The following is a 72,089-nucleotide window of genomic DNA, read 5'->3' as shown; positions in this document are numbered from 1 at the left end:
TTTTTAAAAAAAAATTTCAGGCCCGGCCCGGGTTTTTTTTTAAAAAAAAATTTTCAGGCCCGGCCCGGAGATTATATTTTAAAAATTTAAAATAGGGCCGGGCCGGGCTTAGGGCCGGTCCTGAGGTCTCTGATAATAATAAAATTATAACAATATAAATAAAATAAATTATTGTACTAAAAATAAATAAATAATAATTAATGCTAGGCATATCTTATGGAAAGCTGACGGACGATTAGCCGATGCAGAATTTTTGACTAATTTAGTTTTCGCCGATTTTAGGCTAAGACGTAGTTTTTAGCCGATTACGCACCACTTCTTGGTTCAAATTAGTGTTGTTAAACACATTTTTAGCCGATTTTTAAAAACGGCTAACTCAATATTCCATCTAGAAAAATATTAAGCAAGCCTGAAGATTTTGCTCATAGAAGAAACAAAGGTCTAGACATATATTAACGAAATCTCGAGGCTTAGGAATAATTTTTCTAGCTAAAATTTTGAGTTAGCCGTTTTAAAAAATCGGCTCAAAATGAGCCGTTTAACAACACTAGTTCGAATCCAGTAAAGATCATGCTTCTTTTCTGAGCCAACTTGGTTCCCTTCTTGGGGGATAATATATATAGATGGAATCGAACTCGACCACTGATTTCGTTGATATATATTACAAAAGGAGTGAAACTTATTGCATTTTTATAAATTTTTCTTGATATTTAGCAAATTAGGTTGTTATTTTGACCATTGCTATATTTAACCGTTACGCGGTTACACCGTTGGAAAAGTTTAAAAATAAAACTTGAATATAAGAAAAAATAAGCTCTCTAAAAAAATTAATATAATTTAAAGTTATATAAAAAAAAATTCAAAATTAAAATCAGATATCGGTATATTTTTTATTTAGTCACATAGTATCCCTTCTTAAATACATAATGGTCTTTTTCAAACAACATAGTGTCATATCCTGATATAATTAACATTGAAAAGGAACACTATGAAATTGCAAAAGATCACTTCACTCCTATGTATATTTGGAAAAGAATATTATGTTACTAAAAAACTTTAACTTATTTATATAAGTATTCCGTGGCTTATCCAGGATTTTCCTATAGGAGAGGGGGAAATTTTTATGGGGGGCTTCGCCCCCAAACTTTTCTTAGCTGGTTCGGCCAGCTTTTTCCCGGCCATCAGCCTGGTCATATATTTGATTCTATTAAATTTAAAACTAGCTTCAGCTTAAATTCTTATACAATATAAGTATCTTAAAAAAATTTTTATTGAAAATACTAATTAAAGTGTGTATAAAATATTAACTAGAAAATATTATTAAAAAAACGTTTTTATAACTTCTTATCAAATACAAAAATTTATTAAATATTATAATTATAATATGATTTTTAATTTCCGTGTGAAATTTGCCAATTCATCAAGAATTTCGTTTGTCGTTGGAACCAAATATCTATGGATATTTATCAGAGCTAACCCATTTAGCCTAGATTCGGAAGTAGATTTCGTAAATAAGTTTTCAACCTTCTCAAGCTGGAAAAGGTCTTTTCATGAGTACATGTTGTAATAGGCAAACATGCAAAAATATAAAACAAATTTAAATATTTGGAAATTGAGCCAAGATTTCCTTACACCGATTGACCACATCAATAGCATGCTCAGGTAAAATAACCAAACTTAGTAAATATTTATACCACAATTCGCACTGATTAAATTAATTTCTGTATCAATATCATAGGAATAAAATTTTGCTAAATATTAAATTTTACCAATAGTGGTATCATAAAACGAAGAAGATCTTTAGTTAATAAAATTTGAAGATTGCTAAAGACCTGTTTTTTATTTTAAAACCGTGCTTTTATTTACGATAAAAAAATATTTAAGAATGTGATGAAAATGGATATTTTATAATATTCTTCAGTTGAGTCAACATTTATATTACATCTTAATAATTGCCTAGGTGCTAGACGAGGTGTAAATAGTGTTATATCCAGGGATGTGAACCCTTCGACAAAAAAAGGGTCCGGGTTCGGGTCCTGTAAGAAATTTAAAAAGGACCCGGGTCCAGGGTCCGGGTTCAGGGAACATAAAAATAATGACTCAAAATAAGACTTTTTTTTCATTCATTTTTTTATTTTTATTATACTTCAATATATACACATTCATAATTCAAAATGAAATAATTTATATTTTAAATATTTTATTCATCGAACAATCATGATATCTTCTAAAATATCTTCCTTCAGATTACCTAATATATATTTCAACGAAGAAAATCCTCATTCTACGCTTACCTAAAATAAAGTCATTTTTATAATACATAAATTATTGTATTTGTGTCGCTGGCACAGCCATGACGATTCTAGACAAGGTATATAATTCTGGATATATAGAAGAATTTTCTTCCCAGAATTTTAAAATATTTCCATCTTTATTTATTCTCTTTACTTCGGAGAACTTTTCTAATAAAGATACAATAGGTATTTTTTGCTCCTTTCTATCTAACGATAATTTGATTTTTTTCTCTCTATCTAATAGTAAAATTTCCAGATCATCAATATTGCTTTCATTATCATTGTTCTCGCCACAATCAGTAGATATTGTAGTAGCCTCCAATATATTGTTAATAATAGAGTTTTGGGTGTGCCATAAATCCGCAAGATGGTCTATAGCCATTTGTTTTTGCTCAATACTTAATAAAACTTGATATCGAGGGTCTAAATATATTAAAGCCTATACAACACTATTTTGTAAATATTGTTGCTCTCTAATTTTCATATTTTCTAATATTTCATATTTTCTAATATTTCATATTTTCTAATATTTCATATGAAAAAAAAATTGTAAATCTTTCTAACTCTAATCGACATCTTATCCATATGCCATAAAAACGATAAACATAACTGTTCTGCTTGCAATCTTAATGTAGTTATTTTTAAAGGATCCAACACACTACTAAGGTCTTTTATTTGATTCCAATCATCTTCCGACAAAATGACTCACATGCTCCTATAATAAAATTATTACAGAAATCTTTCAAACTTATTAATCGCTCTAGCATCATACAAATAGAGGACCAACGTGTTGTGCAATCTAATATTGCCATTTGCCTTTTCATCGATTTTAATATTCTTACAATTGTGGGAGTTCTTAAATATTTTACAACATCCCTTGCTTTATCAATTATAGTTTTAAATTGATTATTTTTTAAGGAATCATTAATAGCCAATTGTAACGTATGGGCTGCACATCTGAAACAGTATATTTTTGTGGAGAAATCTTTTATTATTTCCTGTAAATCAATTTGACTTATTTCCTCATAATTATCATCATCATCTATATCATCCATTTCTTCCAGTGAACATTCATTTAATAATTTGATTGATTTTACGAGATTAGCACCGTTGTCTGTAGTAATTTTATAAACGTTTCTAATAGGAATATTAAATTTATTTAATGTTTCTAGTATCATTCTTTTTATATTTTCAGAAGTTGAAATCTCCTTAACCTCCTTCATAGCTAAATTTCTTAATATTATATTATCTCCTTTTATATACTGTATATTTATTCCTAGAATATTTCTCCCTAATCTTTGGGCGGAATCAATTTTTAATGAAATTAATTTGTTTTTTGTTTCATTTATTATTTTTGCTTGTATTTTTTTCGATTCATTAACCACTAAGTCCTTAATTTTAAAGCGATTAATTGATGTTCCAATTGCTTAACTAATAGGGTCAATAATTTTTTTTAAACCCGAATCCTCAATAATATTCAAAGGTCTTCCATTTACTGTAACAAGTTCAACTAAAGCATTCATAAATATCTCTTCACACATTTGAATATGAATGCTTTTTTTTAAGCAAAATTTTTCAATATTATTTTCATTCTTCTTTAAAATACTGACTGTAGGCTTTTTAACAATGTCTTCTTCCAAAAATTTGGTTTTTCTATTTAAATATTCCTCAAAGATTATAGAATGATGTCTTTTTAAATGTCTTTCCAGGTTAATATTGTGTTAACCTTTTATCATATGTGGCAGGTTTTGCACTCAGAATCCCCTTTAGTTGTATTATAATACTCTGACAAAATATCTTTTACTTTCATACTAAAAAAACAATTTAATTTGTTTAAAACTTAAAAGTATAGACACATAGAAATATTTTTTTTATTAAGGCTGCATCCAAAATCTTAAAAATATAAATAAATTTTGAAGAAAAAAATTACATAATCTATTTTTAATGTAAAAATAAAATAGTGTTCAATTTCATTTTTCATATTTATAAAAATTTCACAAATTTTTATAAAAAATTAGTAAGTACAATTTTTCTTAATGCTGTTAATTTTTTTAAATGTACTACCCATAGACTTTTATACTAATATATTTTAGTGTCAAAATAATTAAGGAAAGCATAAGAGTGCACAACCTTTGGTGCAAAAATGACTTAAAAATTAGATATTCTAAAGAAAATAGGAAAATTTGGGAGGAAAAAGAAAAAACAAAACTTGAATTATGATCTAATGAAAAAGAAATTTTAACTGTAAAGGCTAAATTTAATAAATTATAATCTGGCAAAAATAAAAAATTATAATTTAAAAGATGCTGGAAAATTATATTATTTCTATCACAATTTTATTTAACTCAAATATAATAATTTTTTGTATATATTTTATGGAAAGATTATCTTTCAAAATAGGATTATTGGGTTTCCCAACTGTTTATAAAATATTGATATAATTATTTACAACATAGTATATATTAATTAAGTATATAAAAAATCTAAATATAACTATTATCAAATAATAGGTTCTTAATAACTGAAAGGTAATATAAAATAATAAATACAATTAAATATTTATAATCATATCAAGCATTTTGAATATTTTAATTTTTTTAAAGCTTAAATGTGTCCAAAGTGTTTTATTATTAATGTCACAATTGAGAGATTTTGTCATTGGAAATCAAAACCTAAATATAAAAAGAAATATATACTAAAATTATAGTTGAATCCTTTATTAAATAATAATAAATATAATAAAATACAAAGTGAAAAACATAATCAAAATAAAAAAAAATTAAAATTAATATAAGAAAAGAAAAAAATAAAAAAATTAAAAAGTAAATTTTAGTTAAAAAAAAATAATCTTTTTTCGCATCATAATTTCTCCATTATATATCCTTTTTCTTTAATCAACATTTACATAGTCTCCCTAGCGAAGAATAAAAAGTTCTACATCCCACTTGTTAAAACTGTTAAAGTATGAAAAAATCTACAAATATCATTTTTTTCTCATTTACATAGACGGGGATATTTTAATAAAACATTATTTTTGTTTACGATTTGTATAATGCATTTTTTTGTAAAGCAAAACTGCAACAACTAATTTGAAAATTTTAAGATTTTTTCAAAACATTTTGGATGCAGCATAAATAAAATAATATGATATATTTATAATTTTGATTAATTTAAATTTAATTCTCAAAAAATCATAATCTTAATAGCACAATAATCACTTAATAAAATTTTATGTAAACAAAGTTATTATATAAGATATAATTATAAAATATTATTACTTGCAGTAAAAAAAATTCCAAATATTTCACTTTCAAATCAAAATACTCAAAGTATTCCTAATAAGAGCAAATAAATTATCACAATTAAAATATTATTACTTACACTATAAAATAATTTATGGTATATCTCTAAATAAAATGAAATGAAGTCCAGGAAGAAAAACGAAAGAAAAACGCTAATATATAATAAATGATTCCACGAAAAAAATTAATAAAATTATAAAAATTTTATATTATTTTTTAAAAAAAATATTTTTACATTTTTTTTTTAAAAAAAATTTTTATGTTAGAAATTTTTTTATAATACCCTTAACCCTTGAACCCTCCACTTTTTAAAAGGGTCCGGGTTCGGGTTCAGCCAAAATATGAGTGTTCAGGGTCCGGGTTCACATCCCTAGTTATATCATAAGATTTAGCTTTCGATTCAACGTCTATATAAATATTATGAAAATATTCATCTACATTCATTCTTATTGTATTTACCTGTTCATATACATTTTCCGCCAAATCAATAACCTGAATTAAATCTAAATTTGATTTTTGTAAATTTCTACAAAGTAGTGAGCTATAGGAAAATAATTCATCAATCCAACTAGCAGCAAAGATAAACTTGTTGATCTATTGAATTTAACAATGATATCGCTTCTGAAGACACATTAAATAACTCATCGTGTAGGGCATATATTTTTAATTTTTGATGATGGGTTTCTGGTTCATTCATTGATATACGATTTAAAACATCTGACCGCTTCGGATATTTAAAAAAATCATAAATTTTGGATATAATGGCTAAAAATATATATTATATTTATTTTATCTTATAAGTTAAAATACACATGGCATTGAGTATAGAAGGTAGAGCACATGAATTTGCTAATTAAATGAATAAAATGCACAGTCAACATATATAGCCGATGGATATCTTTTTAAAATATGTATGATCATCATAACCTTGTCCTTAAATTTATATTTAGCTTATATTATCTAAATTTAACTAAATAGTTTGGGCGTTAAACTGCAAAAATTTTTCTAATATTTGTATATCACCTATGTGGTATAATTTTTTTATCATCAATAAAATCAAGGAAAGGAAATTTTAATCATTATTTTTAAAAAATAAGTTTTATGTTGGAAAATTGATATTCTTTGCGAAGGGGGGGGGGGGTATCCCATTGATTACATGCCTGAAAACCTATTAAATAATAAGAAAACAATAATGGTTAAAATATAGTAATACAAATAAATTAAAAATTAAAGTTAAAGAGTAAAGAAATGTCGTTGAGTTAACTAAAATTTACTTTTAAAATGGTAGTAACTTGAGAATTTAAGAGATAACGAATTAAATAATAAATCAAAACATTTTTATTTCACTACAAATTCATTTTGATATTAGTTTGTTATTTAATTCTCCCCTTTTTTACATAAAATTATTTTTCTTATATTCAAAGATGCTTTTAAACTATTTTAATATGGTGTATAGAGATATGCAAATCACGGCCCAGCCAGTAAACGACTAGTGCCCCCGAACGGATTTCGGGCCAGATATATTTTTAAAAAATATTTTCGGTTCTGGCAGGATAGGGCTTAATATTTTTTAAAAAATTTTCGGTTCTGGCAGGATAGGGCCTAATATTTTTTAAAAAATTACGGACCGGGCCAGGTTTGGCTATTTTTAAATTGTTATTATTACATTTTGTCAAATAAATTGGTATATTTTAAAATTCTTGCAAGAAACAAGGCTTAATATTTTCTATTTGTAGAATATTTTTTTTACAATAAAAAAAATAAATTAAATTTTTTATATATTTAAATAAATTCGGGTCGGGCTTACAAATAATTTTTTTCTCAGGATTTTTCGGGACAAATAAAAATATCTGATTCGGGATCGGGCCGGTCCGGATAAATTTTTTAAAAAATTTTTGGGCCGGGCTTGGAAAATTAGGCCCTATGCAGATCACCAATGGTGTAACCTAAGGAAAATTATTATTTTTATTTGATATTCAGATTATTTTCTCTTCATTTTTGAATATATAATATACCTACATGCATTACTAAAATTATTATTTTAGAAGTTACATTTTATATAAAAGATATAAATATAAATTGAATTTGTTAACTGCAAAAGTATAAAAGTAAAAAAATAAAGTATGATAATAATAATATTCCAATTTCAAATTGTCGTTTTAATTCGTGTTATAAAGTGTCATTTATAGTTTGGCCCGAATTTTTTAAATTTCTTTATTTTAAAAAAATTTAACTGTATTTTTTTTAAAATTTATATCTTTATTATTTATTTTTAAAAAATGTACATGTATTTAGAATATTATGAAAAAGAACATTTTTATGAAAATTTAAAAAATTAAACATTAACAAAAGATTCTAAAAATGGCAAAAAATAAGAACATAAAAAAGGGATTTTAAAAAAATCCAAAAAAGGGATTTTAAAAAAATTCATAGGTCATGGCTAACATTGAACAATGAATAGAGACTAGATTCGATTTGCATATAGACAGTAAGATATGCTGTTTTCGATTTAAAAAAAACATCCATTAGGATTTCCAGATTTTAATGAAATCTTACGACCTACTAATTTTAAAAATATAATAGCTTTAGGGCCAAATTCTTTAAAGCGGTCGTTATTAATTTAATAAAAATGATATTGTGAAAGTAGTATTTATTAAATTTTCATGTTTCCGTTTAAATAATGCTTTCTTGAAGGGAATTGCTGACAGTATAAACATCTATACATGTATAATCCCAAGCTAAATTGAAATGAGTGTTATGCCATCTGGTCTTTTCCCGTGTTGCGTTTAGTCCTACAGGTTCCAGGATAGATGAATATCCTGCTATGTTAAGAATCTTACCTAATAGAGTATTGATGGGTTCTTCTCTCCTTGATGAAGGAGATAATGGTAGCCATTTGACTTAAATACCACTTTATCCAAAATACTAAGATAAGAACAATAGGTCATCTTAAACGTAAACCTACAGCTATGCGAATTTCTCGGCACTAAGTTGAAAATTTGAACTAGGAATAGCTTCATTCAAGCTACTCATATCCACTATTCAAGCTGACAAACTTTAAATATGGCGCCTCTTCAGATTGCAAATTTGAATTAAGGAAAGCGACGGAACGAGCAACCAGAGAAGGGTTCCATTTTTTTAAGTTGTACTCGCAGGACGGCTTGAGGTTTCCAACTTGTTACCATCTCATGCAGAAAGAGCTTTCATCAGCGGAAGACCATGTAAACTCGTGATAAGTTGAGTATTTGGGTTAGACGCCAACCGTGAAGAAATGAAGGAAGCTAAAGCAATGGTTTTTGGAGAATGAATGCCTAAGCCGTCAATTCTGCATAGGAGATTCCCCTGTTGTCAAGCAAGTGCCGAAAATTTAATAAGGATTTTTTTATAAGAAATTAAATCTCCCTCTCGAGAAGGTTAAGAATTGAATCATTTAAATAAACAGGAGATGACTGAAAACCATTGTATGATTTTATTTAAAAGGAAATGATAAATTTAATCAGTATATGGATGTTAAATTCATAATTATTTTTTAAAAATTCAACCCAACCCAGGTTTTATATATCCGAAGTTTGTATATATATTTTTTGAATTTACCTTAGCTCACAAAATTCATGCCCTTTTTTTTAGATAAATAAATTATATTTCCATAAAAATAATAGACTTTGAAAATAGGAATATAAGCTGCGTTAAGTCTTGCATGGTAAGTATCGAGTGACAAAATACTATGTTATAAACTCCTGGATAACAAAATGTCCTCGTGATGAAGTGTTGCACGAAATGACGCCAGGCGTGGTAAGGTCATAGATGATCTTACACATAATCTTATCAAAAGTACTATAAGTTGTAAAAACAATTAATAATTAAAAAATTTTATATTATTAATCACGTAAAATGGAAAAAGATTTTCATAATCATAATAAATGACAAAGGAAAACTATTTTTACATGAATTGTCTCTTATGTAAAATTAAAAGAATCCCCATTAAATTTTACAGTTTACGGATGTGAATATCAATACATTTTACTTCAATTCTATTTAGAAAAAAGTGATTATTCAATAAATTTTCAAGGACTATATAAATTCTTTTTTAAAATACAATTAAACTCAAGATTAAAAAGTCTATTATAAATTAGTGATCAGCATGGGGCCTAATTTTTCAAGCCCGGCCCGACCCAAATTTTTTTTATAAAGTTTAGCCCGGCCCGAACCCGAAATTTTTTTTGTTATATGGCATCTACTTTCTATAAATAAAATCACATATTTTTATTTTACATAAAAAATTCAACATAAAATTGAAAAATTTAAGATATATTTTATAAAATTTTTAAGACCCCACCCAGCCCAGCCCAAATTTTCTTAAAAAATATTAGGCGGGTGCGGGCCGGGTCTACTTTTGCAGATCTCTATTATAAATATAAAAAGTTTATTTTTATTAAAATTAAGAGAAAGAAAGGATAGATTATGTGATCATTTAAATAATTAAATTTTGAAATTTATATATATTTCTTTTGACATTTATTTAGGAAACTTATTCTCCTTATTAGGTAGTCGATAGTCGATACTTTAAAAAAATTATCATTTGTTTTTTGAGGTAGATAACCCAATAATAGCTCTTTTCTTATAGCTATTAATTTTTATTATATTTTGTAAAAGCCTTCATTCTCATTCAAATATCAGATTTTTATGATGGAAAAAAAAATGCACGATCTTCATACATTTAAATCTAAAAAGATTAAAATATAATTGAATTGATAATTATAAGTTAATTTTCAACGCATTTACTGGTTGACAATAAGTTAAACATGAATAGACTTTTAATCTGAGCGGTATTTTCGTTATTGTAAATGTCAAATAGTCCAATTACATACTCTTTTTACCTTCTAGAATGAAAAATGCAGTGGCTAATGGCTCCATAATCTATTAAAAATTTTATATAAATGGATCGAACCAGCTCGCGACTCATAGTCCCATACCCGGCCCATATTTTCTAGCTGGTCTGGCCCGGGCCTGAGTTTTTTTAAAAATTAAAGGCCGAGTTTGGGCCTAAAAATTTTCATCTAAATTTAGCCTATTTAAAACAGTTGCTAGCTTTTAAAAATATTGCAATTTTTTTCTTCTAATAATAATAAACTTCAATACTGCAAACAAGATGATTGCCTAAATATGCTGAGATATTATTTAATTGTATACAATAAATTAAATTTTTGGGGGCTTGAACCGGGCTTGGGAATTTTTTTAAATATTAAATATGGGTTGGTTTGGGCCTAATCTATAAAAAAATTTTATTTCGGGCTTGGGCGGGGCCTGATCAAAAAATCCAGGCTTATGTAGTTCTCTGATTGGTTATAACTATCTATAAAATAATTTATAAACTTAAATATAATAATATATAAACCATGTTAGAGTAAAAGAAACTAGTCATAAAAGGAAAACGTGCTGAAAAATATTTGAAGGCTGCAGATAAGAGAAAAAGACATATTATTTTTAAAAAAATTCATGTTATTTATAATTTAAACTTTTTTAACTGGATGAAGCAAAAATGAAGGCTTTCATAAAAAAATAGATAGCTAATCAAAATCTTTAAAATATTAGAATAAACGTGTATAGATAGAAGATTTATAAACTAAATATTATGGTTAATTATTTTATAGCTAAAAACGCGATGGTTAACTAAAATAATTACTTATTTTATTCATTTTGGGGGAATAGAGGACTGGGAGAGGGAAGGGTCATTCATTTTTATGTTTAAAATGATATTTATTTAAATTAACAAATTATTCGATGGGGCAAGGGTTATTCATTCTTATCTATGTTAATGAATTCTTCATTAAGATATATTTATTCTTGATATTAAAATGATAAAAGTAAATTTAAAAGCCTTTAAACCTGCTTAGATTGTATTTTACCATTGGTTAACAATAATCATTTGGACTTTTAAATATTAAATATACTCGAACTAAAAAAAATCATTTAAGGGTGTGACTGTATATGGAATAACACAGCACTCTGTAATATGGAAAATGGGAATTGCCATTGTAATTCAGGCTATTATGGTACTAAATGTTCAAAGAGTAAATTATAACATTTAAAATATATCTAATTCAAATTTAAGGATGTTACTGTTTATGGAATAACACTCATTTTTGTGATATGGAAGATGGGAATTGTCATTGTAATTCAGGCTATTTTGGTACTAATTGTTCAAAAGGTATATAATAACATTTTAAAAAAATCTAATTTAAGTATTTTATTAAAAAATACAATGGTTAATTTTGTTCCCAAAAATGTGCCATAATTATATAGAAATTTAAATTTTTTGATTCTTTCAAAAAATCATATCTAATTCCTTATTTATTTAATTAAAAGAATGTGATTGTGTAACAGAAAACACTGATTATTGTGACTCCAAAGCCACAATACGTTTGCAAAGAAGATAGTTCGTTTTTAGGAAAAAGATGCGAGCTAAGTTTTAAAAATAATATTTGAAAAAAAATATTAAATCAAAAATGTATTTTTGCTGTGTGTAAATCCATAGCATCACTTGAGGAGTGGGGGGGGGGGGGGGGGGGTTTGGCACAAACTCGAGTCCCCAAAAAAATTCAATAGCTCCCAGAACGAAAATAATTTTTCAAATTTTTTTTTAGATTTGATTTATTTTTTCGAAATTTCATTTAACCAGTCACAGTGGTCCTACACTTTCTGAGCGATGAAAGCAGAATACCCTCCTAAAAAATACCCATCCCTCCAAAAAAACAGTTAATTATTTTTTGGTCTGAATCATAAATCTCAATCGTCATCATCAGAAGATGTTAAATAATATATCAATAAAAATATTCAGTAAAATAAATTTACAATTCTCAGAATCTGAAAAATCTTTAGATTTTTTAAACTCAAGGGCATATATAATAATTATATTCCTCGTTTTATTCTTAATATAAATATTTCAAAACTTCGACATTTTTCAAAAACTTGACTTGAATATTTAAATGATAACATTCACAGATATCCTCAATATCATTCTTAACGAATATTTTTTTCCTCTATTACCTTTGTGTAAAAAATTATGTTGATTTATTTCATCGATTCATCATTGAATCTTTCATTAAACTACATAATGATCAAATCAAGTGCAGTATAAAATGGTTTTATAGTTAAAATAAAATATTATATTTAATAATGAAGTATATGTATATACAGTGGCGTAGAGAATGGGAAGAGGGGGTCAACCCCCCCCCCCCCCAACCATAACCTCCGAAAAAAAAATTTTTTTAAATTTTTTTTCTCATTGCGAATAGTTTTATTTAAAAGGTTTCAATTTATAAATAAAATTATATACGATATGAAAATGAAATGTATTTAAAAAAACAAATAAGAATTTTAATTTTAAATGATAACATGGTTTAAAAATTTATATTAAAAATTATATGTAAAATATTAAATAACAATAAAATATATTGTAAATTTTTTCTCGCATATTAAATAAGATATTTATAAATTTAATATAAAATTTATATCGTTAAACTAATTAGATAGTTTAAAAATTTTAATTAATTTTTTATAATTTTTAAATAAAAGAAAAATCATTTAATTTGGTAAATATAATGAGAAAGCAAAGGTAATCGCTAATATGTTTGGCATTAAAAATTTTAACCCAGTAGTTTCTAGATAGTCCAATCACTCAAATATTGATGAATCTATTATTGAGGATTTTTATAAATTAAACATTTTTATTCCCCTCATTGATACATTTTTATTTCAATTTAAGGAAAGATTTATTAGTCACAATTTTATTTTAAACAGCTTTTATTTTCTTTTGGCGGTTGAGTCTAAATACACTTGAAACGACAGAGGATATTAAGAAAATCTCAGAGTTTTATTCTGAAGAATTATCACTTTGTGATGTCGAATTTTGGTATAAAAATTTTGACAGAATAGAGTATTCTTTGAGACCAAAATATGCTTTGCAGGCCCTTTCCATGTATAATTGCACTTTAGATTCCCTGCCTAATATCAAAACATTGCTTTTTACTTTAGCTACCTTACCGATTAGCACCTGCACTAATGATAGGTCTTTTTCAACTTTGAAAAGGTTAAAAACCTATTTAAGAAATAGCACCGATGAAAGCCGTTTAAATGGATTCGCAATATTAAATATTTATAAGGAGATTATTCTAGATAAAAATTTGATTCTAGATGAATTAGTCAAATTTCAGAGAGAAGTAGACCTCTCTTTATAAATTCAAATTATAATATTGATATATTATTATAATATGATCTTAGTCATAAAATTTTTATATTTCAAAACGTTGATTATAATGAATTCTTAGTCATAATATTTATATATTATACTATTTTTAATAAAAATATTGCATTTGCACTGAATTAATGATCTGCATCGGGCCTAATTTTTCAAGCCCGGCCCTACCCGAAATTATTGCTCGAACCCGAAACTTTTTTAAAAAGTTTTATCGGCCTGGCCCAATTATTTAAATATAGAAATTCATTTTTATAATTACTCAAAATAAAAGATATATGTTATATGGCGTCTAGTTTTTATAAATAAAATCAAATATTTCTATTTTACATAGAAAATTTAACATAAAATTGATATATTTTTAAAAAATTCCAAGGCCCGACCCAACCCGTCCAGAATTTTTTTAAAAAATATTAGGCCCAACCCAGACCGATCCCGATTTTCCTACTTTTGCGGATCTCTAATAAGAATTATTTATGTTTTATTAATATACCCATTTATATTAATTATATTATAATTGTTAAATTATATTTTTTTAATACCGCACAAGAATTACTCATATTTTATTATAATTCTATAAAAAAAAATAGTTATTTAGAATAAATTTTTAATATAATCTGTATAAAATTTATACATTTTGAAATTTATTTTATTGTATTAATAAATAAAATCTATAATGAAATTCTCTGCAAAAATTTAATTAAAATGATTATTTTTAACATATAATAAGATATATTGAGTGATCATAAAAATGGGAGGTTGGGGGGGGGGCGATTTTGTTCTTCTTTCTACACCGAATGGATTGAATTAATTTACAATTGACTAAACATTGATAAAATTTTCAGAATAATGCTTTCAGTCGCGTATTGATCATTAATTTGGCCAAAATTTTGTTACTATTATTTTTTTCATTTATGCTGGCTACTATAGTGGGCACAAAATTGGCAAATTTTTAAAATGCGGTTTGGGGGCGAAGCCCCCCCACCCAAAAAAAATCTAGGCCCCCCCCCCATGGATCAATCTTGGCTACGCCGCTGTGTATATATATATATACCTCTACGTTTGAAGTCTAGAACTTTCAAAATCAAAAGGTAGATTTCTCCACTTCATAAAATCTTAAGCCTTTAAAAAAACATTCACAAATTCAGTGTTATTATTTATTAGGATTAAAAAAAAATACTACAAGACAATAATTTAAATTTATACTTTTCAAATTAATCAGACAATCTTTTGCCATGAATTTGATTTATTGCAAACTCTACATCTCTCGAAATGGTTTGCAATTTTATACAAGCCATGCTTGTTATCAACAATATTTTATCCATAACACAAAGTGATAAAATAAAATTTTTCTATTCTAAAAATAATAGTACTAGCCATGGTAGAAATGGAAGGATCTTCAGTATTCTTTAAAGTCAAAGCTGCCCTCAAGATATTATAAAGTAGAAAAATACAATGGCATTATGTGATGATAGCCAGCTTCTATAAATATAAAATAAACATTTTAAATCTAAACAATAAGATAATAATAAATGGTATTCATGATGAGTAAAAACTGTTGCGATTTTGTCAGTACATCACATATGCTTTGAGCACTACAAATATTTTAACACCATTAAAATTCACGTTCGTCTAGGATCCTTATAACATTTCTTAGATCCTTTATCGATATCATAATTGAACAATGATTAGAATTAATCGATGACAATAACACCGAGTAAAAAGCTGCCTTTGAAGATCTTAGCTCTAATCAAAGCCTGTACTCCTATGATCCTTCCACTCATGTTTGAAGCACCATCATAGCTTTGCCCAACTAAGAATTTATAATTGAAAAACACCTGTTAAATTCATCTCTTTTTGAATTTTTTTATAACCAAATTTTTCATGGTTTTAATAAGAATATTTACATTATTATACGATAATATATCAGTATGATTTGATTTATAATCCTTTTCTTTTTTCTCCCTTTTTTTTTCTTCATTTTTTTGAATATACATTTGGAAATAGGTTCCGAATATGCCATTAGTTTAATAATGTCTATAAAGGCTACTATTTCAAATTGTTTCTTTATATCGTTAAAATTTGCCCATGATGTCTTTTTCTATTAAGGTCTTCCATTTATCATCTCTTATATTATGTCGTGTGCAATTATTAATTAAGCATTTATATTTTTTTTGGTTAATATTTTTGGGCATATTTTGAAATTGGAAAATAATTTTATAAGATAAGAAATCTCTAGGTTATGGATGGGTGTTGTAAAACAAAAAATTAAATAAAAATTACCCCCATTCAAATTTAAAGAAGCAGTTGCTTCGGACCCCCCTCTCCCGTTGTAGGGGCCACTGATTAGTCAATGCACATTATGACTCACCTAAATCACAAAATCAAATGTTTTCAACAGCAGGGAAAATAATTTTAAATTACTTAGCTTTAGAAAAGGGAGTAGGTTATTTTACTGTTACATGTCTATTTAAAAAGGTCTAAAGAATTTTTTTCATGTCTTTTGAAAAAGTTGAGGACCAAGATGTAGAGTCTGATAAAAACACTAATAAATACTATAAATAACAATTCTATAAATGTTATTTGTGTTGCTCAAGCATATCATGGGGCTCATATGAAAGGGCATATTTTAGGGTCCAGGCAACATACTTTAAAATTTACAAAATAGTTACTGCTGCTCAGTTAAGCCCATCCTTGCTTTGGTCTCTGTCTGCAAATCAATACATCAAACAACCAATTTGCTTTGCTCTTTTAGAAGGTTTTCATGCTTTTTTTTCAGTTCTGCTATCCATCATAACAAATTTATTGAGTTGTAATTAAAATAATGTGTTTAAACAGGGATTCAAACCGAACCTAACCCAAAACGTTAAACAAGAACCGTTATTATTTGCCGGACTTTAAACGTTAAATAATTTGTCATCCGAACCTGACCCAAACCTTCAAAAATACCTGTCAACCGTTTTGTTGATATTTTAACTCTTTTAACGAGATTAATAATCAGTTTTGATTGATATAAGTATCAATAATTATAGCTATCCAAGTTAGAGTATAGAGGTGTTTTTAATTATAAAATTTATTCTTCCACCTTATTGATATATTTGAACATAAGAGAATCTTGAAAATATTTCAATTTTATACGGCTCAATTTTATTTATTAGAGAATAGTAATAAAATTTTAAAAAATGTTCTTTTCATTACATAATTTTAATATGTTTGTATTCGAAAAGGTTTGAACTGGTTTTTAAAAGTTCAAGAAACTATATTATTATTTTTGAAGAACCGAAACCATAAGCTAAACCTGATCCGAATCAATATTCATTACGGTTATAAACCCTGGTTAAAACATATATTCAATCAACAATCAGGAACGATTAAATTAGCAGGCTCTATTAAGCATTGAAGTATTTTAAATAATAATCCTATTGATTCAATAATAGGCAAATATGACTAGGACCAATCGGCTAGAGTACTTATTTTGTCTTTCAAATAAATGTTTTATAATTTATTATAATATTTTATACCATTTAATTACATCTTTTTTTTATATTATTCGACATTTTTTAAATGCAAAACAGACATTTTTTTATTACTTTTATAATGCCTTACACAAAAAATATTTATGATTCGCAATTGCAAATATTTGGCACTTGTTGATATTACAAATTAGATTATGTAGGGAGACCGGGGTAAGATTTGTAATTGTAATTTTTACCATAAAAATTTTAAACAAAAGCAAATCAGAACAAATGGTAGATTTATGTTGCCCAATTTCTCACCTACAAAATAAAAAAAAGCACAGGCTCTCTATCTATAAAACTTTGGAAGCTACGATTCATTATGTGAAGTGTCATTTTGTCCCATATCCTGGGTAAAATGTCGAAGCACCAGGGTAAAGTGAGATTCAGCAAAATTAAGCAATTTTTGGCGTGTATTTATTACTTTTAAGCATAGACTAATCAATACAATGGGAATGTAAATAAATTATCACAAATGGCACATTTTGAATTAGACACATTGTGCATTTCAATTATTCTTCCCCTTTGAGACTATTTTTTTTTAAAGTGTATTCAAATGCTACACAAACTATTTATAAATTTTTTATTCAAAAATATCTTTTTATATGAAGTTAATATATAAAAATTCTACTTTTATAGCTTTAATAAGATGTGTCATATTACCCATAACAGCTTTACCCCTAGGTGATTTATTCTACAAATCGTTATTGTGTAACTTTTAGTTATACTATAAACTATTGATAAATTTTATTTTAAGGCTAAGACCTTATGGAACATATCGTGACTTTTATAATTTTAGGGCAAATAATGTCTTCTTAGCAAAATATGTCAAACCAGGAAGATCTTCCAAAAGATGAACATAGGTGTATAATATTAGATATAAAAATACATCTTAACACCAAATAGATCTTTATCTCAAGGGTTAAGTTATTCGCGTTAACATTGTTACTTAGTCAATCGCTTTACCCCGGTCTCCCATACATCTATAAAGTTGTTACCTAATAATTATTATTCTGTGTTATAATATATTATCATGGCATAGCTTATAAAATGTCTTGTACTTTAATTTTTTATATTTTTTACAATAATAACAATGTGAGGATTTGAAAACTAGTTTAGGATTTGAATATCTTAATTTAAAAGGAATAAACGATATTTAAAAAATACCCAGCCCGAGAAAATACAAAATGGGGGTATGAGAGGATAATATTTATTAGTTGAGTCCCCTGAGATGGTAAGGGCTAGTGATGCCTCTGGCACAGATACACCTAGATTGTACCATTTGCAAAATTATTATGCATCTATATATCTAAGAAACTATAAAAGAAAAATAACTCATTCCTTAATGACTCATGATTAAAATCAGATTAAGGAGCACTTTGCCTCTAGCCATTTTTAAACGACCGGAAAAACGTAAATTTATTATCAACGCAAATAAGGTAGTCCTCATTTTTGCTTAAAATGAGATCAACGCCCAAATTTAATAGCTATAGCGTAAATAAAAATGAGCAAATTTAATATCAAGTTAATAAAATAATACAATTAACCCAGTTTAATAACAAGTGAAAAAGTTGTCATGTGTAATATAAATGAGCCAATTTAATAACATATGAGCAAATTTAATAGCAGATGAGAAATAACATTATATAATTAAATTTTCTTAGATATTTTAGTCACGGTATTCTCACTAAAAAAAGCTATATTATGTTCCTTAGATAATTTGCCATCTATTTGCTCATTTGCTATTAAATTTTTTAAATTGCTATTTTCATTTGCCATTATAAATCATCTCTGCTATTACAATTCAGTGCCGCAGTCCTAAAATTGAGGGGGAGGTATTCTATTAATTACTCGAAAAAATAGGTAATGGAACGCTAAAAGTGGGCAAAGATTGGAGACAAATTTTTTTGTAAAAGAGGTGAAATTAGAATTGTTAAATGACTCGATTTGAGCCAATTTTTAAAACGATTAACTCAAAATTTTAACCAGAAAAATATTGCTTAAGCCTCAAGATTTCGCTAGTAGATGTCCAAATCTTTGTGTCATCTATGAACAAAATCTTAAGATTTGCATAATATTTTTCTGGTATATTATTGAGTTAATCATTTTTAAAAATCAGCTCAAATCGAGCCGTTTAACAACACTCAGTGAAATTATTTGTTTTAAAAATTATTTTAATATTGCATTTTATATCTATATAGAACTAATTATAATATAATTAACAAGTCAGAATAGTAATTTAATCACAAAAATCGTTATTTATTCTAAATAAAAAAATAAATATTATATGTATGATGAAGAAAAAGTAAAGAATTGTTAAAAAATGGAGCAGAGAAATGAAGAAAAATAACCGAAAATTTATAAATTATTTTTAAAAAAACAAAAGAATTATCAAAAATGAGAAGAAAAATAAATAAGAAAAGATGTAAAAAACTAAAGAAAATAATTCGCAAAAAGTAAGAAATAAAATAAGAAGAAATAATAAAAATAGATAAAAATTTAAGAAAATTGACAAGAAATAAAATTTTAAAAAATAATGATTTTCTTTTTTGAATGGGAATTTTCCTTTTTTGATTGACACTTTTCCTCTTTTGATTGAGCCTTTTCCTTTTTTTGATTGAGCCTTTTCCCTTTTTTGATTGAGCATTTTCCTTTTATGATTAACCCTTTTCCTTTTTTGATTGGACCTTTTCCTTTTATGATTGAAGCATTTCCTTTTTTGATTCTTTTTTCAATGGGAAACACTGTAATTACTAAAAAGGATTATCAAAAATGAGAAGAAGAAAATTGAGAAAAGATCAAAAAAATAATGATTAAAAATGATAAGAGATTGAGAAGGTTAGAAATGTATGTAAAAGATTACAATATTAGGAGGAAAAATCATGAAAAGTCAAAATAAAAGTAAAGAATTGTTAAAAATATGAAGCAGAGAGATGAAAAAAAATAACGGAAAATTTATAAATTATTTTTAAAAATACAAAAAAATTATCAAAAATGAAAAGAAAAATAAATTGAAAAAGATGTAGTCAGAAAAATTAAAATTTATAAAATTTTTTTTTAAAATTACTATTATCCTTTTTTGTATTGGAATTTTCCTTTTTTGATTGACACTTTTACTTTTTTGATCGGACCTTTTCCTTTAATAATTGAAACACTTCCTTTTTTGATCGGGACTTTTCCTAATTTGAATGTGAAACCCTGTAAATGATCGTTCATTATAAGATTTTTTAAATTAAGATCTTGGAGTTGTTAGATAGATGGGTAAATATTGCTGTAGAAGGTCGCAAAACTTTTTTAGGTGGTAGGAGTAAATTTTGGAGAGGGTTTGCCTCATACATATTTTCTTTCACCACTGCCTGCGTAATATTTTATTATTGCCAACATGTTCCTTTGAATTTTTTAAATATCAGTAAATCAATAAAATGAATGGTTAATTGATAAAAGGGCACTGATAAACCTGTTGTCATAATTTGTATTTCTTACAAAGTAATTTGATTTATCCTATCACTGCCTATTTGATAATTTAAAATTCCTATTTAAATGATTTTGTTAAAATTAGACTATTTCTTGCTAGTAGTGTTGTTAAATCAGTTGAATCCTAACAGTCAAAAATTTCGTTAAGCCTTGAGCCAAGAGTCTTTTCAAGGTTGAGCTATCCTATAAATATAAACCTTAATCGAGGCTAAGATGATAGTTTTCGCTTATAAAATTTCTATAAAAAAATGAAAATTAATATTGAAAAATAAAACATTTTGCTCCTCCATCCTTTATCTGGCCCTTAAAAAAATAAAATGTTTTTAGACTATATGAAAATTTTAATTTTTACAACAATAATAAGAGAAAATTGGTTTAAAATAAATTAGCACTTTTGAAATATTTAAACAATTTCCAGGGGAGTGGGGTGGCTCAGCTCTTCCTAAATTTGAAAAGGAGGCCAAAGATCAAAAAAATTAGCGGGGTCTCAGCCTCCCGTAATCCCCCTCGCAAGGGCAGACTGACGATGCCGCGACCTCTTGGGGCCCGCATACCCCCAATGGCTTATTCATATTTATAGGTTTTTATTATTTCTTATATTTTTGAACAAAAATGTTTAAAACGATGGGTCAATCACAATATTACAGTTATCACATTTTTATTAAAAAAACACTTTATGGAATTATCATTCCATATTTTATTTTAAAATTGCACATATCATACTAATTGAACATATAAAAACATATTTATCACAATTGCTCATATAATAAAATATATATTGCACATATAAAATGATATTTATCCAGCTCACTAATCTTTTTTTCATTTCATCTTTGGATTCGGCAAGTATCACAATATCATGATAAGATGATATTGTGATACTTGCCGAATCCAAGGATGACATGAAAGAAAGATTAGTGAGCTGGATAAATATCCTAGAAAAGCACGGACTAAAAGTAAATAGAGAAAAGACGGAGTATATGGTGATAGGAGGAGATGAAACAGAGAGCATTGATATAAATGAATGGCAGATATCTCAATTGAAAGCTGCAAATATTTGAGCTCCACTATACAAACAAACGGCACGATGGAGAAAGATATAAAGAGTAAAATTAATCAAGGGTGGTTAAAGTGGAGATCTTTATCTGGAGTGCTCTTTGACAAAAGAATCCCACACAAATTGAAGGGAAAAATTTACAGTTCCATAGTACAACCAACTATTCTATATAGTTCGGAAACATGGCCAACAAAGAATAAGACGTGAGAAGTCTACAAACTATGGAGATGAGTATGCTGAGGATAATTGCTGAGGGAAAGGATAAGGTGCGAAGTACAAGAATACTAGGAAGTTTAAAGGTAGTGCCCATTAAAACTAAGATAATGATAAACAGACTTAGGTGGTATGGGCATACAATGTGAAGGCCTATGAACTACATAGGAAATAAGGTTGAGAGTTTGGAAATGATGGATAAACGTAAAAGAGGAAGGCCAAAACTTCAATGGGTCCATAAAGTTAGAGCCAATATGAAGAAGTATAAATTAGATAAAAGAGATAGTATGAATAACATAAAGTGAAAAGAGATAATGAAGGAGCTTACCACCAGAAAAGGTGAAAGCTAAAGAGAAAAAAAAATCTACATAAAATACATTATATTGCACCGAGTATAAGACTAATTGTTTACATATAAAATAAGGCATATTTCAAATATAGTTTCTCAAATAAAATTTAAATAATAAATTAAACCAATATTAATAAATCTCGCATGAACTCTCAGGGCAAATAAACAAATAATTGAGTTCCATTTGTAACACCAATTCTTTTTCAACGGGCATCAAAAATGCCTAAAATTAAGTGTCTCACATTTGCTCTCAGCCTATTTTTTTATTTTTAATTTATACTAAATGTTCTTATACAATTTACAATGGCAAAAAAATAGATTGATATATGCAGTTGTGTGTAGATTTGGGCAGAAAGTAATAAATAGTGTTACGTAACATAACATAACTTCCATTTTAAAAAATAAAGAGGTTCTGTATTTTTTGTGTAACTTAAAGTAACGTTTGTTTTTCGTCACTTGCTATCTTCAATTTTAAATATTTTGATGTGGGATTTAGTTATATATCATTCTAAAACTATGACAATCGAAAAAGTGATTATTTCAGCATAGGAGAACGATTATAGTATTTTGGTAAAAATAAATTTTGTACGATTGTGAAAATATATTATTTAAAGTTCATTTAAAGACATTATCACTTTTTTTATTATAATATATGAATTTACAAGATTAGAACCGATAAAAATGATTTTTTTTTTAATTTTCACAGTTGTTTTACAAAGATAAATTGAAAGAATCCTATATCTCGATCTATCATTTGAAATGAAATAAATATACAGATTAAAATATCCAATAATATAAATATTCATTCATACAATACATATTTATCAATCCCGTATAGTCCTTTTGGTTCGCAAATTTGAAAGATCAAACAGGGAAAAAAAAATTTTATTTGAAAAATTAATCCCTTGTTAAATGAATATCTTAAATTGATAATCTTTGGTCTTTATTATTTTAAATTAGACAGTAAATTATTAATAACTTAGTTTTTATTTCTTTATTATACTGCTTTATTTTAGACTTACAGAAAAATGAGTCATTAAATTCTTTGTCACATTTTTCTATTTTCATGTATTTTATTTTTAATTTTGTAATGAAGAACTTTTTTGTAACTGTTACATTCTGAATAATAAAGATAAAATATCTGTTAGATTTTTTTGAAATTACGATGGTTACTTAGGCGTTTCATGGGGCTGACCGTTAACTTTTATTAAATAACATGCCAAACTCTGGTTGTGTGATTATCTAAGCATCAAAGAATATCATAGATGCACACAAAGCATTGATTACTTGATTGGAGTTACTATTCTTGTAATATTTCAACGATTAGACTCCTCTCATTATCGTTATTTATATCAACAATATTTACATTAACCTCCATTAAATCTTTGTAAATACGGGCAAATGAAGACATTCTTGCCGTAATTTGTCATTAAATACATTTTCTAATTGTGAAACTTTCTTAAAGGCCAGAAATTTTATCACTATACATCGTCCTTCTCAGACTCATTCGATTTTTAGCACTTCATTTTGTACCCAGATGTTATCTGGCAGCTTTAAATCAGGAATACTTTTATTTAAATTTGTAGCCATTTTTATAGCTTTATTTCGAATTGAGGTGAAGGTGAAAGTTACAGAAGACTTGACATCCTCAATCATTTTCAAGCTAATAAATTTTCAATTTTTAGTTTGAAAATATATTGGATAGCCGCCCAAATATTTCAAAAAAATCAAAGCGGATTAACGTTTTAAATTTGTTCATTTTTTCAATAAAAGAGTTAGCTAATGATAAGATTCGGGAGTAAGCTCTCTTCATCATAAAACTTTCCAAAGTCTTTTTCACGTGTCCACCACTTTGTTTCACCTATTTTTAAGAGACTTAGCAACCTCCTTTAGCCAGATAATTTATTATCGCTACGATCAACTACTGTCTTGTACTATATATTTTCAAACTAATAGTTTGCTACCTATCTTCTTTTTTTAATAAATTCCTAATTTTACCTAGAACAGCATAATTTATATAAAATTATTAACGGACTTGTTCCATTGAATTTTGATTCATCAGGAAATTTTATCTTTCCTTTTCTACTTTTGCTTCTGAAAATCACCTTTTCAATGTCTAAGTATTATATTATTTTTTGATATGATTTTTGTCATCTCAAGGAAATTCCTTGATTTATGTTTTCAAAATTAATAACTGTTTTATTGTGGTCGGATCCGCTATAGGATTTGTCCTAACAACTGTATTATCTCAAATATGCATATTATTACATAGATATTATTGTATTTATTATATTATAGCTAATTGAATTTTATTTAAATAACAAATTATAAAATAATGCATAAAATAAATCAATGAAAACTTGACTTTCATTTAAAAGTACAAGCACATATTTTTGAGAAAAAAAAACCCATAAAATATTATTATCTAAATGATAACAAAAAATGTATTAATGACCGGCCTCTTTTTTCATTTTTTTTACTGATCGGCCTCAAAAATTGACACTTTCTCGCGGCCTTGTGATCAAAATGCCCACTGAGTCTTATGGCCAGTCCGCCCTGCCCCCTCATTCAAAGATAGTATTATATATTACTTTTTGATTTATCATTTTAAACCTATTTAATTATAATCGTTTTTACTTTGGCAAAATGATACAATGCATTTAATAATAAAAAACCTTAGTAAACCATTCAGTTCGGCCCGAAGACCTGGTATTCGGGCCATAGAAAAATACTTTCAGGCTGAACAAATTGTTTAAAATATTTTTAATAGCTGGGCCTTTAAGAGTGTGAAGCTAATAATTAAGCAAATTTATGTCGTTTTCTTTGATAAACAATTATTCCAGGCCGGATATAAATAATTGAAGACTGGGAAACATTTATTTTAAGGTTTGGGTCTGGCCGTGCTGACCTATATTTCCTACTTTGCATAGCTTAATTTGGATGTCAGCCTAACATCTTAGAGCTAATTTATTGAATATTTATATTATGAAATTCCTTTATAGAAAATTTAAATTTATCTTTTGTTAATTCATAGATATTCCCTGTATAACCAATAACACCTTGGATTTCCTATATGAAACATGTTTGTGTAAATTTGGCTACTATGGTTTTATTTGTGACTCGAGTAAATTAAACTATTTAATGCTTGCATAAAGGGAGTGGGGAGATAGGTTATCATAAAAAAAACATGTCATTTCAAAAATCGTATAAAATTATAATATAATGCAAATAATATTTTAATAATAGTAGTTTGCTAAAATATTTTTCTCTAGAATGGCCCTGTTATTTTATAAATATTTGGTATAATGCTATAGTAGTAATAGAAATATAAGTCAATTAATAATTCTTGCAATTTTATTTCTTTTGTTTCATATCAAAATAATAATATCTTATATTTAGTTATAAAAATTCATATGATTAATATATAATATGATATTTTACAAAAAATACAAAAATAACAACATAATTTATTTATTTAGAATGCCCGTGTAATAGTGAAAATACCGATATCTGTGATCATATCTCCGGTGAATGCTATTGTAACTCAGAGTACACAGGCCCACTCTGTAACACCAGGTTAATTCTTCAAATTGAAATGATGATAAATTAAATGTTAATTTGAAAAAGCTTATTGTCGCTATATAACAAAACAAAAATTAATATGAACGATTCAAGATTAGCATAATTAAGATTGCATAAAAGCTTATATATTCAATAATAACTAATTAAAACCATTATATATTATTTTGCTAGCAAGGGGATTATATATAATATAACTATTATCATAGTTTCTCAGGGCTTATAAAATAAAGAATGTAACATCATTGTTTATTTAAATTTATACATAAAAAAATATACTATTATATATTATAAAACAATGGTGTCAGACATTTAAAATTCATAGGAAAAATTAAGCAAGAACAATCACAAATATATTTTGTCGAAGTATGACAACATTATATATGTAGTATTGGGATATGGAATACATGAGTTTTTGGAATCTCAATTTCTACTGAGTGCAAATTTTTATTTGAAAAATCTGACTTTATCAAACATGTATTCAAATAGAGCATAGGTGGCAAGGGAAAATCTCTCCTTTCGAAAATTTGCCTGTAATATTGTTTCAAGCGAAGAAAAATCTCCCACTACCCACCCTCCCCCTTCACCCCAAATGTCTACAATATATCACTATAAAGAAGTAATTGATATAAAAATTAGTAAAAACTAATAACTTTTTAAAATAACGAATATAATTCAAAATTTTTAGAAAAACCATTTTTATATTAAAAAATGTGCAAACCCAAAATTATTTTTATAAAAATCTAGTACAGCTAAAGGCCTACAATATGTGAACCCTAAAGATATATGGCAAAAAATCCCTTAATAGTGCATCCCCCTAATAAAATATCGGCTACGGTCTGTCCGTTAAAAAATTTTGCATAAGTTGTTGGGCCAGATCCGGATTTTTTTTTTGCTAGGGCTGACCGTTAAAGTTTTACGAAAAGTTCCCCCATCCCTTCAAAATATGTTTGTAAAAATTATCCGGCCTTAAGATTTTTTTCTATATCTAATTTTTTCGCATTGTCAATTAAGACGCGTATATCTCTCCTCTATTGCTATCTATTTCTAAAATAATGTCTTATAACTCAATTGTGTTTGTATCTCTATTGTGTGTGCATTTGTAATTGTATCATCATAAATAAACTGTTCAATATTTTGAAAATTTTATATATTATTTTGTATTTTAGTAAGACAGCTCTTAAAATACAAAGAAATAAGTATATTGTAATTTATTTTCAAATTGTATTAATAAAAATATTAGTTTGAAATTCAAAAAAATATATTAAAATGTTAATGCCCGGGTTTGTCTATTAAAATTTAAAGTACGTAATTTCTCGGCTGGTATTTTTGCCCACTCAGTCCTCTAAAAAATTTACTGGCTCACAGACGGGTTTTTGAATGAGTTGAGCTTTCCGTTGTTCCAGGCTTTCCGACGTGTCGGGATTTACAGATCTTTTTAGCATAGAATAGCTAATTTATAAATTTTAGATTATTTTTCATATATATTAGGAGCAATAAGTTCAGGAAAAATATTTAAAATTCACTGGAAGCTATATTCCTTGAATTCGGCTCATCAGGTATAATTTTTTAAAAATGGATTACTAGGTCAAATTCCGACCTGAAATAAACATTTTTAAAAAATAAGGTAGAAATTGATATTTTCTTTTGATGAAATAAGATAATAATTAATTATCTGTGATAAGGACAACGCAATTAGTGATTTTTCTTCATTTATTTTAGCAAATAGGTGTTTAATTTATTTTTTTAATTTTATAAAATCAGACCAAGCTCGGCCCTAAAATAAAAATTCGAGGCGGTCTCTAGCCTAAAATTTTGAGAATATTTCGGGTTTGGGTTTAAAAATTTCCGGGGAGCTAGGTGCTAGAACACATTTCAGGTCAAATCCGATTTCCTAAATATAAAATCGCCCTTATTAAATTATTTAAAATTGAGAGATTCCAAACAAGAAGATGATTATCGCCGGGGTGGCCTAGTGGGTTATGATGTATGCTTGGAAACAGAAGGTCCCAGGTTCAATCCCTGTATGGAACATAAAAATTTTCAGGTTTTTCTTCGATGAATGTATAAAGACATATGGTAAGATTAATTTCGGAGCTTAGTAATGACACTCCGGCCACTGACAGGCTTGGACAGCCGGGTGCTAAGGATACTTGTCCAATAAACAAAAATGAAGGAAACAAACAAAAATAGGAATAGGAAAGCAAGGGCTTTCCCTCCAAACGACGTGCAGGGTGTAGACCTCCATCCTGTGAAAAGATAAAGATCAACGCAAAGAAGACAAGGTTAGCAAGTTTGAATATAAGTACATTCAATGTAAGACGAGAGAATCGGCATCAATATTGAACAAGAGAAAAGTTGAAATAGCGTGCATACAAGAGACGAAATGGAAAGGTCAGAAGACTTTAATGATTGGAGATGGGTATAAATTGTACTATAATGGAGTTCTTAGCAATAGGAACGGTGTAGGCATCATCATGTCATGATTTAACCACCTCAGTGGTAGAAGTCAACAGGATCTCTGATAGACTAATGAAAATAAAACTCTGCAATGGTCAACCAATACTACACATTCTTTCAGTATATGATCCTCAAACGGGTTGCAAAGAAGAAGAGAAAGATGACTTTAGAGCTATTCTTGATGAAGCTGTAATGGAAATCCCTAAGGATGACCTAGTCATAATAGGTGGAGACTTAAATGCGCATGTGGGAAGAGCAAGAGACAGCTACAAAAAGCATCATGATGGTTTTGGATATGGAGAAAGAAATGATGAAAGAGAGCATTTACTGAAATTTGCGCAAGCCTTCGACCTTGCCTTAACCAACACCTACTATAAGAAAAAAGCCAGCCATTTAATAACATATGAAAGTGGTACAAGGAAAACCCAGATAAATTACATGCTACTTTCGCAGAAGATTAAAAGATGTAATAGACTGCAAAGTCATCCCAGGAGAAGATATTGCCGCTCAACACAAGCTACTAGTCATATATTTACACATCACAAATAAATCCACTCAAAATAAGATAAAACTTGAACCATGCATCAAATAGGATAGATTAAAATTAATGACAGATGCCTTTGCAATCAATACAAACATTTAAATTATAGATTCCTCACAAGTCAGTGAAAAAATGCGGACAGACCTTTCATACAAATTAATAGACACTGTCAAATAAACACTGTCAAATAAACACTGTCAAATAAACACTGTCAAATAAACACTGTCAAATAAACACTGTCATATAAACACTGTCAAATAAACACTGTCAAATAAACACTGTCAAATAGACACTAGGCTTGACAAGGGGAGCAAACAAATCATACAAACAACTATGGTGGTGGAATGAAGAGGTATAAACCACTATACAGGAGAAAAAAGCTCTATATAAAATATGGTACAAATCCAAAAATCTCGATGACAAGACAAGATACAAAAAATACAAGAGAATAGCTACAAAGGCGGTGGCTAGTGCCAAAGCTATGGCATACGATGACATGTATGAATAACTACATACCAAAGAAGGGTAAAATAAAATATACAGATTAGCCAATCAGCGAGAAAAGAATTCTAGGGATATAAACGGAGCTCCGAAAGTAATCAAAAATAAAGATGGGAAATTGATAATTAAGAAAAAGAAATAATGAGATGGAAAGAATATTTTCAGGAGCTTCACAACTTTAATCCCAACATACTAGATCTAGATGAACACTCCCCATGTCAAAACCTTATACAAACAATAACAGAACAAGAAATAATCACATGCCTCAAGCATATGAAAAACAACAAAGCTAGGGGTCCAAATGATATTCCAAAAGAAAGCCATAGAGCACTAGGAGATGATGGAATACATCTCCTCACAAATCTGTTCAAAAAATACTGGGAAATGAAGAGATTCCTCAAAAATGAAGGCAGAGCTATTTGGTTCTTTAAAAATAAAGGGGATCCACACGATTGTCAAAGTTTAGGGGCATAAAATTAATGTCACACTGTCTTAAACTTTACGAAAAATAATAGAAAAAATCGAAATAGGAGAGACTCAGTTTGACTTTATGCCTGGAAGATCAACGACTGATGCAAACCATGCAATTAGGCAAATGAGTGAAAAATACAGAGAAAAGGATAAAAAGTTACACATGGACTTTCTCGATCTAGAAAAGGCCTTCGAAGAATCCTAAGAAAACTTATCTGGCTGGCGCTACGCCACAAAAAGGTTCCCTAAAAATATATAAGAATACAGGATATGTATATGGGCTATACAACAATGGTCCGTAACACAACTGGTATTTCAGCAGGCTTCACAATAGCCAAGGGGGTTCATAAAGGGTCAGCTCTAAGCCCACTTCTCTTCATAACAGTAATAGATGTATTACAGTCTATACCGCAAACAGCCCCGTGGAATATGATATTTGTAGATGATATTGTGATACTTGTCGAATCCAAGGATGACATGAAAGAAAGATTAGTGAGCTGGATAAATATCCTAGAAAGGCACGGACTAAAAGTAAATAGAGAAAAGAATATGGTGACAGGAGGAGATAAAACAGAGAGCATTAATATAAATGAATGGCAGATATCGGCAATTGAAGGCTGCAAATATTTGGGCTCCACTATACAAACAAACGGCACAATAGAGAAAGAGATAAAGAGTAAAATTAATCAAGGGTGGTTAAAGTGGAGATCTTTATCTGGAGTGTTTGACAAAAGAATCCCGCAAAAATAGAAGGAAAAAATTTACACTTCCATAGTACAACCAACTATTCTATACAGTTCGGAAACATGGCCAACCAAAGAATCAGACGAGAGAAGTCTACATACTATGGAGATGAGAATGCTTGGGGTAACAAGAAAGGATAAAGTGCGCAGTACAAGAATACAAAAAGGTAGTGCCCATTAAGACTAAGATAATGGTAAACAGACTTAGATGGTATGGGCACACAATAAGAAGGCCTGTGAACTACATAGGAAATAAGGTTGCGAGTTTGGAAATGTAGGGCTAACGTAAAAGAGGATGGACAAAACTTTAATTGGGCCATAAGGCTAGAGCCAATATAAAGAAGTATAAATTAGATAAAAGAGATAGTATGAATAACATAAAGTGGAGAGAGATATTGAAGGAGCTTACCACCAGAAAAGGTGAAAAAGAGAAGAAAAAAGTGGGGGGGGGGGGGGGGGAGAAGATGATGGGTAAAGTAATTTTTTATAAGGAAGGGGATAAATATCTAAAAAGGGAGGGTGAATTATTATTGGCCTGGAAGGCATGGAAGTGTCAGCTAATATGACATATATATCAGAGTTGTAAAAGCCAACTTTTAAAAGTAGCACGCTACCGCTATCGTCAAAAAAGGAGTACGCTACCGCTATCGCTACCCATCAAAAAATATAGCGCGCTATTATCTACTATTTTTAAAAGGTAACTTTGGTTAATTTTTATAAATGAATTTAGAAATAAATTTATATTATTTTTTGCTGATAATATAACTGCATAGTATGTAATACATAAAAATCAACATTTATAAATATTTAAATATAGATAGTTTTGATTATAAAAAAATTTATGTAAAAGACTATAATTTATGTAATAAAAATAACTAATTTTTTATTAAAATTCATATACAAATATAATAAAATAAAGATTGATACAAATGTATATTTTTATAAAAAGTAATAACATTTTTTTAAAAAAATATCAAGTGGCGAGGTCGGCCCATGATGTTTTAAATATTTGATAATTAGATTTAATTATAGATACGGCGATTTTCTGCTTAAGTTTATAAAATGGAGAAAGGTATGATTTTTTTATTGATATGGATATTATTTTATCCGAGCCCCAAATACACTCCTCAAACACTGCCTATAACATTCAAAGATAAATATCATTCCCGGAGAAGCCTTAAACGCTATTAAACGATTCTGCTCCAGGACTGGATTACCTTCGACCATCATTTATTATCGACCTCTTGGGTTTAGACAGTTCCGAATTTCTTTAATTCTTTAACGAAAATTTTTAATCTTATTATCAACGGGAAATTACTACATAAATTAGCACCAATAATCTTTGGTGCTCGACTAATTGCTCTTGAAAAAGCTGAAAATCAAGTGCGCCCAACAGCTATTGGAATTTTCTAACAACGAACCATTTCAAAAATCACTTGTAATCGACTCAAATCTACAATAACCTTGAGCTTAGCTCCTTACCAAGTGGGATCTGGAGTAAAAGGAGGCTGTGAAGTCGCAATCCATTGCAGTCGACTAGCTTTATCCAACCTCAAACCTGAAGATTATATAGCAAAACTAGACATATCCAATGCCTTTAATTTAATTAATAGGAATAAAATGATCGATACTATCTTGGAAACATTCCCTGACTACCATAATTACCCATCTTAGCTATGGCATTACTTCCTTACTCAAATTTAATGATTATATTATTAATTCTGCAGAAAGCCTCTAACAGGGTGACCCATTAGGATCACTACTTTTTGCTATACCCTTAAACACCTAATAAGTGATATTGCTCTCTCATGCAAACTCAATCTACATGTTTGGTACCTTGACGATTGTACTAAATCGAAGACCATTTCTTCAATCCAGAATTGTCTAGATATAATCAACAAACACTTTGATGAATTTAATTTATCCTTAAATATAAATAAATGTGAAATTTATTCTTCTCCGCCTCCAACAGACACCATATTAGATAACTTTAGAAGGATACCTTACAAGATTTCAGTATATTAGGAGCCCCATTTGGAGGTGTAGAGGGAGTTTTTAATTTTTTAAATAATCACCTTCAATCACTATTCCCCAAACTATCGATCTTAAAAAAATTACCCATCCATCAAGCATATTACATTCTCAAAAACGCCCTTTTAATACCACAAATCCAGTATTGTTTAAGAACATCTGGTGCCTTCTATTTTGAAATTCTTTTAAAAGAATACGAACAAAAGATACTACAAATGATGACAGAGTTATTAAACATCAAACTCGATTCTAGCTCATGGCTTCAAGCAACTCTCCCTTGTAAATCCGGAGGACTAGGCCTAAGATCGGCATTAAGTATAGCTCTTGTTTCCTTCATCTCATCAACCTTATCAGTAAAAAATATTACCTCACAAATTATTACCATCGATAAAGATAATTTATTAGATGAAGCCTTACGTTGTTGGAATATTAATGTCTTACCAAACACAGCCCCACCAGATTCAACGTAACAAAAAGATTGGAATCAAGGATTGGTATCTCGTTCCTTAGCTTACCTCAACTTGAGCGATGATCACCAATATAAATCCCTCCTAAGATCACTTAATTTCAACAACTCTGGCCATGAATGGTTAGATTCATATCCCAGCATTTTAAATAACCAGCTAATAGATAACACGCTTTTCGTTATGCAATTAATTTACGCTTGGGCATACCTTTCCTAAACCAATATATTTGCATTAAATGCAATCAATCGGCAGACGCGTATGGGAGACACGCTCTCCATTGTAAATTTATTTCAAAAATCAGCCGACATGATAAAATAAATACAATAGTAGCTTCTTTTTAAATATAGCCAATTTTCCCTGTATTTTAGAACCAACATCTTTTTTAGATAAAAAACGCCCTGACGGCAAAACAATCGTACCTTTTTTAATGGGAAAGCATTTAATGTGAGATTTTACCTGCATTGATCCCATGGCCCCATCTAATAATTCGCATGATTCCCTAAACAGAGCCGAATCTCTAAAATATATAAAATACACACATATTGTGTGACAACCACTTTGTTCCCATAGCAGCTACATCAAACTGCTCTTTTAGACAAGCGGCATTAGATCTCTTCAAAATAATATCCAAATCAATAAAAAAATCATACCTTTCTCCATTTTATAAACTTAAGCAGGAAATCGCCGTATCTATAATTAGATCTAATTATCAAATATTTAAAACACCCGACCTCGCTACTTGATATATTTTTTAATGTTTTTTCTTTTTATAAAATAATACATTTGTATCAATCTTCTTTTTTTTAACTTAAACTTATATATGACATATTTTATTATATTCTTTATATTATAATGTTAATTTTTGAATAATAATATTTTATCATATTTGTATATGAATTTTAATAAAAAATTGAATGTTAAAAAAAATTATGGCACAATATTCATTTTTTATTTATTTTGTTGCATTTTAATAATAAAATCATTTCTATACTATCATCCCCAAGTAATGAGCGACTATCAAAAAGTATAAGTTTCACCTTACTAAATAATTTTTCAACTCTAGCACTTTAGGGAAAGGTAGTATTTAATTTTATATACATATTTTTCATATAAGAAAAATTTTCAAAAATGCTCATTTGTATTTTTCTATTTAAAAAACGCGTCTTTTCTAATATATTAATATATTTCAAAAAAAATTATCAGTGGATCTTTTTATGGTTCTAACTACATCTTTGTCTGCTATCTCAATCATTAGTTTCTGGCGACAAAAAATAGTTGTATAGGGGATTGGATTATCAACCAATGATATTGACTGAACTGTATTAATTATAAAATCGACAATTATCAGACAGTTTCTGAGAAATATTGGCATGTGCAATATTATTAATCAATTTAGCTTGAATTGAATTGAACTTTTGGAGTCTTCCCTATACCAAAATTATTATGAAGTTTTTCTATCTTTAAACTGTTGGCATAAAAATTCTTACAAAATAAAAATACTATTAGATTTTAAAAATGACAATTATCTTTAGGTGTTTTTTGAGGTTATAGCTGCAAGATTTATTTAAGGATACATTTTTTTTACATTTTAAACAAATAAATTTGCGCCTTTTGTTTTTACATTAATTTGAAAATATTCTTCAAAAAATGGAAAATTTGTATTATTATTATCAAGAACATTTTTTTCCAGTGCACCTTCCATTTCATTAATATCATAATTGTCTAACTCACTTACATTGATTTGGATATCCATTTGCGATAACATTTTAAAAAATTTATACCAGATGATTTAGGTTTATAATACAAATTGAAAATATAAATTACAAATTGAAAATTAAATTTCAATTTCAAAAGTAAATGATAAATTATAATTAATTATGATATATATTTAAATTTTCGCGTTTATACATATAAATCAAGAGATACAACAACTGAAAAATAACGGATGGTGGGTGGGGGGGGGGGGTATAGTGATCCCCTAAAAATATTTTCGCCTTTAATGAATTACTGATTTCCCCTTTTGAACGTTTTTATGTCATATAATTTCTAAATTAACCTTGTTATTACATAAATTTTAAATATTATATAAATTTTGATTAATATTACCAAATTTAGTTATTTACTAAATATTTATATTTTGATATAATATATTGCATATTTTTATTAATCACCTAGTTCATAGTATATTCTGTTTATTCACCAATGATTAATTGAAATATGCAATTTCCAGTTGTATCTGATTGTTTGCAATTTATGATCGAAATATGACCAAAGAAATTGCTATACCCCAGAGCTCCCCTGAGACATAATTCCTAGTTGCTGCCTTGGTCAACATTCAGATAGTAAATGTATAACTCTAGAAAATAATAATTGTAAACATATATTGAATGAAATTTTAGTAATAATAGTGTTTTATTTGATATAAATTTAAATATTTTTAGTATTTTGAGACACGTTAAAAAAATATTGAATAAAGTACAATTAATGAAGTAAATAGTTAGTAAACGATAAATAAATAAAAATCATAATAACAAAAAGACAATATTATAAATAATATATTAATGTAAAATACAAAATAAATAAATGCGAAACCAGCACAATTATTCAAAATCCTGTTCCTCTAATCATCGGGAGAGATCGAATTGATAAAACAAACATAATTAGTCTTAAGAATAGCTATTGCGATCCTCTGTCTTAAGTAAAAGCCTTCCCGAGGTTCTCCAGAAATTTTCCTGATTAGGCGGCCAACGTATTTAAAAAACTTTTTAGCCAAATCACCATATGTTGTTAAAGTGGAGCAGATGATTGGTACGAATATGTAATTAGAAGAATCAGCGCTATACTTGGTGATCTTAAAATTTTGAGCTCTGTTCAGAGCATCCTCGTTAAAATTGGAAGGAGAGTTCGTGTCCAAACAAGAAAAATTACATCAGAAACTTTCCATATGACCATGGAATTCGTGTAACTCCATTAGGACGCCTACCATCGGGAAATAGACCAGAAGCCTCCAATGAGGTAGGAAAACCAGCTGACCTAAGTGCAAGAGATGTGATTAGATTGCACCTCGAGTGTCGGGTTTTCCGACCGGGATTATGATTGCATTGTAAAGGATGAAGCGCCATATTGTCATTATCAGTATGACATTTGCTGCATTTATATGGTAATGAAAAAGGAATGTTGAGCCTGTTACATAAAGCATAGCTAAGCTCGTGTCCAATTCAAGTTTAAGATGACTAGATGGAATAACATCTAGGAATTCATATCTCCGATTTTTGATAAGTTCAATGAATGTGGACCTAGCCAAAGGTGAAAGACTTGAAATAAGGTAATCAACGGAGTTTTTCACAAGTGGTAAATCCCAATCCTTCTGTTTTACAGATATCGGAAATATTGTTGTGGTTGTCATGGATTTTGCCCACTCCGTCCTAGCCAGTGGCGTATCCAAGATTTTCTTGGGGGGGGGGGGGGGGTTTGTGGCTTCGCCCCTAAACCCTTTTTACCTGGTCTTCAGCCAGCTTTTCCCCTGCCTTCGGCGGGTCTTAATAATAATTATATTTCTATTTTTAACTATTATTTACTAATTTGTGCTTATGGATATTACAAGCCTATTTTTTATTTAAGTTAGGATTTAATGAAGTTTTTTAAATGTAAAGTTTAAATAAAGTTTAATGTCATTTTTTTTATAAAATTTGCTTTAAAAACTAGCCTCAGCTTAAATTCTCATACAATATAAGTAGAATATAATTTTTTTTATTGAAAATACTAATAGTAATGTGGTGTGTATAAAATATTGACTAGAAAATAATTTAAAAAACAAGTTTTTATAACTTCTTTTCAAATACAATATTATATAAAAAATTTTATTAAATACTATAATTATAATGTGGTTTTTAATTTTCGTGGGAATGTTGCCAATTCATCAAGAATTTTGTTTGTCGTTGGAACCAAATCTCTGTGGATATTTAACAGAGCTAACCCATTTAGCCGAGATTCGGATGTAGTACTTCGTAAATATGTTTACAACCTTCTCAAGTTGTAAAAAGTCGTTTCATTCGTACATGTTGCAATAGGCAAACATGCAAGAATATAAAACAACTTCAAAATATTAGGAAATTGAGCCAAGGTTTCTTTACACCGATTGAGCGCATCAATAGCATGCTCAGGTAAAATAGCTAAACGTAGTAAATATTTATACCACAATTTCAATTCAATGATTAAATTTATTTCAGTATCAATATCATAGGAATAAAATCTTGCTAAATATTTAATTTTACCAATAGTGACATTAGAAAACGATAAAAGATCTTTGGGTAATAAAACTTGAAGATTGCTAAAGACTTGTTTTTTTTACCTAAAAACCGTACTTTTATTTGCTATAAAAAAGTATCTAAGAATGGGGTGAAAATGGAATTTTATAATATTCTTCAGTTGAGCCAATATTTATTTTACATCCCAATAATTGCCTAGGTGCTAGACGAGGTTTAATTAGTGTTATATCATAAAATTTAGCTTTCGATTCAACGTCTATATAAATATTATGAAAATATTCATCTACATTCATTCTTATTGTATCTACCTGTTCATATATATTTTCCGCCAACTCATTAACCTGAACCAAATCTAAATTTGGTTTTTATAAATTTCTGCAAAGTAGTGAGCTATAGGAAAATAATCTTGATGCAACTAGCAGCAGCACGTTTTTGGTATATTTAATAGAAATTGGAAATTTTTTAATAAATATTAATTGAAAATTAACAAATTTAATTTTGTAATTAGCCGAATTCAAAATCACTAATCAACTATATTATTGATATTTAAATTTAATTACCATGCCTCTTCTTAAAATTATTTTCAAGGTCCAAATCCAAATAAGTATAAGAGATTTATTTATAAAAAGTAAGTAAACATATAGTTTTCAATCCTCTATTAGATATAATTGGTTATAAAATATTAGGTTAAATACCACTTTTACAAACGTATTTGACAGTTATATTATATATTACAGTTAATATTTTAATAAATTTTATTAATAAATGATTTGATAATTAATATAAGTAATAAATTGCTTTTAAATATTTAACGCCATCTATTTATTTAAAATATTATTTGAAATTTAACATCTTATTATTTATCCCAGTATGAATGTAATAAATTAGAAAATTTTTTCTCTTATTTACGTATTTTTAGGAAAGCTATTTTTTTCTTATTTGAAAAACAGTTTTGAGTTATATTTTAAATACTAGTATATTTTTGATATTATTACAAACTGCTACTATTTTAAGATATAATATACCAACTAGAGGTAGTGCGACAATAATATATAAAATCTTAATTAATTTCTTTTTTCATATCATATCACTCTACTTTTTATTTTATATTTACAAAATGTTTCATTTCTAATATGGCATCCCTGCCTTGTAAATAACTTAAGGCTTCAATACATTTGCATAATTTCTTCTAAATATTTTTTTGTTTTTGTTTTATCAATTTATCTAGCATAATAAATTCTGATATAAGTTAATATAGTGAGTGTTATGGCTATGACTACAAATTAACCAGCATCTATTATTTGTGTGGCTATGTAATTTAAGATTATTATTACAGCTGCTGAGAGCATATGATTGCATATTTTACAAGCAATAATGGTCAACTGTGTAGTTGTTTATATATCATTAAAAATGGAAGTTAATCTTTTAGAAATTTAATATCTTACAATTTTTTTCTCATTTACTTATCTAACTTCCATCATGTCATTTAAGAGGAAGCTCTAACCACCATATAATTTTATGATTTGGATTGGTCGTTTATATTCTCTTCTCCAAGAATTGTTGATTTGGTTAGGCCTATAAATTTTTCCTTATTAGTTCATTCTATAAAACATTGTCTAAAAATGGTAACAGAGTGTTATATTAGTTTCTTGATCTTTTATCAATGTTAGTTGCTAATTTTATAATATGTAATTATTAAAAACCATTATCAATTGAGGCATATGTATGAATTAAGTAACATTTTTTATCACTTGTAATTTTTTAGACGCAAAATTTTTTTATATCACATTTGAAAATATTTTATACTGTAATAAATGGATTTTGTATTAAAAAATAATATTTTTAGAAATGTCTTATATTGTTTTAATTATTTATATGCTAGTTTATTTTGTATGCATAATATAATAAATTTTAAAATATGTAAATAGTATAATATATTAATATAAACCCAGCCGAAGGCCGGGCGAAAGCGGGCCGAACTCCCGCAAATGGGGAGTATCGGGGTAAAGTTTTTTTTAGTTGAGCCCCTTGAGATTGCAAAGGCTAACGACGCCGCTGTTATTATCATAGTCGCGGCTTGGAAATTTTTCAATATCATTCTTTATAAGCCATATTTTTAGTTTGCCAGGCTATTTTAAATTTTCATGAGCCTGATCCTACACTATAATTTTTGATGCGTCTGGTTTTCGTTATTTATTAAAAATGATGTGGGCTTTTTTTTAGAACTGAGCTTAAAAAGAATTCATGGGCCTTATACAGGCATGACCACAAATTTTGGCCCCTATGGGCTTTATTTATATTACAGTCTATGTTAAACTCTGTAAAGTAATAATTAAAATATTTTAAAATATCTTTTTCTAATTATGCTTTTTTCTTATTTTTTTACTTTTATTTGTATAAACTTATTTATAATTGATTTATTGAGTGAAATATCTAAAATTTAAACTTAAATATTTAGTTAAAATGAACCACAAAATAGGAAATTAAATAGGTGAAATGAAAAACAATACTAAATTTCACATCTGTCATCTTCACATGTGATAACATCTTAAACTTTTCACTTTATTTTTTTATAATTACATGCTTCAAATAAAAATTAAATCTAATTTCAAATTCATTATAAGATATTTTTCATCAACATTAATAAACGATCAATATACCGAGTCTCCAGAATACCCCCCTTTTTTATATCCTGTTCGAGAAAATCCTAAAAATAAATATGAAAATAAAGGTTTAAGGATTTTACGAAGCAAACAATTGCTACTAAATAATGGGTATGCTAACAAACTTAAGCATATCAATGAAATAAAACCTCAATATTGGCAATTTATCATACCATCATATTGGAATGCAAGTTCTGATAATTTATCTTTTATACAATACATTACAAAGACCAAATTGGTGGCAGAATTGCCTGATAACTATTTTAATGAAGAATTCAATCAGAATCTTATTCTTAAAGGAAATATTGATATAAATCATAAATTATTGAAGGATAATATAATTTATATTTATAAACATAAAAAATATCCAAAATCGCTCACTCTTATCAATATAAATAATTTGAGAACACAAGAACTAATAAAATCAATTGCATCTATTTGCTTATCATTATGCACTTTATATAATCCAATATTATTGAACTCAATAGTTAATATCCATAAATTTTTTAAAATATATTTATATTAGTTAGAAAATGATGTTAACTTGGAATATACATGGTATAGAGGTGGTTATAAAAGGCCCAAAAAACACTTAAAATTAGGTTATTGGTTTGCAGAAAATACTTACATGCTTTACTATAATTCAAAATTAGAATATAATTTAAGAATTGAAAATCCATTAAAAGAGGTTAGAAAAGAAAATAATTCTTTATAATTTCATTTTGCTATATTATATTATATATTTGGGTATTAAAATATTATTATTTATTAAATGAGAGGTCAGGTCATATTTCTGTATAAAAGTATCTGATATATTAGATAAGTACTGATTAATTTTTGAGAAAATTTGAATCTCAATATATAAAAACACATTAACAAATTTCAAAACACTCAATTATATTTATAAAATTTGGAATAAAATATTGGAAAATTCTTTTTCACAATTAAATTTTATTTTACATTTTTTGCCTTTGCAATAAGATTGAAATTAGCTTGACTTATGAGAATTTAAGTGACCATTTTAAAATTTAAATAAAAAAATACCTTGAAATACATATTTTATAAAAGAAGTAATAATGGAATATTCTGATCACATTTAGATAAAATCTAAAAGCTTGAAATTAAACTTCACATTAACAAGCAATTTTTAAATTAAAATTTTGGATTCATATTAGATATATTTTTACTTTAAAAAACATTTTCAATATCAGGTTAAGGAGGATCTATTTGAATCAAACAACCTTAATAATTGTAGGGTATCACTCATTCCGGCAGTGGCTAGGTGACCCAAAAATTGGGGGTATATAGAATATTTTCTAGGCGCCCCCAAAATTGGGGGTATATATAGAATATTTTCTAGGTGCCCCCAAATAGATTTATTTAAGCTTATTAGATGCATATATTTAAATTATGGGGGCAATAAGAAAAATAGATACTTTTAAGCTTATTAGATACATATATTTAAATTATGGAGGCATTTAGAAAAATAGATATTTTTCATAAAATTTTTATTTAAAATCATAAAATTAATCTTATAAACATTTAACGACATGTACAATAATATTTTTTCCGTGGTTTTTTAAATAATATTTAGTATATTATTTGATGGTTTATTGAGGTAGCTCCCAATATTGTGGATATCCTTTAAGGTTATCATTTTTTCTGTCTTTAAAATGACTTCCTGTATTTTAACTTTATTTCCTTTTATAGATAGAGATTGTTCAACAAATTGTCTTTTTGTAGGTGACAATTGTCTTTGTTTAGGTAGAAGCATAAAAAGCTTTTCATTTAAAAATATGAAAGTGTATAAATATATGAATATAATGAATCTAACCTAGCTCATGATTTGTATGAATATCTTCCAATTTATGGATAACTAGATATTGTCCTGTAGTTTCTTTTACAAGTTGTACCACTAATTTGAACATACAATCTTTACGTAGACTTGAGGTTTTTCTAATACCCCTAGATCTGGATATTTTTTGAAGGCCATATTTACAAATAAAAGTAGCCCTTTTGTACTTAAATCGTATTATATCCTCTTTAGTGTAAGGAGGTTTAAGTATATCATATTTATGAATAACAATATTTGTGAAATATTGTTTTTCATAAATACTTAAGGCTTTATTTAAATCTACTATTGAATTAAATTTGGCATTTATCTACAAATATAATATAAACATTGTTATAAGTAAATTGTTTACCTATATACTGGAATTTGTACCATCCATAATGATATAATTATAGTAGTGATCTTAAATGTATGATAAAAGTTTATTTTAAGGGTTTATTTAAATCAACTATTGAATAAAATTTGGCATTTATCTACAAATATAATAAAAACATTGTTATAAGTAAATTGTTTACTTTTATACTGGAATTTGTACCATCCATAATAATTATAGTTGTGATTTAAATGTATGATAAAGGTTTATTTAAATCAAATATTGAATAAAATTTGTCATTTATCTACAAATACAATATAAACATTGTTATAAGTAAATTGTATACTTTTATACTGGATTTTGTACCATCCATAGTTTTAATAACTGTAAAAAAATAAATTAGCGGGAAATTCAAAAAATATCAATCAAGATAAAATAAACATTGATTTTATTTTCATCAACTCACAATATCATCACATTCAGATGAATAACCTATGTGTGTGGCCTTTTTTAAAACCTCTTAAGATAAGCAAAGTCAAACTTTAAAAGTCAAATCTAAAAAAAATTGTTATCAGTTCTACAAATTCATTTTCCTAAATGGATGCTTATTTTTTAAAAAATAGGGTGTTAATTTTTTTAAAGGGGGTGCTGAGGCAAAAGCACCTAAGTATTAACACACCTATAAGGAAAACATTCATTCCTATAAATATTAGTCTTTTAAAAGAAGAAATGTACCTCCATTTTATGTATTTTTTCAGACCTGCAGGGATCATTTTAAGGCTCTGCTCACACTCAGATTTTAAAAAAATTTAAGCCCAGCACCGGAAAAGAATTACTACTTTTATTTTTAAATTGAGATATTAATATAACAAAATATTGGTGTATCTCTGATTTTAATAAAATGGCTTTTTCTTTAAATTTAAAAAATGTTCAATGATGCTCTCACCTCGATGAAAAAGGAATTTGAGTCGCAAAGGCTAGGTGCCCCCCCATTTTTTGAATTTCCTGCCAATTTATTTTTACAGTTATTAAAACTATGGATGGTACAAAATCCAGTACAATTTACTTATAACAATGTTTATATTATATTTGTAGATAAATGCCAAATTTTATTCAATAGTTGATTTAAATAAACCCTTAAAATAAACCTTTATCATACATTTAAGATCACTACTTTAATATCATTATGGATGGTACAAATTCCAGTATAAAGGTAAACAATTTACTGATAACAATGTTTATATATTATATTTGTAGATAAATGCCAAATTTAATTCAATAGTAGATTTAAATAAAGTCTTAAGTATTTATGAAAAACAATATTTCACAAATATTGTTATTCATAAATCTGATATACTTAAACCTCCTTACACTAAAGAGGATATAATACGATTTAAGTACAAAAGGGCTACTTTTATTTGTAAATATGGCCTTCAAAAAATATCCAGATCTAGGGGTATTAGAAAAACCTCAAGTCTACGTAAAGATTGTATGTTCAAATTAGTGGTACAACTTGTAAAAGAAACTACAGGACAATATCTAGTTATCCATAAATTGGAAGATATTCATACAAATCATGAGCTAGGTTAGATTCATTATATTCATATATTTATACACTTTCATATTTTTAAATGAAAAGCTTTTTATGCTTCTACCTAAACAAAGACAATTGTCACCTACAAAGAGACAATTTGTTGAACAATCTCTATCTATAAAAGGAAATAAAGTTAAAATACAGGAAGTCATTTTAAAGACAGGAAAAATGATAACCTTAAAGGATATCCACAATATTGGGAGCTACCTCAATAAACCATCAAATTATATACCAAATATTATTAAAAAAACCACGGAAAAAATATAATTTTTGTACAACATGTCGTTAAATGTTTATAAGATTAATTTTATGATTTTAAATAAAAGTTTTATGAAAAGTATCTATTTTTCTTATTGCCCCCATAATTTCATTATATGTATCTAATAAGCTTAAAAGTATCTATTTTTCTTATTGCCTCCATAATTTCAATACATGTATGTATCTAATAAGCTTAAAAGTATCTATTTTTTTTATTGCCCCCATAATTTCAATATAAATATATCTATTTGGAGGCACCTAGAAAATATTCTATATACCCTCTTGGGGGAACCTAAAAAAATCCTAGGTACCCCCAATTTTTGGGGGCACCTAGCCACTGCCACTATTTTATGGATGCTAATAATATCAGCCATTCATTTTACATTATGATATTCTTGTTACAAGCAAAATTTAGAACTCTTTTCCTGAATTCAAATAAATCTTGGTTATAATGAAAAATATCAATAAGCTTCTTAAATATATGACTATTCCTTTGAAAATTCTTTTTTGGCTTTTAAAGTGTGTTATGTGTATACATTTGATGGGGCATTGTCATTAATAAGTACAGAAGATAGAATTGCAAAAACAATAGATACAAAATGACAAATAAGCAGAAAATTTTGAGAGTCGATACTAAGCCTAAAAAATTATTATTTAATTTAGGAGGACAAAAAAATTAAATTTTTTTAATACTCTTGTTATTTCTATCGTTAAGATTAGCAGAATCTTTAAATTAGAATAAATAATAACCAGTGTTAAGGACTTTTCCTCATATGCTGAGCTTTTTAATTATATCTGGCTAGATCTTATTTAGTTTATCATTATACTAACATTTAATAATTTTAACAATTTTACTATACATTATATGTCTATTTTTTTAGTCAAACCTTGATTATTTTTTATATACCGGCCCGGCCCGAACCCGAAATTTTTTTAAAAAGTTTTGCCGGCTCGGCCCGAACCCGAAATTTATTTTAAAAATTACCGGCCCGGCCAGGCCCGAATTTGTTTAAATATATAAATTAATTTTTATAATTACTTAAAATAAAAGACATATGTTATATAGCGTTTAGTTTCAATAAATTAAATCAAAATTTTTTATTTTACATAAAATATTCAATATGAAATTGATAAATTTAGATATATTTAATAAAATTTCCAAGGTCAGACCCGACCCGGCCCGAAATTTTTTAAAAATTTAGGCCCGAACCCGATTATTTTAAATAAAATTAGGCCCGAAGCCCGTTCGGGCCGGGCCTAACTTTGCAGATCTCTACTAATTAGCATTATATCTAAACTTTATCATAATAAAAAAATTGTAGAGGAGAACTGGGTAAAACGATTGGTATTTTGCCATTTTATCATAAAATTTTGAAATAGAACAAATTATTTATTTATATCTACCCATAGGAGCTATTTGCACCATTTTATCCCATACACATGGTAAAATTGGTTAAAATAAAGAACAAACATTGTTTTATTGAATAAAATAATACTATTGACATCTTTTCATCACCTTTAGTATAAACTAATCAATACAATATTGGAATGTAAATTTTTTTATCAAAATTAGCACATTTTCAGCGTGATAATTTTAGTCACATCGTGCATTTCAATTAGGGATGTACCGATACCACTTTTTGGAGGCCGATCCGATACTCCCTTAAATTGATATCGGCCGATTATCGATCCGATATCATCTAATCAAGGGTTTTAATTTTTAATATACTTTTTATTAGTAATCTATAATTTAACTATACCATAACATTGTCATTTAAATATATTATAATGATATAGTTTAAATTCAATTTCAATTCTAAAAGTATATAAAATATTTTTATTGATAAAATCACTTATTTATATAATAAGTAATAAAAATTTATTATAAAATTTGAGATAAATATTTAAATAGATGTATCGAAAATTTCTAGAAATACCCAAATTTCCAATTTATCAGAGGTTAGCCTGAGGCGATGGGGACTGTCAATATCACTTGCTTCACTAAAAACAGATTCTGGAGAGATTATCGCACACTTTTATAAACAAAATGCGTAAAAAAAATAACAATATGGCAGAATGTTTATTAATTAATTATTATTATTTAAAAAATAAACATAAACATAAAAATGGATTTCGTATTATTTATAAAAATTAATGGTTTTTTTGATATAACTTTTTTTTAAAAAATTATAACATTTTATTTTTGTTAAAACGCCATTTGTTTTATCAGATCGAATCGAGAAATTTTATAATATAAGTCGCTAACAGATATTTTATAAGTGGGTGAAGTATCGGCCCGATCCTATTAAAAATATCGGTACATCCCTAATTTCAATTATTTTTCCCTTTGCGACTATTTTTAAAATTTTATTCCAAATAACAAACTATTAATCAGGGGTTCGAACCGCAAAACCGGAATGAACCGTTATGATTTTCTGAACCGTAACCTTAACCGAACCGCTATAAAGAAAATATTAAAAGAGCGAACCGAACCGTTATAAATATTTTAAACCGGTTCAAAACGGTTTTAAAAATAATTAATTTTAAATTATTAACCTAAATTTAAAATTTTAATTTTCCTTGGGGGCATTTTTTGAATTGGTGATTTCTTTTCAAATTAAATATTTCTATATTATCAACATTATATATCAAATTAAATATTTTTATATTATCAACATTATATATCAAATAATACCGGGTTTGTTGTTTTTTCTTTAAATACACAATTTATAAGAGATTAGACAATTTATCTGTTAATTAGATAAGATATCTTAAAATCAGACATAATTATTCTTGGCTAAATTAACAAATTTATATATAAGATATTAATAAGCTTTTAGAATAATACCTGCTAATAATTAGGAAAAAATTATATAATTCTATTATTAATAAATAACATCTAATAAAAATCAAGTACCTTTTACATTCATTTTTATATTATATGGTTTATTTTTTTTATCTCATTATAAAAACTTGGATCATAGAATTTAAATGACAATAAATAAAATAGTCAGCAATATTTTAATGATATAATAATTTTTTATTTATAATCATTGTTTTTTTAAATTCAGAATTCTAATATTATAAATTATTTATTATTATAATATGTTAGTTAGCATTTACCATTATCATATATGCAAAATAAAAAAATATGATTAAAGAATGGCATTTGTAATGAATATTTTTCTAAATCTGTATTTTTAAATAATAAAAATCTTACTATAAATCTTCTGTTTAAATAAGTTAATTAACATTTCATTAAATTATTTTTATACTTTTATTTATTTATTAATGTGTTTTATATTTAATTAAACTTACAGTGAATTAAAAATAGGAATTACATTTTGATGTTAAACTAAATATAAATACTATAGTTTAACTTAAATTACCTATTCTGTCATATTATATTAACATCTAATAGAAATAAAGTACTGACCAATTTTTTAATATCGTTTTACAATAATTTCTTATTAATTGATATATTCAAAAAAGACCATGCTGCAAATCTTGAACGACATATAGAAAGATTCCACAATAGGGAATTCATATAATTAAGAAAAAAGAAAGAAAATTTGACTATTAAAAAAATTCAAATAACGAAAACTGCAAACCAGTATAATACAATCCAAGATGCTTTTAAGTCCAACACTACTACAATACAAATCAATATAAATAAAGAAACTTTAATCCGCTCCTGCACCGAGCTAATAACAGTTCACGGTAGGCCAATAAAATCAATTGACGACAAAGCATTTCGAAATATTATAGATCCAATAATTATAGGATTGGGTGGAAATTTAACTATCAATTCGGAAAATATACGCAATAATATTAAAAAAATGGCGTTTGATTTTTCGGAAAATATAAAAAAGGAAGTATATCAAAAACTTATTTCGTTAAAATTAAATATAGCAACTAGATATGATAGGTCCATATTGGGGATCAATATTCAATTTATAAATAACGGAAAAATAAAATTAAGGACTCTATGCATGAAAGTGATTAAAGAACGACACACATCAGTATTACAAGTTACCTTAAATATAATAAAAATGCCCTTTACTCTCAATTATATAACTTAACAACCCCAAAATAATTCTTTCTAATAATATTAAATAAATACCATTGACCATTAACGACGATCCATATTTAACATAATTATCTTTATTTCCAATAAAACCACAACAATCTAACATAAAATATGTAGAAAAATATAATATAATTATCCAATTCTTCATTTCTCAAAGGTCCACAGCTGACATCCAAAGGTCCACAGCTGACATCTAATCCAATATCTCCCAATCTCCAACTACGGGTTTTTCCGAACAATGAAACACACCCCGTGATCCCTATCTCCTCTTCTTCCCCCAAGGAAAACTAAATTCCCCTGTCAGAAAATAACTGATAACTGACATTTGATGTATTATATTAAATTTATTTCTTCTTTTTCTCAACAGTTACAACACGCCCACCCTTCACTAGCCCAGCGTCCTCTCTTTGTGGTGGTGTTGTATCGAATCGCCCCTTTGAATTGTATCGAATCACCTCTTTGAATTGTATCGACTCACCCATTATAATTGTATTGGGACGCCTTGAAGATGTTCAGGGAATTTATCGAATCAACTTCCCTTATAATGATTTATAATATAATAACTCCAGTACATTTCAATATAAAATCGCCAAAACAGACATTATCAATAATGACATGTACATTGGGGTATCTGCATTTATAATCTACGGAACATTAATATGGACAATGTAATATCCGCAAAACATAATAATTTATTCATTTTAAGACATTTGGGAACTACTAGCTATAATATACATTATTAGGGTATGATTCATGGTAATTAGGAAATAATGATTTTACATATAATAATGTAATGTGAAAACATTGTCTATGTGTGAAATGCAATTTCAACACATGTAATTTTCCTTCTATCATGTGAAAAAAAAACAAAGCTACATCTTTATAAAAATTTCCTAAAATGAATATAATAATCCATCTTTAGGTATTAAAAATAATTGCGAAACTTGGCCGAACAAAGATTATAAATAAAATTACAATACATACGTATATAAATACATTTAATATTATATATGAAGAAACAAATATATAATATGTAGAAAATACAATATTTTCCATCTAGGAATTACTCAGTATCCTAAGAAAAATATACCATTTCTACCTAACTCTGTCATCACAATTAGCACAAATTCACAAAAATGTAGAATGCAAAGTAACAAAAATTGATAATATAATGGGCTATATGGTATATATGTAAAGAATTTTTAATATACCTTCACAATATAAAATAATTTGAGTCTTTTCTTTAAAAATATGTTCATAATTAAATAGTAAAATGTGATGTGTTATAAAATTATTAAAAAGATAAAAAAAAACGTATTATGCAGCATAAATTTACAAAAAAAAACTTTCCCCAGTATGCAAACTAAACAATATTTTCACCTCAAGGCATACCCCTCAACACGGGCTGACCTTACCTGTAAAAATATTTTTCCTTCACATCATTGCATACCACACAAATAATATAATAATTGCAAATAAAACTTCTTATAAAAATTTATAATTTAAAAAAAAATATATTATACACCATCTAATGTATCATATAAATTCCTATCCAATTTATATATACACTAAATGCAGACACTAAATCAAAATAACTATCCACATCTAACATTATAGATATTATTCTGACTTCATCATACTTCAATTCGTTCAAATTCTCATTCATAATTAAATATATCATATGTTACCTATACAATATATTAACATTATAAATAATAATTCATAGTTAAATATATCATATGTTACCTATGCAATATATTAACATTAATTAATAATAAATTATCCCATACATATTCATCCCTTTACAAACCCAAAATGCATAATTAAATAATACACACTTTATTACAAAAGTCTATATCCATATATATTTTCATAAATTTCACATATTTAAATATTTAACAATCCTTTCTGTCCTGCTGTTCATGAGGTCTTTCAGCTTCCTATGACGGAATACCTATAACACCATTCAATGAGTTTTAAGGCATACCAAATAATGATCAAAATTAGATGTACCATATACATCTAGACATAAGATAATATACCAAATATTACTGTCTTAAATTCTTGATCTTATTTCCATATTTCTGCCTAATACTCATTACCTACTTTCAATCTTACACTTTTTTAAAGTTAAATATAAAAGTATAGAAATTTTTAAACTCAATCCTTAATCTCACTATAGTTTTTTTTTTAGTACTTGCGTTGTGATTTCACATTAATCCCTAGATAGATCCGATCCTGTCGACGGTAACAATATTACAAGTTACCTTAAATATAATAAAAATGCCCTTTACTCTCAATTATATAACTTAACAACCCCAAAATAATTCTTTCTAATAATATTAAATAAATACCATTGACCATTAACGACGATCCATATTTAACATAATTATCTTTATTTCCAATAAAACCACAACAATCTAACATAAAATATGTAGAAAAATATAACATAATATAATTATCCAATTCTTCATTTCTCAAAGGTCCACAGCTGACATCCAAAGGTCCACAGCTGACATCTAATCCAATATCTCTTAATCTCCAACTACGGGTTTTTCCGAACAATGAAACACACCCCGTGATCCCTATCTCCTCTTCTTCCCCCAAGGAAAACTAAATTCCCCTGTCAGAAAATAACTGACATTTGATGTATTATATTAAATTTATTTCTTCTTTTTTTCAACAGTTACAACAATCAGAATATCTTAAAAAAATTATTCTAGATGTTCTAAAAGAATATGAAATAAAAATTGAGCAGATTTACACAATAACCACCGATAATACAGCAAATATTATTAAGTTAATTAAGCTATTAATACTACACGATGAAGAAGATGATGACCTTAACGATTATTTAATTAATGATGATTTAAATAATAATGATATAGAGATAATGATGATTTAAATAATAATGATATAATTCATGATGAAAATAAAGAACCTTTTAATATTGAAAATATTATTCTTGCATCAAATGCCAGATCCATATTAATAGGTATTAGATGTGCTTCACGTACATTTCAATTAGCAATTAATGATTGCATTAAAAATTCAAATGAAATTGTCATTATAAATAAAGCAAGAAACATCTGCAAAAAAATAAGAAATCAGACAACAATGGCTATTCTCTCAAAATTAAATTAGAAAAACCACTAATAGATTGTTGCACAAGATGGAACTCTATCTATTTAATGTTGGAGAGATTACTAGAGTTAAAAAGCTTTTGCCAAGAAATATCGCTCCAAAGCGATCGCGAAAAATGTTTATCAGAGAATGAATGGAAAATAATTAGTGACATATTAAAAGCTTTATATCCAGCTTATGTTTTGACAAAATATTTACAAAGTGAACAATTGACAATGGGCGATTTTTATGCTGCGTGGATCAAATATGCAAACGAGTAAAGTAGACACTCCATTTGCCAGACTTTTAGTTTCTACGATGAAAGCACGAGAAATAAATTTCAAAAATGAAGTTTTTTACTCTGCTATTTATCTCGACCCTAGATATAATGTATTTTTAACTTTTGAAGAAAGAGAGATCGCCAGAAAACATTTTTGTAAAACTTGGAATTGATACAAAATCTAAATAATCAGAATATTGAAATTCTAAATACTATGCCTTGTTCGTATTCGAAGGATAATTTAGATGATGATTTTGAAGATTTATTAAAGTCGCATGAAAGTCATAATAAGAATAAATCTCAGGGCATCGAAAATTATAATAAATGTATAGAAATAGAATATATACTTCGGTCATTTGATAATATAGAGAGATTAGAAAAAGATACTAAACTTTTGAATTATTGGGAAAATGTAAAGAATAGTATGCCAGAACTTTATAAGTTAGCTATAACTGTGCTAGCAGTTCCAGCTACGCAGGTCTCCATAGAAAGAGCATTTTCAAGCCTTAAGTTTATACTCTCTGCGCAGAGAACTAAATAGTTATCCTTTCGAATTCTCTTTTTAAACCTAAATAGTATAGTATACATATTATTTTATTCATTATTGTATTTACGCATGTTTGTTTTTTTCTTATTTATTTATGAAATAAAAAAAACTAATTTGTCTAATTTAAATTTCCTAAATTTAATAAAAATATCTATTAGATTATCATGGATAAATTAAATAAGAAATTATAAACTAAAAAGATTTTTCTCTAAAATTAATATATACATGGTTAATGATTAATTTTTTTTAAAATTAAATTTATAAAAACCGGAACAAACCGAAAAGAACCGTTATAAATTATAAACCGAACCGAACCGATATGATTTTTTTTAAAAAACCGAAATGGAACAAAACCTTTATAAAATTTTAAACTAAAAACCGGAACGAACCGAACCGTTATACTAAAAGGTTCGAAACCCTGCTATTAATGTTACTTTTTGCCAAAAATATCTTTATATATGGTAACGTCTATACTGTATACGTTAATATATAAAAACAGCTTTAAGACAGAATATTTTAACCCTTTTACCTATAACAACTTCCATCCAATGCGTTAAATTATTAGTTATCTACATCGGGCCTGATTTTTCAAGCCCGGTCTGGCCCGAAATTTTAAAAATTTGCCATTTGTTCCGAAATTTTGACTCAAAATAAAATTATTTATCCGTCCGGCCCACTCGTTGTAAAAAAAATATTCTACAAATAAAAAATATTGGCGCATTGTTTCTAGTTAGAATTTAATATATCAATTTATTTCACAAAATGGAATGATATTGTATTTTAAAATTTAAGCCCGACCTGGCCCGAATTTTTTTTTAAATATTAGGTCCGACCCATCCGAATCAAAATCTTACTCGGGCCGGGATTTGCAGATCTCTAATATACATTATGCAATTCATTATTGCGTGACCTCTAGTTATACCATAAACTTCCTATATTTTATTTTATAGCTATAGGAATATGTATACAAAATTTTAAATTATGAGGCATAATATATTTTGCTAAAAGCAAGATAAACTAAAGGGTGACTACTGATTATATAGTTTTTAGGTAATATACGGTTTTTGATAAAATATTTTAAACCCGGAAAGTTTTTAAAAGATAAACATAAGTGAAATTAGATATAAAAATACATTTTCACACAAAATATAAGGTCCTTATGCTTACGGGTGAAAAACTTATTCGCATTAACATTGTTACCCCATCAATCTCTTTACCCCCTCTCCCCTACTAAAAAATATTCCGTCAAGAATTTTTTTGTAGACGAGATTTTTAGTCAAATTTTTATAGGTATTTTTCTAGACTAGCACTTTTTAATCCCTATTTTTAAAAGTTCTAACTACTAGCTTGCCAATTTTATCTCAAATGTTTTTTCCTATATTATTGAGATACCTTTATTTTTATTACATATACAAGTATATATTTTTCTAATCATATTTTGGCAGACAACATTATTCTTCATTTTAGGAATATATAATCTTTTTCGGTATTTAATAAGGTTACACCAATAGATTCTGAACTATCAACAGGCAAGGTTAATGACATTAATTATCCGCCTACCCATTACGCTTTAGCACTAAGGAAATTCCCATACAAAGCTCATCCTGGTAAAATTGTTAAATTCTAACATTTTTTAAACATCAAATATTTCGTGTACCTTTCGCTGATCCGAAATCTCTATTGGTTCTTCCTTCCCACTATAATTCTTATTGACTACTAGGGTTAGTAAATAGTGGTAGATTTTTTGGATCAGTTTAAATGAAAATAAATCAAATATTTCACTAATCTCGGTCTCGAATGAAACATACATTTAATGACGATCGTGTAGAAATTTAATTGAAAAAAAAGTTAGTGATAATATTTGCTTGGATTAATGAATCTAACTAATTTGATATTAGATTAAATTGAACTGGAAAGATATTCCTGAAAAGTTCGGAATGCATTTTAACACTTTCTGTTGGGTGGTAAAATTATTAATATTGAATTTTTATTTTTTCACCTACTCGATTCAGACCCTGTTTACCATTGTCAGCTAATTAAAAAAAAATTCTATCTACCTCGCAATTATCTCTTTATCCCATATAGACCCAAAATTTTATTTGTTTTGCTCGCACCAAACTATTATTTTTAATATTATAGTATATTTAAAATTTATTTAGTCCCAGAATGTGATTTTTTTATTAGATTTTTATGTAGGTAAAAGATAGGACCGAAGAGGTATATTTAAAAGGCTTGACTGAAAACTAATATCAAAAGATCAGACACATCTTTTATATTCGCAAAACCTTAAACCTGGGACCAAAAAAAATCAAGAACTAAAATATTTTTCTTGACTTTCTTTTTTAGTTTTTGCTATTTGTGCCAATCTAAAATTCCCACCCTGGGAATATAGGAAAATTTGAGGAACTTTGTAAAATTGCTAAAAAATCAAAAATTTTGACATTTGTTTTTTAAGCCTAAAATTAGTCATGTTTAACTACAATTAATGAATAGAGTAAAACCAAAAAAGAAGTCAAATACAATATATTAATTTTTTATTCATAAACTTTTATTTAATACTTGAAATCCAAAGGATCGAAATATATATGAAATTAAATCGGAGAATGAGGAGATTTCAGCTCAGTCTCTTCTCTATAATGATATCACCATCTTCTAATGATATATTTTTATTTTCTAAAATTTCACAAGTTGAAATAACTGGATGATTTTATATGTGGCGACAATAATTTTATGTTGTAAATATAAGTTGCATTTTATGGAAATTAACTTCATATGGTTATTGCTAAGTCTATTACGATTTTTGGAATTGGTTTTTCCAAAATAAGATTAACTTCTCTCGGAAGCAGCATTCCCTCGAGGAACTGATAAGTTTTATTGCTATCATACTTATAGGTTGGTGCAGATAAAGGCACTTCCGCCATATCAGAGAACATGCTTTGCATCTTCCCATATTCCCACATTTTCCCCAAAACCACTCTTTGATTGAAATTCAGCGAGATTGGTTAAAACAACACCTATATCAAAATTGAATTCTACAATTAGGGCATTGATTATAGCCATACCAGATGATGTCTTATGATGGTTAGTTCAAAAATATTGAAACCAAGATTAAATATGTTTGCTGCAAAATGAATATTCTGACAACGAAACCTCTTTACATTTCACTCGCTATTAGGCGCTTACGCAGCAAAAGAGGGCAGTGGGGCAAGTCCCTCCTTCCCAAAACCCAAAAAATTTAGATATCGATAAATATTTTTCAAAAATATTACTAATTTCTACCTCTTATCACATATATTCCAATTTACATTTATTTATCATATTCACAGCAGAAATTTTGAAATTTTATGAAAATCAACATTGATTTCAAATTTTCTTTCTATATTTATCTACCTTTTTTATGATTTATACCAAATCATATGAAATTAATTCACTGCAAAATTAAAATAAAATATCTCAAAAGAATGACATCAATTTGATTGAAACTATGATAGTCTCAAGGTTTATATAAAATGAGGAACTTAGGGCAAATGTAGATGACGAATTTCAGAAATTATATGTCAATGTAGAGTCAAAAGCAGAGCTCTTTGGCTAGCAGCAATACAAGCCCATTGTTCCTTAATATAGGGTCAATCGAATAATACTATTAAATAAAATTTTTTATCCCCATCTTGAATACTTTTATTACTCAAATGAATGAAAGGTTCTTGATAAATCAGGCTGCACTTACAAATCTACAAATATTATTGCTGCAGAATTTTTCCAAATCTATCAAATCTTGATAGAGAAAAAATTAGATATTGGGCAAATTTTTATTGTAGTAGTTAAAGTATTCCAGGATTACTAGTTGAATGCAAGCTATAGTATAAAACGTTAACTATGGTTGATAATGTTTTTAAAAATGCTCTAGATACTTATAATAATTTCAAACACATTTTAGACCATTTTCCTAGTATAAAATGTTATTATATATTCTGGCAACTACCCATGAAAGAATATATCTTCTTTAACAAGAATAAATATATTTAAGGTGTAGTGTTGTTAAATAAGTTCTTTAACGAGAATAAAAACATACCTACGATAATTGCTATGTTAAATAGTTCGATTTGAGCCATTGCCTAAGCCAAGATTTCTTTAATATATGTCCAAATCTTTGTGCTATGAGCAAAATCTTCAGGCTTACATAATATTTTCTGGATAAAATACTGAGATAGCCATATATGAAAATAGGCTTAAATCGAGACGTTTTATTATAATGCCGAGAAGTAGTGCCTCTTAAAATAGATTAAATAGGTGTTAGCCCTTCTTAATATACAGAGAGTTGACATCCAGTACTAATGAAGTCATTGAAAAATTCTCAATCTCAAAGAAAATTGAATTTTACAATTTAAATTTATAATATGCTTCCTTAATTTTATTTTTTGAGGCATCATATATTTTTTCATAAAAACTTTGTAGTTTATATCAGAGACCTGCAGAGATACCATTTGCACGGCCCGGCACGGATTTAATATTTTTAGGCTCGGTCCGGATTTTTTTAAAATATATTTTATTTATTTTTATAGTTATTAATGGCAATTTTGAATATTCGGTCCGGTCTGCATATTTTTTTAAAAAAAATTAGACCTGGCTCAGGCATTTATTTAAAAAAAATTTTGACCTCGTCTTACCCGGCTATATTTATAAAAATTATTATACAGCCGGCCTAGGTATTTGATTTATATACAAACAATAATTCTTAAGAATATTTATTCTAGATTTCCAACATTTTTTAAAACTATAATTAAATTTAAGATGTCAAATTTTGCTTGAAAAATTTATATTTTTTTAAAGAGTTCTCGGGAATTATTTTATAGTGATTCATACGTCTATTTAGAGGTGGGCGCGGGCCTAATTTTTTATTCACGGCCCGCCCACTCACGGTTGCAATAAAAAATATTCACGCTTACCACTAAAAAAAATTTGACCCGACCAACCCGCTCACGAAAGGCAATATTTTGATTCACGCCCGAAAATTCACAGTGTTTTTAGATTTTTCAAAACTTTAATGCTATAATTTTTTTACACTTTTTTGAATTTATTTCTTTAATTCCATAATCCATAATAACAAAAAATAAATACTTATTATAAATCCAAATTTTTACTTAGAAAAAGAAGAATGTCTATTTTTTTTTATTTCAATTGTGTACGCCTTTCCTCTAATAGGTGATTGGCTACAAAAAATAACCTTTCACTAAAAGCCGAATTCGCCAGGGCTGACAAAATTTTATTCTCTAATTTTCTCAAAATAATAAATAAATTTTCCTGCTTCCAAAACTTCAAAATATTGCCATTGTTATTTGTTTTATGGGATGAATCTTTTAAATTCACACAGCTTTCATCGGTAGATGTTGATGCTTCATCAGAATCATCTAAAAATATGTTTCATTTAGAATATATGGTTTTTTATGAATTTAGGATGAATTAGGAAAGTATGACAGTTGGCATTGACTTATGCATATATATCATCAATTTTATATCATTTCACATTTTTAAGATTGTTTTGTAAATTTCTTCCTTTTCTTCGTCTATTAAAAACTTAGGGCTTTTGAAATTAGGATCTAGTATTAAGCCTATCTTATGTGCTTGAGAATAAATTTTAAAGTTTAAGTAAAAAATCTCGCGACAAAACACCTAAACATAAAAAGAAAATAGAACTAGGAGCGTGACACCAGATGTTGTTTATAAAATGCCGGAATATTTTTTGTTTTCATAAATTTTTCTTTTTTAAAAAAGAACTAAATTTAATTAGAAAATATGTAATATAATTATAAAATTACAAATTTATGTTTATAAAAAAATTAAAATTTCCGTGACTCACGGTAAATTTATGTTCACGCCCGATCACGCCCGGGAAAAATTTTGGGAAGGCCCGTCACGCCTAATAATTTAAAATTTATTCACACTCACGCCGTGACACGATGGGTCACGCGTAATTTCACGGCCCGCGCCCACCTCTTCTATTATATACATTTAATCATTAATTTGAATTTGTGCATTATAAATTGTCCATATTTATAGTCATCAGTCCTAATAAATTTCTGAAACTTAATATATTTCTTAAATAACGTCTAGAATAATTCTAAAAAATATTAATTACCCCCCCCCCCCCGCTCGCTGTAATATATATTTCTGATCACTTTCGATAAGAAAATTGATATTTGTTTTTGTTGAAATAATGGAAAATGAATTCGGTACTTATGATAAATTCTCAATTTATCACTTTCTAATATGCTAATTTGGGTATAAATCGGCTATAATATGTTACAAATATTATTCCCTGGAAAATGATAATAATATGAAATTCTCTTTTCCTGCGCAAAATATTTTAATTTCGATAAAAAATTTAATATAGGGTATCTATTTCATTGTATGATGTACCGGAAGGTTTTCCCATTAAACAAGACTAGTAGCTTCATATAGAAGATATTTCAAAGTAATAGGGCCTTGCCGATATTTAATATCGGATCTGTACAGATATTTAGCTTTTTCTAAAAATATCGGATCGGGCCGATTTTTTTAAAAAAAACGATTATATATTTTTTATTGTTTTTGGTTATTTTATAATTGTATGAATAATCATATATTTTATTTTATAAATAATTTCATAATAATAAATTAACGAAATGAACTAATATACAATTTATTTGTTATAATGTTTAAAAAAAATAATTTAAAATTTTACACTATTTTTTGTTATATTATCTGCAAAAAGAAAATGATTTTTAATCATCTAACGAGTCACATTCAGTTAATGTTGTTAAACGGTACGATTTAGCCAATATTAAAAACGATTGACTCAAAATTTTAGCCAAGAGTAAATTACCCATGCTTATTGTTTTTTCCCACAGATATGAGAAAGATTTGAACTTTTATTGGCGAAATTTCGAAGCATAGGCAATAATATTTTGGTTAAAATTTTGATTTGGCCCTTTTTAAAAATCGACTAAATGAATTGCAAATATTTTAAATTAACTTATGAAAAATAAAAAAAATAAAATACACTTAATCATTCATGAAAGTTAGTTGGTTTTTTAAGGTAGAAAATATTGATATATTTATGACATCTATACAAAGATAGATGTCTAATAAAATTTAATATAAATCATATCGGTGAAAAATTTATGGATCGGCACAACCTTAAAAAGTAATATAGCAAAAACAATTGGGAGTCCCGTTTTTATCTCTTGGAAAATTTTTAATTATAAATAAATATTAATAGATGCCATGGAAGTAAGCACTTTTAAATTGAGTTTTTTAAAAAATCGCTAAAAATGAGGGAAATTATCAATATTCCCAATTTACAATGATAATATTTCCTCCATTTTTATCAATTTTTAAAAACAATTTAAATACTAACATCTATTTATCAAATACCATAATAATTTTATCTTTATTTTTATGAATTCCATAACAATAACATAATAAAAACAAAATGTCCGACAATAATTATAAAAATCGAATTATTTTCTTCTCGACAATATATTTACAAAACGTCCATAAATGTCTATTATAAATCAATAGATGCAAGGCAACACGCCCCCCTTTCTTGAGAAATCAAACTGGGGGAAGAAATACAATTTACGCATAAATATATAATTCAAGTAAATGTCTACATAAATTCGAATAAATGATCTAAAAAAAATAAAAATTATTATTATTATTTATTTTCTTTATCTGTTCCAGGAAGTTCCATATTTTTTTCCTTGATCATATTTATTAATTGTCATTAAATCTTAACAGTTAGTAGGTCATAGCGATCCATCATTGGTCAATCATGATTATTCTATCTAAGGCTTGGTGTCATTAATCCAGCATAATTGTAGTTGATTGAACAGGTCATAGCTTGATGATTTTTTTATTTTAATTGCATAGTTCTCAGCCACCTTTCATCTTGTTGAATCATCATTCTATTGTGGGCTTGCATTAATTCAGCACCATTGTAGTTGATTGGACAGAATATTTGCAATAAGTAGGTTAATCAAATGTGTTTTTTTTTCAAATTATATCCTAATGTATTTTTATTCTTTTAACATTATCGAAACACTTCTCATTTATCAATCATAAATTTGATTGAACACAAAATTTTAGATCACAATATTCACATTAGACCTTTTATTATATGATGCACTCCTTTCCTTCCTTGGGTCTAAAATAATATCAAATGGCTAATTCTCTTCATTTACATAACCTCCAAAATTTTAAAAATAAAAATTTTCTAATATATGGCTCCCTAGATTATTATCCTTTACATATATAAATCCACATTTATACATATAAAATTAAAAATATTTTTATTAATTCACCTTACTTAGATATACAATATTACCTATGTATATATAAACTTTTAACATTATTTTTCTTTTTAAAAATTTAAACTATTTCTTTAGCACATATTCAATATCTAACTACTTCTTTTTATTCCTAACTCTCATATTTGGGGTTTGCCATACTTTTTATTTAATCATACTATTTTTTATATTGAATTTGTCAATTCTTCATTTTATATATTTCACATCCATAATTTTGATTTCATCTTTTTCTTAAATATAATTCATAATTTTCATTTCATCATTTTTTAAAAATCAATACACAATATTCCCTTTTTTCTTAACATTATACTTCAAAAAATATTTATTCATGCTAATTATAATCCCAAAATTTAAATATTATAAACAATCTTTTCTGTCCTACATTAAGTAATTTCCTATGATGGATACCTTTTCTTCATTCAATAAGTCTCAAAGCTTACAAAATAAAACTTATTATCAAAACACTTGGTTTATAGTTAAAATCAAAACATATAATACAGAAACTATTACTACCTACACCATATCCAATGGTCCCCAAAAAACTATTCCAATAGTAAACTTTTATCTCAGTAATATATAATAATTCCTCCATTTATATATCACCAACCTTTAAAAGTAAACCTTTATCACAGTAACATATAATGGTTCCTCCATTAATATATACCAACCTCTAAAATAAACCTAGAACAAAAAAAAACTCTTTTTAACCCATGTTTTATTTTTTATCACATATTTTAATTTGCGCAATTAAGACAATTGAAGCCTTTTATACCAATACCTTATTGTTTATCTTAAATTTTAATTTGCTCAATACCTAACTATTTCCTAACTTTTAATCATTCTTGCTATGTTCTTTAGCTCAACCGTCTAATTATTCTTCATCCAAACTTCATATCTGGAATTTAACACACTATTTTTACATTGCATTCTTTCATTTTAATTAATATAAATACTTTTCATTTTGCATCAATATTATCAACATGTTTTTTTACACTCATATAAATTTCCAATTTTTAACCAATTCTATTAATTTATAAATTTCTATTCTTTATTCAACTTTAATTCTATTAATATATTTTTTTATTTAAATTAATGCATTACATATACCCTAATTTTTTTTTAAACAATTACATTTAAACTTCTCTTTTTTCCTTTCTTCCCTTTCATCTATTCCAATTTTTATCTACTTTCTTATTTTTAATTATATACATTTCATACAAATATGAATCTTTTACCTTTTTATTTTGGCTGTGTTTATTGGTTTTCCAATGTATTGTTGTATCTTCTTGCATATATCTCATCCTAGTTGAAAAAACGGCACTCAAATACCATGATAATACTATCTCTATGAATTCCATAACAATAACATAATAAAAACAAATTGCAATAATTAAATCAAATTATCTTTTTCTCGAAAATATAATTACAAAACATCCATATGTCAATTACAAATCGACATACAACACTATTAATATTATTTTCGATGTTACTTTTAAAATTTGATAGGACATATAAGCGAGATTCACAATTTTTAGAGGTTTAGAATGTGTAGCCCAATCCTTAATTTTTAAAATAAAATTTATCAATGTTATATCTGTAATAGTCTTTGAGCTAGCTGAGTTTATGTGAAAGTTGATATTTTAGCCCAGTCCAAACATGGTATGTTTCAACTAGCCTTAAGATATTAATCATGAATTATATAAAAAAAAATATAATGAATAATTTATATTAATATTTCATTTTATCAGCAGATTAATCTATTTAATGATAATATTTTATAAATTATTATCTGGATATTAAACATGCTTAAAATTAACTACTCATCTATTTATAAATTTTATCAAAACATGCTAAAAAATAATTATTTCAATCCTTTCACATTTTAACCAATTTTGGGAGAAATTGGTTCAATAGATATAAAGTTAAAGGGTGGTGGCCTGGCCAGTGGGCAAACATGGCCATTCACTTTTCCCCTACATAATTTTTATTCTAACTATTACTATTATAATTTTAGACTTATCAAAAACGCCACCTACTTATAGATAATTTTTTGAAATAATTAATAATACTATTGAAAATGCTTTAGGCGCATTTTTTTAAAATCAAAAAAACTCATATAAATATTTTTGATGATTTTTCTTATATAAAAAATATGTATATTTTATTTAACACTAACGATCGTACAGCCATAACTTATACTTTCTGATCGTTGTTCTAGACTTAGGGATAACAGTATAGAAATGTTATTATTGAGATGCAATAAAAAATAAATAAATTATTTATATATTTGAAATTTTAGTCATATTTTTTATTTGTGGAAATAAAGATACATAGAAAACCTTTTTATAAAAAATCTAGCTAATAGCGTGCTACTTTTTTGAAAACGGCAGCGTTAACGATGGCGCGCTACATTTTTTGTAAAATAGCGGTAGTGATATCGCGCTACTTATAAAAGTTGCTTTTGACAACACTTATCTAATAGATACTTCGTCTAAAAAGGATCTACACAAATAATTTTTTTCTCCAGGTTTTTCATTTTAAGTCAGATATACTGGAAAATTTATTAAATTAAACATCTATATTTAAAAAAATTTAAAAATGTTCAATTAATTATAAATTGTCCAGCCTATTTTTATTAAAAAGTCATCAAAATAGATCCTCATTTTTAACATTTTTATATAAATATTTAATTTCTTTTTTTTAAATCTATGGGTTTTATTTAGGTAGGTACAAATGCCTAGATAAAATACAAATGATGCAGGTATAAATTATTTACATACGCTATTAATTGAAATTCTCATACAATAAAAACAGTTTTTAAATTTACCACCATTAATTGACCACTTTATGGAGTGTTACGTTCAAATACATTTTATAGGTTTTTAAAAATGGCAGAGCAAACAACCATAAGGAGTCAAGTATCAAGATAATAAGGAGAGATGTCATTATTATTGAGAAAATATTTGAGCCATTTCTATTTCATTTTCCACAAAAAAATAATTCTTAAATCTATGATTTTTTTCGAATTTGTATATTATATTTAATATTCCTGTATTTTAAAATAAATAAAAGAATCTTTGATCGCTAAAATGTTTTTATCGAGATATTGATCATTGTCTAAAAGGTATACAGATACAATTATATGGCAAAATGAATCTTAATATAGATACATTTTTTGTTATAATCATGTAAGATATGCATAATATCAAAATTAATAGTCTATTATTAAAACTCAAACTGTGAATCAAACATTTTTTATTCAATTATATATTTTATTTATATATAATTTTAAATGATTATATAATTATTGTTGAATTTGATTTTAAAAATTCTCATAGTTTTCATCGTCATCCTGTTTAAGTATATTTTTAGCCTTACTAAAAAGTTTTCCAACTGGTGCACCCTAAAAGGTAGTATAGTGTTATATTAGGATTTATTTTTAAAATAATTATTTAAATTGGATGGGTATTTAAATTTATATCCATATTCTCTTGGGGGTGTTGAAGAAAATATAATTCTGCAGTTAGTATCATTTGAAAACTTTGAAAGTTTATTGACTAATTACTCTGTCAATTTTTTTCTTTAAATTTTCTGGTATTTTTATTTTTGAAGGAATTATGGTAAATTCTTAATATAAGTTAATTTGAAAAAATATCCTAATTGACCACTGCTTGACATATAATTTGTCAATATAAACATGTGTCCGGCACAATCTTATTTAATATATTTTTCCGTTTGACAATATTTTTTAATATTAAAAACAACACATTTTGGCAGGATTTTTACCCCACCACGATTCTAAATACTATTTCTCCTTTTCCAAATACCTTGGTCGCACAAAAACTGATGCTAAGGAAGCTATATTACGTGAAGACGCAATCAAGAATGCCCACACAAACCCAAAACCTTCATTTCCATTCCTATCTTATAGAATAACTAATGTCTTTAACACAAAACCAGGGATATCTGTAAAAAGTTCTTATGATACAGAGGAGCTAAGAGACCAAAGTCTTAAAGACGCGACCTACAGCTTAAAGGAATCTGGGTATCATACAAAAGCGGTGTTGGACAAAATTCACGCCTCTTCTGTCGTTAATTCTTTCGCATGGCTTAATTCTATATCACATTATCTGGGTGAGATTAATGTTATAAAATATAAATTTTTCTTCCCTTCCATCGTCTTCCTTTCTATTTATTTCATTCCCTTAGATTCTCTTCCACTAAGGAGATAATTTAAAAAAAGGGGATGAAAGTGACAAAAAAGACGGGAAATATGCAAATCATATTTTTATGGTCAGAAAGAAATGCAAATCTTTTAGTTTTTTATGGTGAGTAAGAATATTTTTGATTTTTATAAAAAGACTTTAAATATTATGCATAACCTGAACTTTCCTTTATTTTAACGATTAAACTAATTGAAATCAACACATTTCAATTTATTTAAAAAAATTTTAACGCAAAAGGCTATACCTCTTTCAACGAACTAACATATCCCTTAGTCACTCAATCAATTAATACCGATGGAAAGTTATGGAATTTTTATCTATATCAGCTCAATACCAACCATCTATGGATGAAAGATTATCCGATGGATTTGCGATGTCAAGATGAAGATTATATCGATTTTGTTAAAAAAGACAATGAAAATTCTTTTGACATAGATGATTCACTCAACGATCGCCGAAACGTATGTTGGCATTCGAAAGAAATGAAGTTATTTGACTCCATTCAAAATGATCAGGTATTTTAGTGATATTCTTTGAAAGATTTTATTAGGCAATAATTTTATGCATGAAATGCGTCTTTTTATATTTATTTACATCAGGTTGTTGGATACAATGAAGAAATACTAAACACGTGTTTAAAACTTTACTTGAATATCCCGAATTTTAGCCCGCAGTTTAACTTAAACCCCTATCTGCATCCTACCAATGAAACTATAGATAATTATGTATACAAATACTAATATAATAATAGACTGATGCGATAAGACATTGTTCAAATTTATTGTGCTATGTTCTATATTTTTATTTTCTTAATCTTTCAAATTAAAATGGATACAAGAATGTTTGCATTTAAAAAGGTTTAATAAATGGTTCATCAAGAACATAATTAAGGGGAATTAATATTTTAAAATATTGCTGAAGTTATAAAAAATCTTTCTTAAATATTTATATTTTATCCATTGTTTTTACAAAGTGACAACATTTACCAATAGGCCTGTTTGTTTTTGTATATTTTAATTTTACTATTATTGTGTAGTTATGAATTTATCATAATGTAATACTTTATCAGCCAGGGTTAAGGGGAGTTTTATCTATCATTCTATTCAGATATGCACATACCCAAAATAATAATTTTCCCTGTATAAAAAATAAAAATTGGGCTATTAAACCTGAATTTATAAGCAAAAAAATCTGTCTACTAATTTAAGAAAGCGTTTAATATATTAGGCTCCGTTTATTAAATGTTTAATATTTTTACTTTTAACCCTTTCATGCACAGAAATTTACCAAAAGTTCAATTTTGCATAGATAAAATTTTTTATTGATAATATATGGCAAAAATCTCATTAACGTTATAATTTTATTTTTAAAAATAAAAAAATATTTCATAAGATATTACCAAAATTAAAGTGGGGCATCTGCTATCATACTGTGCATATAAGCATATTTACGATTTATTATTAATGATACGTTTTAAAACAATTTTGAATTTGAGGGAGACATAACGCCACATCACATACTGAGCATATTTAATCTGGGCGATGTACATTGATAACTGTTGAGCAATGAGAATATCTTCTCCTTTGCTCTGATCTTATAGGTAATGTGATGCACATCTCCTAATCTCCAAAGCACTTTATTTTTATTACTACCAGCATACTAGTCTTTCTAAAGTTTTTCATAGTCCTAAAAGGTCTGTCGGACTTTGTAAAGTTTATCGAAATCAGAAGATTCGCATTGACGAGCCAAAGTATTATTATAGTTTGTATGCATGTGGAGAAGAAGCCATTCAAACCTATTTAAAGGCATTAGTTTGGCTATATATTGATGTGATCGGGCATTATGCTCCAATAATACCAGTAGGCTGAAAATCTATAAAATAATAATAACTATAATGAAAAAAATATTTATTTTACCGTTTCATACTTTGGCCTGCATATAAATTATAAATTAGCTTGAAATGTCAAAAATGATATAAATATTTGAATTATTTTTTATGGAGTTTCAGCATCTCTTATTTTTTCGGCTTATACGTTTATTAAAGTCAATAGGTGGTGTAGGAATTATCGAGGATCTTTTTCCCAATATGTGGGAAAATCTTTTGAACCAGAGGATTCATCAATATAATTTTATTTCATCAGTTGACCGCATTCTTCATAGTGGGACATTGAAACCCATTATAAATAATATAATGATTAAAAATAGGATGCATGATATATAAAAATAATGAGTTATCAATGTTGAGGTAATATATGTACAAAATGTTACAATAATAACAAATTGAATTGAAAAATCTGGAAAAACAAAAACGAATAAAACTCTCAATAACGAGATTTTTTTAAAAAAAATATTAAATATACTTTATTTATTTTAGAAAAAATAATGTATTAAGTATATTTAAAAATGAAATAAATATATTTTAAAGATGGGATAAATTTTGTACTAATGCAAGAATTAAAAAATTGTGGTAGGTTATATTTTGGCCTATAAATGCAAGGGTTAAATAATAACGATCATAAACCGATATTAATAATAAAGAAAGCCTTTTTAATTATTTTTTTATTTCATCTTTTAAAATTTTATCTCGGAATTAATATTAAATATGAAGCTAATAAACATCTAAATTATGAGTACAAGCTTCGTTGAATTTAAGGGCTTTTTTGGAAATTAAGACTGGCAAAAAATTTCGTTATTCTTTTTCTTTAAATTTTAAGATGAACGTAAGTTTTTTTATTATTATTTTAGTTTAAAAAATTGGTATTGGCAAAATAGTGGGATCGGTGCATCTCTTATTCTGACACATTTAATACATTTCCCCTTTAATTTCTTTTATATTCGTCCTCCATTTTTAATTTTTATTTGTTTTTAAATGTTTTATATAGTTTTTATTTTAAATTTATATATTTTTACATCGCCGGGGTGGCCTAATGGGTAAGATGTACGCTTGGAAACACGAGTATGAACAAGGACGCTGGTTCAATCCTGGTAAGAACCATAAAAACTTTCAAGTTTTTCTTCGATGACTGATGTGTAAGACATATGGTATGATGAATTTCGGAGCTTAGAGATGACACCCCGGTCACCGACAGGCCTGGACAGCCGGTTGCTAAGGATACCTGTCCAATAAACAAAATGAAGGACACAAATGAAAATATGATTATGAAAGCTAGGGCGTTCCCTCCATGCGACGCGCAGGGTGTAGACCTCCATCCTGTGAAAAGTAAAGGTCAAAGCAAAGAAAACAAGATTAGCAAGTTTGAATATTGGGACGCTTAAAGGTAAGACGAGAGAATTGACATCAATGTTGAACAGGAGAAAAGTTGATATAGCGTGTATACAAGAGACGAAATGGAAAGGACAGAAGACTTTGATGATTGGAGATGGGTATAAATTGTACTATAATGGACTTATTAGCAATAGAAACGGTGTCGGCATCATCCTCAGTCAAGATCTAACCTCCTCAGTTGTAGAAGTCAACAGGATCTCTGATAGACTAATGAAGATAAAACTCTGCACTGGTCAATCAATACTACACATCCTTTCATTATATGCTCCTCAAACGGGTTGCAAAGAAGAAGAGAAAGATGATTTTAGAGCTATCCTCGATGAAGCTGTAATGGAAATCCCTAAGGATGACCTAGTCATAATTGGTGGTGACTTAAATGCGCATGTGGGGAAAGCAAGAGATAGCTACAAAAGGCATCATGGTGGTTTTGGATATGGAGAAAGAAATGATGAAGGAGAGCATATACTGAAATTTGCGCAAGCCTTCGACCTTGCCTTAACCAACACCTACTATAGGAAAAAGGATAGTCATTTAATAACATACGAAAGTGGTACAAGGAAAACACAGATAGATTACATACTAATCTCTCGCAGAAGATTAAATACATACTAATCTCTCGCAGAAGATTAAAAGATGTAATAGACTGCAAAGTCATCCCAGGAGAAGATATCGCCGCACAACACAAGCTACTAGTCATGGATTTACACATCTCAAATAAATCCACTCAAAACAAGATAAAACTGGAACCATGCATCAAATGGGGCAAATTAAAAACAATGACAGATGCCTTTGCAATCAATGCAAACATTGAAACAATAGATTCCTCACAAGTCAGTGAAAAAATATGGACAGACCTTTCATCCAGATTAATAGACACTGCCAAATCGACACTAGGCTTGACAAGAGGAGGCAACAAATCATATAAAGAACTATGGTGGTGGAATGAAGAGGTACAAACCACTATACAGAAGAAAAAAGCCCTTTATAAAATATGGTACAAATCCAAAAACGCAGATGACAAGACAAGATACAAAAAATCCAAGAGATTAGCTACAAAAGCGGTGGCTAGAGCCAAATCTATGGCATACGATGACATGTACGAAATCTACATACGAAGGGCAAAATAAAATATACAGATAAGCCAAACAGCGAGAAAAGAACTCTAGGGATATAAACGGAGCTCCGAAAGTAATCAAAAATAAAGATGGGAAATTGATAATAAAGGAAAAAGAAATAATGAGTAGATGGAGAGAATATTTTCAGGAGCTTCTCAACTTTAATCCGCACATACTGCATCTAGACGAACACTCCCCATGTCCTTGTACAACCTATAACACAACAAGAAATAATCACATGAAAAACAACAAAGCTAGGGGTCCAGACGATATTCCAATAGAAAGCTTTAAAACACTAGGAGATGATGGAATACATCTCCTCACAAATCTATACAATAAGATACTTGGAAATGAAGAGGTTCCCCAAAAATGGAGGCAGAGCTATCTAGTTCCTATCTTCAAAAATAAAGGGGATCCACATAATTGTCAAAATTACAGGGGCATAAAACTAATGTCACACTGTCTAAAACTATACGAAAAAATAATAGAAAAAAGATTAAGAGACATAATCGAAATAGGAGAGACTCAGTTTGGCTTTATGCCTGGAAGATCAACAACTGATGCTATCCACGCAATTAGGCAAATGAGTGAAAAATACAGGGAAACATGGTCTTTCTCGATCTAGAAAAAATGTTCCCGAAAAATATATAAGAATAATACAGGATATGTATATGGGCCATACAACAATGGTCCGTAGCACAACAGGTACTTCAGCAGGCTACACAATAGCCGAAGCATCAAGGGTCGGCTCTCAGCCCACTTCTCTTCATTACAGTAATAGATGTATTAGCACAGTCTATACCTCAAACAGTCCCGTGGAATATTGTGATACTTGCCGAATCTAAGAATGAAATGAAAGAAAGACTAGTGAGTTGGATAAATATCCTAGAAACGCAGTAAATAGAGAAAAGACGGAGTATATGGTGATAGGAGGAGATGAAACAGAGAGTATTGATATAAATGAATGGCAGATATCGGCAATTGAAAGCTGCAAATATTTGGGCTCCACTATACAAACAAACGGCACAATAGAAAAAGAGATAAAGAGCAAGATTAATCAAGGGTGGCTAAAGTGAAGATCTATATCTGGAGTGCTATTTGATAAAAGAATCCCACACAAATTAAAGGGAAAAATTTACAGTTCCATAATACAACCAACTATTCTATATAGTTCGGAAACATGGCCAACCAAAGAATCAGACGAGAGAAGTCTACAAACCATGGAGATGAGAATGCTGAGGATGATTGCTGGGGTAACAAGAAAGGATAAAGTGCGCAGTACAAGAATACTAAGTAGTTTAAAGGTAGTGCCTGTTGCAGTTTTACTTTACAAAAAAAAAATGCATTATGCAAATTGTAAACAAAAATAATGTTTTATTAAAATATCCCCGTCTATGTAAATGAGAAAAAAACGCGTGAGATTTGTAGATTTTTTCATACTTTAACAGTTTTAACAAGTGGGATGTAGAACTTGTTATTATTCGCTAGGGAGACTATGTAAATGTTGATTAAAGAAAAAGGATATATAATGGAGAAATTATGAGGCGAAAGTGGGGATTATTATTTTAACTAAAATTTACTTTTAATTTTTTAATTTAATTTTATTTTTTTATGATTTTTACTATTATAATTTTGAATAAAGAATTAAAGTTGATTTTATGATTTCGTGATTCCTAATTAATATTAATTTCCTTTTTATATATATATTTGTTTTCTATTTTTATATTTAGGTTTTGATGCACAATGACAATCTTGTCGTTGTGACAGTGCCCATTAAGACTAAGTTAATGCTAAATAGACTTAGGTGGTATGGGCACACAATGAGAAGGCCTATGAACTACATAGGAAATAAAGTTAAGAGTTTGGAAGTGGGCAAAAAGAGGAAGGCCAAAACTTCAATGGGGCCATAAAGTTAGAGCCAATATAAAGAAGTATAAATTAGATAAAAGAGATTGTATTAATAACACAAAGTGGAGAGAGATGTTGAAGGAGCTTACCGCCAGAAAAGGTGAAAGCTAAAGAGAAAAAAAAAAATTTTTTTACATAATATTAGAATTTTAAATTTAATACAAAAAAATATATTTGGTATATTCTAGCTTATTAATTCCTAAAATTAATATTACTTTATTTTAATTTTTTTTAAATATCTATTTTTCTAAAATGTAATTGATCTTTCTAATTTTAATACATGCCTAAATTTTACTGATTAGGGAGACTTTGTAATATGCAATTATATTTATAAGTATAAATCGTATCCGATCTCATTCTTTTCCCAAAATCTCCAATTGGACAAAAAAAATTATAGCCTTCAATAAATTATAAACATTGATTCATAATAATTGGACAATGCCCTCCACATAAAGACCCTAACAAAAGTGCAGTAAACGAAAATATCCTAATTTTGTATTTTAAATGCTTAGAAAAAGAAAGTTTAAAAAAAAATTATCATTTCTTTCACACATAGGTGGTAATCTTCAGTAAAAAATAGTTGGTAATAATAATAAGCAGCCTTTGTGAACTGTTTTTGCATAAATTTTTATTAAAAAATTGTGCGCATGAGTGAAATAATGTGTTGTTTTTCGTGAATGATGATAAATATCTTAAATGTAGAATATAAAAAATTATATTTTTATCAAATAAATCGAGAATTAATGTATATCATCGAACGTTATTGAGCATAAATTATCCTTATATACAAAAAATAATCGTTGTTTACGAGTAGCGTAAATGACATAGATGCTAGATCTTGAATGAGGAATCAATATGAGCTTCGACCTGGGTTCAAATTAAAGTAGAACAGGGGGGTTCTTTCTTAAGCTAACATTATTTCAAATGGGTTATGTATATACCAGATATAAAGCTAGGAAGATGTTGT

General features: G+C 27.4%; 1 protein-coding gene across 1 annotated transcript; it reads left to right on the top strand.

The window, feature by feature from the left end:
• Positions 1-40,079: 40,079 nt before the first annotated feature.
• LOC135931984 (uncharacterized) lies at positions 40,080-65,590 on the top strand. The gene is made up of 6 exons (XM_065469304.1): positions 40,080-40,669; positions 40,709-40,870; positions 53,738-53,846; positions 64,365-64,721; positions 65,051-65,328; positions 65,413-65,590. The coding sequence occupies exons 1-6, from the start codon at positions 40,100-40,102 to the stop codon at positions 65,551-65,553; spliced, it is 1,617 nt and encodes a 538-aa protein (XP_065325376.1). The 5' UTR covers positions 40,080-40,099; the 3' UTR covers positions 65,554-65,590.
• The last annotated feature ends 6,499 nt before the right edge of the window (positions 65,591-72,089 follow it).

The sequence above is a fragment of the Gordionus sp. m RMFG-2023 genome, chromosome 1 (genome assembly GCF_954871325.1).
Source record: "Gordionus sp. m RMFG-2023 chromosome 1, tfGorSpeb1-WG-v2, whole genome shotgun sequence".
In the NCBI taxonomy this organism is placed as follows: Eukaryota; Metazoa; Nematomorpha; class Gordioida; order Chordodea; family Parachordodidae; genus Gordionus; species Gordionus sp. m RMFG-2023.
The sequence above is the reverse complement of the archived record's forward strand: the minus strand, read 5'-3'. Positions and strand labels throughout refer to the sequence as shown.

Bases quoted from the DNA above. Each gene is read 5' to 3' on its own strand.
- LOC135931984 (XM_065469304.1), top strand. From the start codon at position 40,100: ATGCTTCAAATAAAAATTAAATCTAATTTCAAATTCATTATAAGATAT. The intron at 40,670-40,708 runs GTTAATATCCAT...TATTTATATTAG, and splicing joins CAATATTATTGAACTCAATA to TTAGAAAATGATGTTAACTT. The intron at 40,871-53,737 runs GTTAGAAAAGAA...GTATTTAATAAG, and splicing joins TTGAAAATCCATTAAAAGAG to GTTACACCAATAGATTCTGA.